The sequence below is a fragment of the Canis lupus genome, chromosome X (genome assembly GCF_048164855.1).
Source record: "Canis lupus baileyi chromosome X, mCanLup2.hap1, whole genome shotgun sequence".
Lineage (NCBI taxonomy): Eukaryota > Metazoa > Chordata > Mammalia > Carnivora > Canidae > Canis > Canis lupus.
Window position 1 is genome coordinate 32893568 of NC_132876.1, and position 71821 is coordinate 32965388.

At 45.8% G+C, this 71821-nt stretch overlaps 1 protein-coding gene across 7 annotated transcripts; it reads right to left on the reverse strand.

Annotated features, from left to right (window-relative positions):
• Positions 1 to 11742: 11742 nt before the first annotated feature.
• On the reverse strand, positions 11743 to 51842 carry LONRF3 (LON peptidase N-terminal domain and ring finger 3). 7 transcript variants are annotated; one of them, XM_072816618.1, is made up of 12 exons: positions 50780 to 51840; positions 47967 to 48085; positions 44214 to 44336; positions 40179 to 40334; positions 37814 to 38072; positions 36959 to 37052; positions 26011 to 26125; positions 23702 to 23823; positions 21672 to 21830; positions 20849 to 21011; positions 19484 to 19633; positions 11743 to 16566 (listed from the first exon to the last, which is right to left on the reverse strand). In XM_072816618.1, the coding sequence occupies exons 1-12, from the start codon at positions 51666 to 51668 to the stop codon at positions 16411 to 16413; spliced, it is 2505 nt and encodes an 834-aa protein (XP_072672719.1). In that variant the 5' UTR covers positions 51669 to 51840; the 3' UTR covers positions 11743 to 16410. The 7 variants fall into 7 exon arrangements, with proteins under 7 accessions (XP_072672719.1, XP_072672718.1, XP_072672722.1 ...); XM_072816617.1 differs by having other exon boundaries at positions 20849 to 21014; XM_072816619.1 differs by lacking the exon at positions 11743 to 16566 and adding an exon at positions 17688 to 19043 and having other exon boundaries at positions 20849 to 21014; positions 50780 to 51842.
• Positions 51843 to 71821: the final 19979 nt, after the last annotated feature.

A 71821-nucleotide genomic window follows, 5' to 3' on the forward strand; every position in this document is an offset into this window, starting at 1 on the left:
AAACAGTCTCTAGCCTCCTGCCTATGACTCAGCCGCAGCTGAGTCTTCCCGGTGACTCAGGGAAGACTGAAGGTCACTGAGCAAGTTGGAAATGACCCTGGACTTTAGCATGAGAGCCAACGCTTGAGTGTGCTAGGGCTGCTTGTTAACCCCAGCTGCCACCTCTTCCCACCACTCCACACTCGCCTTCTTCCCATCTTTACTCCTACCTGCTTTCGGACAAATGGGATCAAATGGGACCACAAATAAGGTGCCCAAGTTGGCTGCCTGGAGGGGGGATGGAGAGGGGAGAGGTGGGTTCCGAGACCCAAAGGAGGTTGACCGAGGAGCCACTTCTAGGGTCCGGGAAGTGGTTTTGCACTGGCATGCCTGGCGAGGTTAGGGACTCTGGCCCCTCTGCAGGAGGCTGATGTTGATCAGGTGACAGACTTCCTCCCTGCCCGCCCCCCCAGGCGGAGGAGGGTGTGGGTGGGTGTCTCTCTCTCCTTTAGTGTATGACCCAGACTGGAAACAAATTTCCCTAAATCGAACCCCGTTCTTAGCAGCAGGTGCAGAATAGAAGAACCGCCTTACATAATGCCCCGCAGGCCCCCACACCCAACGAAAACGGGTTGATTAATTTATTTCCGTCGCGTTTGCAGAGCTGTCGCTGAGATGAAAGAAACGAATGGTGGGTACTCCTTTCCCGCAGTCTCCGTGTTAATCCTCGGCTTTCACCTGACACTTGCAGGCACAACGGGAAGGGCCATGGTGGTTGTCAGAGGTCGTGGCATGCGAATGAGGGCAGGGGATGTGGCGACCCGGGCAGATTAGCCCATTTAATCTTGGAATTAAACCCCGCTGGCCCCCCAAGCGTGGGTTTGGTCTTGGTTGGGGGTTTTGCGCGCGTATACCCACGAGCAGGCACCTCCTGGGCTTTCTGGGTGTCTTGCCCACGCATGGCTCTGCTCTCACGGCCGGTGGCCTGGACTCGCCTGCGCCCTGGCCTCCCAGACAGAGGCCTGCCCGCTCTTGCCAGCGCAGCAGACCGTGGGGGGTCTCCTCGCCAAGGAGCGCCAGGCTTGCAGAGCCGGGTCTTAGGCTTTCTGCTGTGTCGTGTTCTTCTGTCCTCCGGCACCCCCCTCCTGAAGACCTAGCCGCCGCCACCACACTCCCAGTCCCCACAGCCTTCCCACACCAGGGCTGCCTGACCGGCCTCGGGCGTTTGTAAACACCTGCTGCCTCCTCCTCGGCCACTGGGGGAGTGGCCCGGGCGAAACCTTCGCTCACTCCAGTTACGTAACTAACTACTGGTCAGCCCATTCCCAGAAGGCTCTTCTCTGACCTACTTGCACCTCATAATGTAATGATTTCATAGGTTACAAGAGGTACAGCTGCCAGGTTGCTATAGAAACCTTTGCTCTACTGACCTTTTTTTTCCCCCCAGGAAAAAGCTATTTGTTTGTTTGTTTTTTTTTTTAAAGATTTTATTTATTATTTATTCATGATAGTCACACAAAGAGAGAGAGAGGCAGAGACACAGGCAGAGGGAGAAGCAGGCTCCATGCAGGGAGCCTGACGTGCGATTCGATCCCGGGTCTCCAGGATCACGCCCTGGGCCAAAGGCAGGCGCCAAACCGCTGCGCCACCCAGGGATCCCTGTTTGTTTGTTTTTAAAAGTTAACTATTCAAGGAGGGATTGGGTAAACTTTTAAGTATAATATGCTCCTTCATACAGGGAATGCCCGAAGGCCTTCTACTTCAGACAAATTCAATTTGTCTCCTGGGTTTTTGGTTTTGTTTTGTTTTTTATTATTTATTTATTTGTTTTGTTTTTGAATTCATGAGAGACACAGAGAGAGAGGCGGAGACATAGGCAGAGGGAGAAGCAGGCCTCTTGCGGGGAGCCTGGTGCAGGACTCGATCTCAGGACCCCGGGACCGTGCCCTGAGCCAAAGGCAGATGCTCAACCACTGAGCCACCCAGGTACCACCCCCTGGGTTTTTTTGTTTTATTTTGCATTTTCACCTTTTCAGTTGAGTAATCCTATTGAGTTCCTCCAGAGGAGGAAGAAATCCGGAATCACCCCCTTAGCTGTCCGTGCTGCTGCCCAAGGACTAACTTCCAAGTCATGCCCGGACTCCACAGGCTGGAATGGAGCGAGGAAGACCAAGGGATTGCTAAGACACAACTGAGGAAGGTTAGAGGTATCAGAAGTCCGAGTCAGAGCCTCAGGTCACATTAAAAATCCCTCAGCCGGGTGTTCCCCTTGCCGGCACCTCAGATGGCTGGAGCACTGCCCAAATTGCCTGATGCCCGAGATGCCTGACGTCACCCCCAGCAGACTTTGAACCTGCCTGACACTTAGCAGCATCTGTAACTGAGTGACCCTCAGGAGACTTTGTAGACCTGAATCATAAAAGTTGGTGGTCTTGATTAGAAGCCGCAGAAACCATTTCTAATGGATTTAGGGAGAAAATGTAGTTATTTCCAGGTGTTTAGTAGCTCCTAGAGTCCCGGGGGGGGGGGGGGGGCCTAGGGAGACAAGATCAGGTCAGTGCAAGCAAGAATGATGACGAACTCCATCCTGATGCACCTTTCACTGCTGCTAGAGAGGCCTTGCCCCCCGCCCCCCAGTGCTCATCAGTGGAGGCTTCCCCCAGCCCGATAAGCAGGAGGTTTAGAGCCTAGGAAGTAAAAAAGAGAGACCGGGTGTGTTCGCTAGAGCTGCCATGACAAATAAGAGACTGGAGGGCTTACGTGACAGGAATTTACTTTCCCACAGCTGTAAAGGCTGGAAGTCCAGCCGGCAGGCCTGGTGCTTCCTGCCTCTCTCCTTGGCTTGCAGATGGCCATCCTCTCTCTGTGTCCTCATGTGGCCCTTCCTCTTATAAGGACACCAGTCAGATGGGATCAGTGCTCACTCTGATGGCCTCATTTTACCTTAATTACCTCTCTAAATGCTGTATCTCCAAATACAGTCACATTCTGAGGTTCTGGGGACTTAGGGTTTGTGCATGTGAATTTTGTGTGTGTGGGGGGGGGGCACACAAATCAGCCCACAACAGGGACAAATGTCTATTTCCCCAAGTTTGCCACTCTGTCGTGGCCACCACTGGTTTGGGACAGCTCGCTACTCCACTCCCTCTCCCCCTTCCAAGGGCAAACCAGGCAATCTCTCCACCTTCCATCTTACCTAATGCTGCTTTCTCTTCTCTACCAGGTCTCTATCGAAGTCCCAGCCTGCTTCGTGGCTGCACTTTCCCAAATTAAAACACCTGGAGTTCTTAAACCTCCTGCTCCGATATTTTTCTAGATGAACTATTGAGACTCCAAACTGGCACAGTTAGTGGCACATTGTTCCTGTACAAGTATCAACTCATGTCCCAAGGACCAGATGAGTGGAGATACTTAGGAACATTTGACTATCATGTTCCTCAAGATAAGTTCTGGAGACAATGATTCAGAATGCAGTTCCACTGCCCTTGAAAAGATCACAGTATGGGACGCCTGGGTGGCTCAGCGTTTGAGCGTCTGCCTTCGGCTCAGGGCGTGACCCCGGGGTCCTGGGATCGAGTCCCACATCGGGATCCCCGAGGGGAACCTGCTTCTCTCTCTGCCTGTGTCTCTGCCTCTCTCTGTACGACTCTCATGAATAAATAAACAAAATCTTAAAAAAAATTACAGTGTATATGCATCACTGTTAATTTAAAAAGGCTAGGGAGAGATGCCATTTATTCATTATCAGAAATGCACTATTTTCTTCCCGCAATGTACTTTTAGGTCAATGAGGAATGTTCACCCAACAGTTATCTAGCTCCCATTTTGCAGATTTCCATAATCCTGTTTTGTAAACTGATAGTCCTTCTCTCCCCCCCACCCCCCGTTCATGGCTGTTAGTAGAATTGATCTAGCTAAAATGCTGTTTGAAGAGAATGAAATGAGGTCACTTTGTTTATGAGCCCCCACATATATGCCTATGGGTTCAATCTGATGATGTCTTTCCTTTAGCCAAGTAGAAACAATGTTCTAGTCTTTAGCTGCCCAGCTCAGGGGTGGGAGAGGTCGGGAGAGGTGCATTGCTACTCCTGGCAATGGGGGAGATTTGAATGGTAGAAGCCAAAGGAAGAGAGGATAGTCAGATTAGACTTAAAAAAATGTGTCACTGTGGCTTCCTGAGTTGTGGGGTTAAAAAAAGTTTTTTTATTCTTGAAGTATTATAGTTGGCAAACAATGTTATATTAATTTTTGGTGTACAATATAGTGATTTAATAATTTCACACATCTTGCAATGCTCATCACGTTAAGTGTAATCTCCTTCGTGGATTTTGTTTTGTTTTGGCAAAGCTGAAATCCATGGGAATCATCATCTCAATGCAAATCTGTGTTAGAAAGCCATAATGGACCTCTTCAGAAGAATAAGGTGCAGCCCATTTGTGGGAGACCCTGGGCTGGGAGAGCCATGCAGTGTTCAGAGGCTACTGGGGGAAGAGAGGACAGAACAGTGTCATGCCGGCCTCAAGAACATAAGCACTTAAAGGATCAGGGGAGGGAAACAGGAAATATGACAATGGATCCAGGACAGCAGGGCTCAAGTGTGGCGAGACAAGGACAGAGACAACCAGATGAGTAAGACAGGAAGTCAATGTCCACGTGGCTGTAGTCGGGATCCCTGGGTGGCGCAGCGGTTTGGCGCCTGCCTTTGGCCCAGGGCGCGATCCTGGAGACCCGGGATCGAATCCCACGTCGGGCTCCCAGTGCATGGAGCCTGCTTCTCCCTCTGCCTGTGTCTCTGCCTCTCTCTCTCTTTCTGTGTGTGTGTGTGTGTGTGTGTGTGTGTGTGTATCGTAAAAAAAAAAAAACCCTAGAGTCAGAGGACTATTTCCAAGAAGGGTCCACATCAGAAGCCAGGAAGCAAATAGGGAACGATGGGTGATGGATACATGTCAGGGGGCTGAGAGCCCCCAGATATACGTACCTATGTATATGGCTTTTAGCTGATTCTCAAAGGCAGAAAAACTTATATACATTTTCTCTTTACACAGAATGGCCCCAGAGAGACTTGGTGAGTATTTGTATTTGCTTGTCTACAGCTAAACAATTCTAGGCTGTAGCCCAGCAGCCAGCATGTCAGGGAGACTGAGTCAGAGGGAGGTGTGGGGGGCTGTCCTTGAACTTCTCAAACTGGAAAAGTTGGGAGTTTGGGTCAAGTCCAAATTCAGCATATCATCCTGATGTGCTGAACCACTACCAAGTCCCTGGACTGTGATGGGCTCTCATGTTAACCTTGGTGGCTTCAAAACACTTCTGGCTTACAGCTTCCTGTTCAAGATTGTGGACTTAGGTGTGTAGCAAGTTCATTTACAGAAAATACATGAATGGACTTCATGGATTCAGAGGTTTGTAAACTCTACACAGGGTATATTTAAAATAGTGCGTCTGTGTGCATGTGTTCACGTGGGCGTGTCTTTTTCTAAAGAGCAGATATGTAATGTTCTGCATTTGTGTGTGACACAATCATGATGACAACCACTGAGGTACAGCAATATAAAGAACGATGGAATAAAGCTCAACCATCTGCTCAGATGACCAAAGCGTCAGGACAAGATGGTCTTGGCCTGGAAGGTCTTTCAAGCTTTTGCTGTTTCTCCAGAAGCTACGGGGAGAGCCAGGGCCATGAAACCCAGTAGCCCTGATGGTAAATGTGAGGGACCGTCTGCTACCAAAAGCCACATGTCAGAACACAACATGGATGGGCAGCATTTGATCGAGGCCTTGCATTCACGGACACTGTTTTTCATACATTCACCAAGCTTCACCCACAGGACTGGACAAAGCCAATATTCACCATTTGACTTAAAATTCATGTTCCATTTCCAGAGCATACTGCATATAGCTTAGTACAAATTAGTTTTTATATAAACCCTGAGTTTGGATCTGCTTGCTTGTTTGTTTTTTTATTCTTTGGAAGGATCATACGATGGCAAGGATCGGGGACTTTCTCAGCTTCTGTGATTTTCTCACGTTAACACTCAAGTTCAGCCATTCGGCTAGTGCCCCTGTGTGTGCCAACCTGCAACGACCAGGCAGGAGGAAAAGGCTGGTCAGAGAGAGCAAGGGCTGAGCCCAGGCCGAGCCATGGGGAGGGCCACCAGGGCAGCCCTGATGGGAGAAAGCTCCCTGCCGTGGTGAGATGGGAGAGCTCTGGAAACAGGCTGACTGCCTCGTTTACATCTCCCTCCACCGCTTGATTGCTGTGTGCCTCCCTGCAAGTTCCTCAATCTCTCTGAGCCTCGGTTTGCTCGTCTATAAGATGAGGATGGTAATTAATAGTATTTGCCTTATAGACCTGTTGTTGAGTGTTAAGGCACATTGTAAGCACTCAATATCTATTAGCTGCTGCCAGCTATGATTATGATTATTATTTTTAATCCTTGTGTAGTGGTGGCGGAAGGAAAGCTCCCTAAGTTGGGAGTACCTGGGCTGGGAACAAAATGTACATCCATTTTTGTCACGACCTCAGTGGGAATGGATGGGATTCAGTGGCTTAATTCCACTGAAATCCTAAGCAGGGGGAATGATTGCAGCCTGTGGTTCAAAGGGGTGGGTGCTGACCGATGATCTTAAGCAGAAGCGTAGGAGATTGTAGTCTATCATGTACGTTTCTTTCTTTGAAAAAAAAAGATTTTATTTATTTTTTTTGAGAGAAAAAGAGCACAAGCAGCAAGGAGGGGCAGAGGGAGAGGGAGAAGCAGACTCCCCGCTGAGCAGGGACCACCTTGCAGGGCTCAGATCTCAGGACCCTGAGAGCATGACCTGAGCAGAAGGCAGATGCTTCATCAACTGAGCCCCCCAGGTACTCCTATCGTCTACATTTCGACTGCCTCTGGAAAGGCAGGTCTAAAAATATCTCTTGATCATACCATCATGGCCACTCCAGAAGATCTCTGCTGAAGAACAAATTACCTAAGAGCCCAAGCCAGAAATCTAGACTCCTGGCACTTCGCATATCCACATAAATTAGTTTTCAGGATTGCTCTTTTTCCTGAAAACAGCGATTGGCCTTGGAGGTAAGTACAGAGAGGGAGAAAGAAAAGGACCCAGAGCCAGGGGTGTGCTGGTAAAAATGCAGCAAATTGCTCTCAGGGAGGGGAGCCTAGTTTCTAGTGTGGTGTAAATACCCCCACCCTGGCTAATTTCAGCCAGGGACCTGACTTGTTACTGAACAGGGACTTGGAAAGAGATGCTCAGTGGCAAGCTATTATGTAGCATTTCCACCCTAAGGACACAGTAGGACCTAAATAAGAGCTTAGTATAAGAGTAAAAAGTGGTACAATCATTAGGATGTGATGAGCTTTGAGTATATACTTTGTTTCTAATGTAATCTATTTAATTGTGTATATATTTGTTTTTGAAGTAATCTATTTCATTGTAAGTGTATGCAATTTATCTTTAAAGTAAAGGCCGCAACAACTGGCTTGTAAGATTTCTGAAACCTTAACGATTGGCTCTCATTCCCACAAACCCTCGTTGTCTTCCTCCCCTCCCAACCCTGAGGGGGCTGCTGGGCTCAGCGCCAGAAGTCAGACGGTGCCAAGAGGTCACCCGTGGCGGTTACACAACAAACCCTGACCTGGTCAGCAAGCAGGGCTCTCGTTCACGAGGCCCCTCCGCCGTGCCGGGTGTGCCACCCAGGTCTCCCGAGGCCAGCTGGTGGTTTCAAGTCAGGGCAAAAAGAAAGTGTCCGAGATCGGGCCCTGCTTTCCCGCTCTGCCGTCAGCCCTGTGCTCTGAGAGGCTGAATTGCTCACCATATTCTGGACGGCTGGCAAGTCCTCTTTCTATAGACCGCCAGATCCTTTCACATGTATCTTCTGCCTGGAATGTTCCTCAACCCTTTTCCATTCTTTCATCTGGAAAACTTATCCTTCATGATTCAGCTCCTGCATCACCTCCTCCAGGAAGCCTTCCCTGAAGCCCTCCCCAAGCAAGATGAGGTGCCTTTCCTCTGAGGCACCACTATGCTCTGTGTGACGCTCTGTGTTTTCCTCCCTAGGTTGCGAGCCGCTCAAGGGCGCAGAGAGTGTTGTGGTCCTCTCTGTACCCCAATGCCTAGCATATGTGTCCTGCAAACATTTGTTCCATTAAGAAGTGAATGAGCTGGGGGCATCTGGGTGGCTCGGCGCTAGTGTCTGCCTCTGGCTCAAGTAGTGCTCCCGGGATCCTGGGATGGAGTCCTGCATCAGGCTCCCTGCAGGGAGCCTGCTTCTCCCTCTGCCTATGTCTCTGCCTCTCTCTGTGTGTCTCTCATGAATAAATAAAAAAAATCTTTAAAAAAAAAGAAGTGAATGAGCTAGAGGTTTTAATGTCTGTATAGAGCCTGAACTAGAAATTGCCACTATAGCTGAGCCTCTATTTTCCTGGCAGTTCCTATAGGTGGAAATGCCTGTGGTGAACACCCCCACATCTGAACTTTGAGATAGATGTGAGTGCCAGAAGGTTCCTTTCCCACTTCATTTATTTTTTAATGTTAAACATGTTTAAGATTTTATTTAACTCATTAATTAGTAAGGGAACCAGTAAGATGTTACAACCTGCTCCCAGGAAAATTCAAAGCACCTTTAACCAACCGTAAAAGTTCCTTGTCTGTGGACTTACAACCCTGTATTGCTGATGGTCAACAAAACCCTCCCCTTCGGGGGAATCGGCTGAGTATGTGTTAATAGCCTGCCCCAGAAGGCCATGTTTGGACAAAAATGTAAATGAGGAGAGGAACCCATTCATCACCCGCTAAGATCACATATGTATTAAGTGGCAGGGGGCAAGAGTCTAACCTAAATAGCCTGACTCTAGAGTTTGTTGCTCCCAAATAGCAGGTTGGGAGAAATACAAGCTCCTTGAATGGAGAAGCCATCTGAAGAGAAAAAGGCGAGGCAGTGGGTGAATGGGGGCAGGGGGAAACACCGAGAAAGAATCATCCCCAAAGGGGCCTTACCAACTAGGCTGTAGCTGCTTTAAAAAAATTCTTTGTTCTTCCCAGTGAAAGCTCCATCTCCAAGATACCCGCCCCCATCAGAACATTCACCAGGTGAAGAGGGGCAGCTGGGAGCCCCCCTGGTGTGTAGAGTGTGCATCAAATATGAGGTTCTAAGTTGGCCATGACCTCATGGAGAACAATACCAGCCAGAAGCAGGAAACTGGGCTTGATGATTTCTTCAGGCCTCCTCCGGCTCTGGGATGTATGACTTTAGAACCATGTGGTTGCAGCATCTGGATTTTCTCCCTTGTTTTACCTTTTGGATCTCCAAATCTACACTTGTATTTCGCTGACGGGAGAAGAGTCAGGTAGCCACAGAAGTGGGTAGGGGAGAGGAGCTAGCTGGGCAAGCCGTGTTGACAGCCAGGCGCCCCTGAGTTTGTAGTCACTTAGGAGGAGGGCTCCAAAGATGGAAGAGGGGTAAGTCTCTGGGGGTTTAGAATTAGAAAGAATACACTAGAACACAGGAATTAAGGCCTGCCACTCTCCTCCCTGGGGCTCACAAAGGGAAAGCAACTCATGGAAGGCCACAAAGCAAGGAAGGAAGGAGGCCAGGCCTGGAATCCAGGCTGTCTGACCTCACAGTGTCCTCAGTCAACAGCGGGTAGCAATAGCACCTGCCTCAGGACTAACCCAGACTGTGATGAGCACAGTGCCCCCGCCTGTAGTGCACCCCCAATAAATGGGGGCTGCTAGTGCTGCTGTTTTGCTGTCATTATTATTGGAAGTTCCCCCGCAGGGTACCCACGAGCTGAGCCGCTGTCCTGGGTCCACGCCACTGCATCATGGGTGACTCATAGTAGCATTTAAAGGTGTGGCCTCTGGAATCAGACTGCCCGGATTTTCACTGGGAGGACCATAGGCAAGTCACATAACCAACCCTGTGCAGCAGTTTATTTACCCAGAATATGGGAATAGAGATCTACTCTGTAGATTATAGTGAGGCTCGAATGAGAAGCTAAATGCTTAAAAAGCAAAACAAAACACCCTAGTAAAGAGCCTGGCATGCAGTGAACATTTAATGGATATTAGCTGGGCCTGTGGATGCCTCGGGGTGTAAGAACATGACTCCTGCTTGCTGACTAGATGACCGCTGTTTGGGTTTGGGCATAAACAGCCTCCCTGATCAGGATGGAGGACCAAACCCAGTGACTATGAGAAGAGAACGCATGAAGCTCTGCCCAGGAAGTGAAATGTAGCAACTTCAGTCATCACAGTTAGCCACTTCCAAGTGAACTCATCCCTGTAGAGGGCCTAAACAGAGGGCTTGATGCCACTTGTGGGCACAATGTTCCCCCGTCATGGCTGGTCCTTGTAGGGCTTATAGGAGGAGCATGTGGCCCTGAGAATGTAGCTGTATGCTGGGAGTGGCAATAGGTAGCCTGAGGGCCAAAGGGGCAGTGATCTCCCTTGCCCCCATGACTCTGCTGAATATTCCTTCAATGTACCTCTAAAATGGAAGAGAAACAAGATTTTGAGAGCAAAACTGGACTTCGCGTGAGTGGGTTATTTCAGAACTTAATTTGTTGCACTTTGTGGCATCCAGAAATGGTTAATATGAACTCACTGGAAGCTAGGCAGCACTCTGCAGTGGGGTTTGGAGCCAGCACTTCAGTAGATGGAAGAGAAGGGTTTTTCAGGGCTTTTAAAGGTAATAATTATATTTGCTAATACATGTGTATAAAGGTGGGCAGTAAACATGGATGGCTGGTCAATCCAAGTATAGGTTGGAATGGGAAAGTCAATCACAGAAAACCAGAAAGTGGGGGGAAAGGGGGGCTCAGAGATCCAGAAGCAGGGCTCCTTGGGGCCTGTACCCTCCTTCCTTGACCAGGGCATGCCTTTACATTGGGCTGAACGTGGACAAATACAGTTGGGAAATTCCTGCATTACTTGGAAGAAGCCAATATGGGGAGTACTGACACCGGTCCCTCCCCATCCCACCTCAGCCCCTCCTGGGAGTGATGAAATCATCAGAGAGAGGAAGGAAAAGTTGAAGTATCTGGTAGCCTGTGGGTCTAGGGCATTTGTTCTTTCTTTTTCTTGCTCTGATCTCATTTTGAGACTGGGCGTTCCTTCCAGGGTGGCATCTTTGGCCCCAGAGAACTCATAGGAGCTGTGCCAGGGTGGATCCCAGAAAAGCAGCAGAAAGTGTTGGTTTTGGCTTTGCTCAAGGCCAGGAAGACAACTGCAAATGAGACCTTCTTTTTAGATGACCCAATGCAGTTCTCCAGAGAGGGTTATGCAGGCATTCTGGGCAGGACTGCCTGAGAGGGAAGACCGTGCCTTTGGCCAGGGTGCGCTCTATTTCCTGACCGCCAGAGAGTGGCAGACTGGGCACACAACTCCAAAAGAGCCAAGTGTTTCCTCCGGGATCTACTGGGATCTACGTGGTCAGGAGTTCTCCTTTTTCTCAATTACCCAAAAGACCTTGTCACACAAAGGTCAAGCCAAGTGGGATTTGCTATCATTCTAATTGTCCCGGCTCCACTTGTACTTTGTTTCCCAGGGGCAAAACAGAACTTGTGCAAAGTCACTGATGGCAGGAGACTAAAACTGGTACCGAAAAGGAGAGGTTGCTGAATCTCTCTTGCTGGACTCAGCTCGGTCAATATCGCTCACTATCCCAGGCAGTTTGACCAATTTTCTTGTCAAAAGGTTTGCGCTTTGGGCCTTAGCTTTAGCCTATCGTGGAGACTTGGTTTAATGGAAATAAAAACACGTAACTTGTTTTTCACAAACATTTTATAATGGCAGAGAAAACAGAGTAGGTAGTGTATTCTGCTTTAAGCAAACTCAACATACGAACAGATTTACAAACAAACCCGGGGTGGATTGTTGGCAAAAATGTTTACAACATAAGTCTTTAACAGGATTTTCTGGTGCATTTTTAAAAAACAGTTTATGGCCAGATTTTCTAACACATCAGTCACATTAACTAACTCACGGCAGCCTCACTCTCAAATACATGAGAGCTTACTCTCTGAGGGCAAGTCTACTTTCTTGAAAGATCTGGTCAAATGTATTATAAGCAAACAGGAACAAGAACAAAATAGATGGTCCGATAGCTTTCCTTTCTATTCTGCTTCCAACAAAATGATAACTTATTTTGGGTCATTCTTGACCTAAGGTTACGGGTACAGTTTCGTTAGATACAAAGTGAAACAACAGTAAACATTTCTAATGAATGAACAGCTTTCACAGCAACTGTCTGTATCAATCACATTGTTGTTACAACATAGATAAGCTGAAACTGCATTTTTGTACAGATCCGGAGGAAAGAAATCCCTAAAGAGAAACCAAGCATATAGAGGTAGTTGAATAGCAATGGGGGGGAAGCATTATCTTAATTCCCCTTTCAGTTTATTACAGTGCGAAAATAAAATGGCTGCTGAACAAACAACTAGACTAACAAACACACAGACATATTTGTGACTGTTTGAGTGGTTTGCTTGATATTTTAATCCTGGCATGACTGAGGGCTACATGAAATGATGGAACTAGTTTATCTAAATAAGCCTATGATGCCACATTGACCTATTTGCTCTCCTTTTATTTTGTTGTTTATTGTTGCTTTGACAATAGATAAATGTTAGGCAATTTTGAACATGACGCATAAGCTACAGTGGTGCTTTGTAAACTTCTGTTAATCACATTTGCTGCAACAAATTTTTAAACGGCTATAGAGTCATGAAGCAAAAGCTTTCAAATGACACCAAAAACAGAGATTACAGGCACTTCTCTCTCAAGGTTAACTTAGCGCATTTATAAGTGAAAATGTCTTTATTTCACCTCTGGATGTGCACTATCCAGAATCTTAAACAGTTGAACAGTGGGAGCTATCGTTCTAAGAGGAACTGAATGTGTACACTTTATGTGACTCCTTTTCCTTTTTTCTCTCTGCACTCAGGAAGGGCCACAAACTGAAACCCATGCAGCTGGCTGCTTTTCAGAACTGCTTTCAATCATAAATCAAAGCCTCATTTCTCAAGCCCCAGATGGGCTGAAAAAATGTGTCCTTTTCCATTATTTGGGCTGCCTTCCATTTGTATCTATATTATACACTTCTGATATGATTTTGCCTTGGTAAACAGAAATGGATGCAAAGTTAATTATGTTGGGAACTCAAGGAATGAGTCCTTAAATGAAGCTCCCAATTTGGAAAAGGAGTTAGCAGGGGGGAACACAATCCCCGATGGATTTTGGTCTATCAACAGCATGCAATCTGTTGACAGTAAGAGACCTCTGGGTGCTGTGAACCAGCCTCAGGAGCTCCACTGCTCCAATGGCCAGTCACAGGGGATTATCTGAGCCAGGCCAGCCCCACAGGCAGAGCTGGAAATGCCATGGGGCTAGAAGCAGTCAGCCTTCGGAAAAGGCAAATTCTCAACATAGTCAGTTCTCTGCTCCATTAAGTCAGGGGCAGGCACTCTTTTCTCCAGGATGTCTACAGAGAATTAGTTTATCATTGTTCATTTTCTACATTTTGCTGGTTATTAGCTAGCAGCAGTGGTACAGTACAAAGCAGAAAGGCATAATATCTGCTTGGTACCATATATATACGTATGTATACACACACACACACACATATATATATATATATATATATACACACACACACAAACACAGAGAAAATAATCTAGGTTATGATAAGAAAATTAACCAAATAAACGGCACTATCTACCAAAGGGGAAGTCTTGTACTTCTGGCCTAGACTTAGGCTTATGTTTTTTCTCTGTACACTCTTTATACCAGAACTTGGCAGCAAAATGGGCAGCCGGGGTGGCTCAGTGGTTTAGCGCCGCCTTCAGCCCAGGGCGTGATCGTGGAGATCCGGGATAGAGTCCCACGTCGTCGGGCTCCCTGAATGGAGCCTGCTTCTCCCTCCCTCCCTCCCTCTCTCTCTCTCTTTCTCTCTCTGTGTGTCTCATAAATAAATAAAATCTTAAAAAAAGAAGCGATGAATTGGTTATTCTAACGGAGGTAGAACTTCAGGTTTCCACTATATCAGAAATTCTAGACCTCCAAAGAGCACTACTTTTTAGTCCTACTGAAATAGGGAAAATGTACTGGCCTAGAAGTCTCCTTTGTCTCTAACCTCATTTGTTTTCTAGTCTTTTCATTTTCCCAAGCAGACCTGGCTCTAAAAGGAATTAACTGGAAAGCATCAAGTTATGGTCTCAGAATCAGTGGTGTGGATCCCTCCAACCACATTTAAAGGGGGTAGATATGGGTACTGTGTATAAAGCCAGTGTTTTATGCAAATGTGGGCCCTTGATGATATTCTATGACCATGAATAACCTAATCATGGCTATTATGTTTTTAATGTCTCATAGGTGCTAGGCACTCTGCTAAGTGATTTACATATACTACCTTATATAACGTTCATAACAACCCTATATGTGATAATTACTACCATTTGCTATATGAGGAACCTGTGGGCTCAAAAACAAGTTAAATCACAAAACAAAAACATCTACCAAGGGGAGATGCTTATGACATTTTCTTTGCTGCATTTACACTAGATAACAGGAGAATATTTTACTAGGACTGTGCTACGATTAGTGGTTGGGCACCGAGTGGGAGGGGGAGCCTTTAATTTCCCACTCCCTGAGCCTTGTAGAGTTTGCTTAGGCAATGACCATGCCTATACTTCCATTCTTCACTAGCTAAGTCTGGCTGCAAACATCAAGCCTGGTAACATAATGCTCTGACATATAGCATCCACTTAGGAAGTACAGAAAAGATCATTTGGTTTCTGCTTATGTGAATCTTTTTTCTGTTGCCTGGATCACCTCACTCTCCCTTCTCTGTTTCTGGCCAGAGGTGAGGACGGAAGAAGTCAGATTGGTTACGTGAGGCACTCACCTCTTCTCAATGAGGTGGATGGGCTGCACTGCATCCGTTTAGCATCTGTAAGGGGATCATTTGCAAGACAGTGCGAATGGTAGGATTCACTTCTTGCCTGCCCTAATCTCTTTACTCCATCACTGTATACCCCATTCTCATGGCATTTCTCAGATTCTCCTGGCACTAAAGGAATCACACCAGCACAAAGCAGGCTAAACAGGAGCTCCTTCTTACCTTCTTACTCACTATTCTTCCCCTATATTGAAATCTTTGGCCCACAGCAGCTAGGAGGAAAGGCAGTGCTTAGATAAAAACCACTGTTTCCTTTAAAGAGATTTACAAACCAAAACAACAGTTTGTTTTTTTTAAGGGTTCTACTTTTTCTACTGGCTTCTTTATACTTGTAGTAACAAACAGCCCTTTTTCATGTGTTTCTACACATGTTAGCCAGGTTGTGAATCTCAGAGCCCTGAGAAGAGGTGGGATATGGAGGCTATGATGTGACAAAGTGAAAACCATTCCCTCTGAAGGGTTAAATATCATCCTGCCTCAAAATCCCACTCCTAACTGCACTGAGGGGAAATGATTTACCTTTAGAATTAGACTGTTGAGATAAATGCCTATAATAGATCATACTAAATGATGCTCCTCTGATTCAACTCTTCATTCAAGGAAAAGCATTCCTTCAGCCCTGCTCTGTATAACATATAGAACATGTTTTATTTTACTTTACCATGGCTTATTCTATAATGTATACCAAATCGCTTATGTATTTTATATTGTTGAATTCAAACTGAAAGTCAAATGGAACCTGTGAAGATTGGTGATCTCAATGTCACTCTGAACTTCCTTTAAGCATCCAATGGGGTAGATAGAAAAATGGCTCGAGAACTGGGATCAAACATAGTAAAATGTGATAAAAGCAAAAATGGCACATTTCTAATACTGTTACTTCCCCCTTGGTAAATGGTAAACCACGTTAATAAATAAAGCAACTGGCTTTTCAGTAACGAACACTTAAATAGTTACATACTTGTAGAAAAAAGGATACAGTAGTGCAAAAAATAAATTATTAAAACAGAATGAAGGATGAACATTATTTTACACAATTCTGTATAAAACCTGAACCATTTGGAATGAGAACTCAAGTCAGTGAAACAACACAGCAACATTATTAGTATCTGTTCTTCACATTTCAATCACACACTTAACTATGCAAGAAAGAAAATTAAAAGCAAAACCACTTTAAACCTTCAGAGAAGTTTATGTTGAAATCAAATTAATTTTTTTTTCTGGGCTTTTAAACACCTCTGCTGAGCATGTAGTTGTGCAGCATGTCAAGAAGCATCTTAAGACAGAAAGTTTCAAACAGGTCCCATGCTTTTGGTCTTTCGACATAATTTCTCTCTGTGATCAACAGCAGGGAAATGCCTATTTGATACTTCCTTCTGTTAAGATGTTATTGCAATTAGATATATTTACAAGATGACTCCCCCCATGGGTGGTGGGGAGGATGGGAGCTCCTCTCCAGCAATCCACTCTCACTAGTTTTGGTTTCGGGATATAAAGGCCAGGACTCGCCGAATACCGTTCAGTCTATCCTTTAAGGACCTCATTGCTAGGAATGGGAGCTGAGCTCGGCTTTCCAATGGAAGAACTGCTAAGGTCCACCAGCACCAGGCTGGACCATTCGGGTTAATCTACAACAGAAAAACACGATGGGTTCATCCTATTCCCACAGAAATGAGATCAGTCTGCAGGTTTCCCAAGCCACAAGGTAAATATCCCAGGTGGAACTGCTTCTGTGTAAGGTAAACACTGCTATTTACCCCCCAGGTCTACTTCCTCCTTGCCTGAGCTGGTCATGTAGCCACGCAGAAAACAAAGGCTGCATTGCAGTTAGGGGAGGCGATGAGACAAAGTTCTGGCTAATGAGATGTAAAGGGAAGTTCTATGTGCAACTTCTGGGTCATGCTCTGGGAACAGGGCATGTGCCCTCTGCCTTACTCTTTCTCTCTTCCCCTCAGCTAGAGCATGAACATGGTGATGATCAGCCTTCTTCTATCAGGAAGACAGGGCAACATTCTAAGGATGGTAGAGCTTTGTGATGAACGAGACTGGATTTCTGAATGATCTCATCGAATAGAGCTGCTCTAGCCCTCTATCTGGCTCAAGCTACCTCTAGTTATTTTTAGTAGTTGTCAAAGTAAACAAATCAATATCCTAACAGATACCCTATACCTCCTAGCCACTGTGATTCTGTGAGCTAGAATGTTCACTACTCCATTTGTTCTACTTTGAAGATTCCATTTAGATTCTTTGGACTGACACACACCACATGTGAGCCTTCAATTCCCATGATCCCTTGTGCTTGGCATGTCTCTTAACTCCCTTTATTTTCTTGCTTCTGGCCGAAGGCAATATAGTACACACACCGTGTCACTCTAGAAGGCCACAGTTAGCTTCTCCTCCTCTGAAACCAAAGCTTATGATCCATAGCCCAAAAGTACAACAATCCCACTTTGCAAAAAGTCCAATTTGAAAACACCTTCACATTAGAAATGTATTCTGTTCCCAGGTTTCTTTTTAATAAAGAGCTTTCCCATTCCACACGAATTCTTCACCAATTCTGCTTGTCAGCAGCTTCACCGGCACATGATATAGTCACTACCGACTTATTTCCTACAAAGTCTGAAATGGGCTCTCAGCTCACAACTCTCAGAAGTTTAGACTATAGAGAATTTCATTTTGGTCAGACCACCTACATGTGGGACTATTTGCCTCCAAATTGGTTCACCTAATTCTCCCCCAAACCTTGCTCTTTCTTGGCTTCTCTGTGTCTGTAGCTTCATTTGAATTCTTTTTTGTCCCTCACTGTGATCTGTAACAGGCTCTCCCTCCTATTATTAGTTCTGAATGTGAAATTAACATATTCTAAACTTCTTTTCCCAGGGCTATTAACAAAGATATTTAAGCTGATGTTAATACTTGTGGTTCTTTCTGAGAAATCTCCTGAGGCTCAGAACATTTTTATTAATGGGACCACTGGGGCTGCAGCACTGACTGGATCAAACTGGTTGTTGTTGTTGTTGTTATTATTATTATTATTATTTTTGCTGCTGCTGCCAAAGCAACATGATAACAGTTCTAATAAGAAAGGAAATGAACCCAAGATTTCAGCTTTCTATGTCATCGAGCCCTTATGAATCACTCCGTGGCATCTGTGTTTTCTCTTGTGGAAGATGCTGTATCATTGCTGATTGCTACCTTCTGCCTGACTGAGGGAGAATGCTTTCCAGAAGGTGAAGGGGAACATTACACTTGATCGTGAGCTTGCTCAGAGCTCTGATGTAGTCCTGAGTCACAGTGGCCCAGAGCCAGGAGCTAGGTCACTGGGAAGTACTGACTGGCCTTTCTCCCTTCAACATTCATGATGCCTTTGCATGGGGGAAAAGAGCCACCTTTGTGGTCTGGAGAAAGTGAGATGTTTCAGCTCATTGGGGAACAGATTGGTGTCTTATAGCCCAGATGCAAGAGGAAGAGGGGACTTTAGAGATTTCTTCATCTACCTCCCTCATTTTAGAGCTGGGAGAAAGGTTGAGAAAAGGGAAGGGACTTACCCAAGTTCACACAGCTAGAATGGTAAGGATCAGTCTCTTGGCAGGGAAATCAGAACATACATATTCTATGTTACTATTGTAAAAGAGTCGGGAATGAGTCTTAAGTAAAGAATCAAGGAAATCAGGGAGTGCTGATGTAGAGGAGCCAGCTCAGAATGTAGGAAAGGTGATCATGGGCAAATATTTGACTAGGTTATCTCCAGCCTTGTTCTAGAGAGAATATTGTCTGATTTATACCAAGCAAGCAAAGTTTTGTGAAACTTAACTATCTCTACTTCCCTGAAGAGCTTCTGATCTACAACTTGATATCTCAAATGGATCTGTCCTCCCAGGAAACAGACTGATCCAGTAGAACCTAATGAACTGCTTTCTAGTGTAATTCAGCCAAGGGTAAATTTAAAGATTGTGTCTATTTGCTCATGACCGGCTCACCCCTGATGAAGACAATGACAAGGGTCTAGACCTACAGGGCTAAGTAGGGAGAGACCCAGGTGTGAAAAGATTCTGTGGTCTTGCAGTTGGAATCCTGTAAGGTAGCTGGTCCCATATCCAAGCTCCTGCAGCAATGGGGGAGAGGGTTATGAAGCTCCCCAGAAGTGGAAGCTTTTGGTCTTAGCTCCCAGGATACCCTTCTCTTAAGTCTGGCCTTTGCATGAATCTTGTCACTCCCACACATTACCGTGGTGTGAATCTGGACTCCCACAGAAGGTTCTTCTGTTGTTGGTGTCTGTGTTCCCAATCTGTCACTTGGCTTCTTTCTTAAAACCTGTCTTTGGATCTAAGTTCCTACCACTTTACTTTATTACTTCAATTCTGATTTGGGATCCTTTGGGTCTTACCCATGATGCCCACTGCTCAGCCAAACAATATCAAATTGGACTCATCTTCCTCTCTGCGCTTGCTCTGCCAAATGGCAACCATGCACCCATCTAATCCCAAACCCTAGGTTCTCTCATCTGGTGGGGGCATTCCATTACAAAGAGACATTTTTATATACCTGGGGATCAGCATCTTTCTCTGGCATTGGACCAAAGTGACTGAGTATCCGATTCTTCAGAGATGATTTGAGCGAATGAAACCACGATGATGCCTGCTCATAGACACAATTATGTAATCCCATGAGCTCTGCACAATCTTCTCCTTGAACCTGAAAGTATCAAAGTGGAAATGAAGCGCTCTATATTCTCCACTGCTCCCAAAGCCGCTGCTGACACTGACTCCCTTTGGGCAATCCAGCCTGCCTCTCTAGGAAGGCTCACCCTCCCAGCCTTCTCCTGTGTGGTGTGTGAAAGGTTCCTCAGCCAGAGGATGGGCTGTGTGTAACTGCCCATCTGCCAAGGGTAGAGGATGGAGAAAGGTTCCTTTGGGTAAATTAGCTGAAACAGCAAGATAGACAAAACCAGAGATGCCAACTGGCTTGGGTGGAGGCGTGCTGTTAAACTAGCTTATGCTGCTTTATGCCTCTCTCCTTTTCATGTTTTATATCTGCTTTTCCATTGTCCAGCGGGCAGAGAGACATGAGTGTATCTGTGTCTCACTGTGTAACTATTTTGCAAGTCAAATGTATTCATTCGTTGATCAAACATTTACTAATCTTGTATTGTGTAGTGAATGTAAATATAAATGAACATGGGTTATTTACCTCTTCTATTCATTAGTCCAGAACACCAAGAATTAACCAGACATGGTGTCTTTCTGCTTTACAGGATGATGGGTTATAGGGAAGAACTCTTAACCAGGTTGCACATTTAAAAATACAAATGTATGGAGGTGCCTGGGTGGCTCAGTCGGTTAAGAGTCTGCCTTTGGCTCAGGTCATGATCCCAGGGTCCTGGTATTGAGCCCAGCATTGGGCTTCGTGCTCAGCGGGGAGCCTGTTTCTCCCTCTCCCTCTGCCTGCCATTTCCCCTGCTTGTGCTCTGTCAAATAAATAAATATAATATTTTTTAAAAATACACATGTATGTGTGAATCCACAAATATCTCCAAAGAAAAAGTTTGAAAATATAAATAACTCAATAAATAAAGTGCACATGTATAGACATCGCTCCAGATCTATCCCTTGGTATCTCTGGCAAAGACCTAACTCCTAGGCTGAATGGGCCCCAGCGTTGTTGGTCTGGCTTGGCATTTCTTATGCATGAATACAACTCAGGAATGAAGCAGGGAAAGCCTGGACATGGAGTGCTCCTGATGCCATTCTAAAATTGAGCAGCAATCCAGCAGCCTTCAATGTTGCTGTAACAATTTGGTGAGAAATCCCAAGGCCCTCAACAGTGCTGAGAAATTCTTTTGCAAACATCTTTGTGTGCCAAGCTATCGGGTAGCCTGGCTTTGGGATTCTTGGCACTGGCCACCCTTACCTTTTGGTCTTCTATGTATTCAATGTCGGCTGTATTGTAACCATCTCGCTGGCCCTGGTGGAGGACCCTGAAGCGCCTCTTGCCTATACTGTCCACCACAGAGCGACCATCAGCAAAGAACTGAACATTTCTGATCTCCAGGATACACCCATACTCCGCGAACCTGCTTAATAGGCATGTATAAAAAAGTTAAATTCTTCATTTATTTCTGTGGCCTGGCCCCCAGCCATTTCTGTAATCCTAGGCTGTGCCTCGAGGGACTTCTGCCTATTTGCCTGTCCTGGGGTCCACAGCTGCAACTACACAACAGGCAGTGCCTGTGCAAAGAAAAATCTTTATGTAATAATATAACTGCTCTCATTTATTGAGCATATACTATGTGTTAGGTACTGTGCTCAGTGCTCTATGTGTATTAACTCACCAATCTTCCCAAAAAACCCAATGAGGTAGGCGCTATTATTGTACCCACTTTACAGATAAGGAAATTGAGTCACAGAAAGGTTAAGTAATTTGCCCAAAGTCAAACTTGCTCAAAGGCTGAAGCCAGAATATAAACCCAGGCAGTAAGACTCCAGTGCCCACAGTCTTACAGTAAAACAAATTTTATAGTATATACCCCTCATTTAACAAAAGATTAATCCGGGTAGGCAGCGTATTACATGGTAAAATAGAGACCAGGGAGACCCTGGTCTCTACAAACACACATGGTCACGAACTGGCTAAATCTCAGGAGCTGTGCCTCCCCATCTCCTGGGAGCATCCCAAAGTAAACCCAAATCCCTCTGCACCCAACCTCCCTTTACTCACATAGGTCCTCACTTACCCTTTGACAGGATCTCCAAGGCACATGCCAAACTGCCTTGTGCCTGTCTCAATGCATCTACGAATCATCAGACGGTAACAAGGCTCAAAGATGTGCAGGGGACAAGGAACGGTGGGATAGGCCATAGTACACACGAAAATAGGCACGTTCTTATTTAAGCTGTCAGGAAGAGCAAATGACGTGGATTTCTCAAAGCAATGGAGCAGAACACAGAAAGGTTGGTCAAACGTCACCTTGTGGTTCCCCCACAGGAAGGCAAGAAGACCTCAAGTTTTGATGGCTGATAAAAAAAAATACTGTGATGCAACCGACACTACAGGCTGAGTTCCACTGCCTGATGCAGAGGTTAGCCTGAGTACTGAGAGACTGAAACTGATACCCTGTACGTTCTAATTTGGCTAAAGACATCCTATAGTACCTTCATGTTGTAGGTGATAGTTATACCTCATATTTTTTTTTCTTTCTTTCCTGCTCTCTACTCAAAACAATCTCTTCAGGTGTCCTGCTGGTGGTAAAAGTGAACCTAGCTCTCCAGGGGGATGGTGGAAAAATCTCTGCAAGTTCTCCATAAGCATTTCAAATTTGCAAAGCCCCCAGGAGATCTGCTTGGCAGGCTCAGCTAGAAGGAGACAGGAGCAACAGAGGGGCAAGTGTAATCTAGCCCAGTGATGCTCAAACACTCCCGTGCATCAGAGTCACCAGGGGCCCTTAAATCCAGACAACCAGGTTACAGGACCCCCAGAGATACTGGTATATTAGCTCTGGAGTTAGGACCCAGGAATCTGCCCTTCAGCAAGTGCCCATGAAGATGCAGACACCCAGACTGATGGGAAACCACCAACTGGGCAAGCTCCTCCTGAATCACTGTTTTCTTTGTTGTCTGGTAAGTCCAATACTGGAAACTATCAATAGATATAAGACCATCTTCCCAAATCCCCAAAGGATTAAGTTTAGGATTTCTTCAAATAGATATTTCTCTGGTATCTTCCAGTGTTTATTAATAAGGCATTAAATGATATTGGAGAAAAGGGCTCAGAGAGACCGAGGCAAATTTAAGAATCAAAAATAAAGATGCCCTGAGTAGATCTACTATATAAGTCAATGGGAAAAAAAGGATTTAATTTTTAGCTTCCCAAGCAAACATCATTTGAAGTAAGAGGCCTACTCAAATAAACCAGGGGCAGTTTAGAAACGTTCTCTACAGGGTGGCCAGAAAACCAGAGCAGTTTTTGCCATCGGGAACCTTGCCCCCAGAATGCTATGAGGATTCCACTAGGGATTGGGAGGTGGAAGGGCAGCAGTAGGAGAGGCAGAAGTGAGAGACTGCCTCCTGCTTTTCCTCAGTGAGCTATTCTTCGAGACAAGCAGAAAGCTTGGAGCCCTACTTCCATCTCCCATCCTTACCCTTCACCTCCCATGTGCCTGGCAGAGGAGGCATAGAACAAACAGCAGTCTCACTATTACCATTGATTAAGTACTTACGTGCACCAGCTCATTTGATCTTCATAAGAAGTCCGTGAGGTAAGAACTGATTATTCCCAAGCTACAGATGAGGAAATTGAGGCCCAGAGAGGTCAATTGACTTGCCTAAGGCCCCGAAGTATACTCACTTTGTGGCAAAACTGGGTCAAAAGCCCAGGTATGTCTGGCACCAAAGTTCTTAACCTCATAGTACCTTCTAATGTATTTGCAGTCTTCTGTATGCTCCATAAGTTCCCCTGATTTAGCTACTACAACTTACTCCTACCAGCAACACCCAGTCACAAGGGCCAAGATGTGACCTGGTCTGTGGTTTGACTTATGCTTCTTCAGTGGTGTGCTGGTAAGCACTGAACAACTGGCTTATGGTGGGGGGTAAAGCTCTGGCTTATAGCATTTGCCAATTTCTGTAGTGTAGATACTCCCACCAAGGCCAATGTCAAGCTACCAACATGATATTGCCAAGTGAGAAGTTAGTACGAAATGTGCACATTCAATTCTGTGACCTGCTATGAGTGAAACTGAAAAAAGAGAAACATGCATATACATACTTAGAAAGTTCTTCCATCTCTTCTTCATAAAGCCGCCTTCGTTCCTTGAGTTCTTCTGGAAGGAATTTAGCTATTAGCTCTTCCATTATGACATTTTTGCTATATTTTCTGGATGCCAAGCACTATAGGGGGAACAGGGCAATGAGATATTATGCAGTCATTGGAAAACCACAAAGCACTTCTGATATAATGAGTAGAATAGCTCAGTGACCCACATATTGGAGTAACTTGGACCCACACATTAGCAGCTAATAACATCATAATGTGTATATTCTCTGGATGTTACATGCAACTAATTACTTTTATAATTAGACAAAAATATTTTAATAAGGGAAAAAGACCTGCATTGAAGTTTTAAAAAGTCTCACAGCTTTCCTAAACACCAAATTGAGATTATGTTCTTGTCCAAAAGGGGAGGAAACCCTTCCCTTTCCTTTTTCTGCTTACTGCATTTACAAGCTCACAAAAAAATGGTCTCCATCTGGGATATACTGAAAGTCTGTGGTCAAAAGGTTTAGGGAACAAAAAAGCCATTTTCAAGCACTTATCTTTTCCTGACCTATCCCACCCCCACTGTACCCCACCCCAATTCTCGGCTTCTGGATATTGCCAATCTAAATATTTTCCCCCCCTGCACTTCAGCTAAATACTGGTGATTTTGTCTATTTGTTTTAAAAATGTATCATCTAGGTATCACTGAAATTATGTTATAAACCATGAATTCAGAAGCAAACTCAGGTATATTTGTCACTGTTACTATCCTTCTGGATACCCCTGCTTCATGTGTATCCAGGGATTTGTAAGCAGTGGGAATTCAACTGTATGAACCAGACAATGGGAGTTAAAAACATCTGCCAATTGCTTGCTATGGACACTACCCACATAGATCCAGCAGGGGGAGCTCCTGAGTATAAAAATTGCTGGTTTGAGACCCTTTTTCCTTTCCCAGTATGGGCCCATATGTATCTATTCCGCAGTGAACAGGATTGGAATACAATATTTCTCTCTCTTGGAAATAGTGTTAAGTGCGCCCCTATGTCAATACACAGAGGCAGACAATAAGATCTTCTAGTCTCTGAGTCTGGGACCCCACAGCATCTGCTTCTAGGACGCCTTCTCAGTCACTGCCATCACCTGACTGCAGAAGATGAACTGCTTTGCCCAGCCCCAATCTTTGGGGGAAAAGCAATGACTCAGGAGGTAGCTAATCCAAGAAAGAGGTGACTCCTCCGCTGATGCTAAAACAAAAACCCAGGAAAGCCACATACTAAAATGTTAACAGTGGTTTTCTCCAGGTGCTGAACATTTGGGTAGATTTTTCTTCTTTCTGCTTATTTGAGTGTTGTAGTGTTACCACAACACAATGTGTTTTTTAAGGACCATGGACTCCTCACCTACAATCAAGCCAGCAGATCCCATCCCCCTGATCCAGGCAAGGTGTGATGGTGAGCCTCCCCTCCAAGTCCACATATACCTCCAGGGTTATCCTGGATGACTATTTCACTCGATTTCCTTAGTTCAAATGCTTGGGTGTTGGGAAAGCTCAACATGGGACTTCTCTGGACCTATATTCACCTAGAGATAGCCTTGCATGTCTGACCTCTTCTCGGGGACAACAGAGGTCAAAGAACACTAAGATTGACTGTAATGTGTCCTGCATAAGTCCCCAAGGGAGGGCAAACAAGATGAGCTTCCAGGGATTCCTGTTTTATTGGGAATTCCATCAAGGCCATCTGAAAAACAACAGTGGCAGCCTGTGTGGTTCCTTTTAGATGACCTGGAAGCCACAGAGCTTTCCAAGTAGCCAAGTATCTGCTAATAAGTACAGTGGCTCCTGGGGGGGAGGGGGAGAAGGACCACACTGAAGATCTGTGAGGTTTTTCTGGGGACCTGAGAGTGATCCCTTCAAACCACAGAATAAACACTGATGATGATGATGATGATGATGAGACTTCAGAGCTCATCTAGTCCAAGCCCAGAGAGGACAGAGGATTCACCTAAGGTTGCAGTGAAGCAGGTACCATGACAGACTTAGCATCAGGATACCTATTTTTCATCAATTGAATACTTTGGTTTCCACCACAAATCGATTTCACTATTGACAGTTCATAAAAAGCTGGATGTTGCCTCATTTTCCTGAAGGACTGGGTGAAGAGGGGAGAGGTAGCTCTAAAACAGGAAAAATAGATAGATGGTCTGAGGGAGTAGTCTGTCCTAGCACAGTGTACTGGCTTGGGATCCAACAGGCCACCATTTTAGTATCCAATTCCAAATAAGCTAACCTAATCAAGAAAGAAAGAATGTCTTACCTGTGAAAGACCATCTTTGCATAGCGGACACTTTGCATTGTGATCTAGGCATCTTTCAAGGCATTTTAAGCAAAATGTATGCCCACAAGGTGTTGTGACTGGCTCATAGAATAATCTGAAATTTAGGAATCAAAAGGGAAGAAATATGAACAAGACAAAAGACAGAGATACTTAGTGTTAAGGTTTTATAGTATTATTTAGAAAATTCCGTATGTGTAAGGGGAGGGGTCTTTTCTTTTTAAAATAATTTCCTGCTATTGTTGCACTTCAGAAAAGCATTTGCTTTCTTATTTCTGACCTGGATTTTAAAATAATGCATTTATCAATATTTATGACATAGCTGGATCATTTTGTAACATCAGTTATAGTCAGTCTCTTCTGACTGGCATCCAGATTGTTTTTCCCTGCCAGTCCCAGAAAAATAGAGATTAATTCCCAGAGTGTCTGAATAGATTAGGTTCTAAAATATTTAGCCAACCTGTTCTCCTAAGGTTATGTAAACACAGAGACAAACACACACACACACACACTGTCTCACACATTTACTCACTTATGTACTTTATATCACATATACAATGGAAAAAGACTTAGCTTCTTTGCTAACCTTGATTCCATTTTTCACCTAAGCAATGTTTACTGCCTGAAGGATCTCAATATTGTACCTGCAACACACACATAACTGCCCTTTATATGAATGGATTATTTTCTTAGAGGCAGTAGAGTAATACTATCAATGTGCTTACTGATACACACACATACACGTGTGTATGTATGTATATATATACGCACACACACAAATGTAGGTATGCATCCATATACTTCAATTAGATCCTACTTTCATTGCTTTGCAGGAGCTGGATATTTTCAAAGCAATCTGGGGAATCTTTTTAAAAGCTGTTCTATACATTCAGAGATTCACAGATTTACTTTGCTTAAAAAGAAAGGCTCACCTGCAGCAGGACCACTGGATGAGGGCGGCTGAAGATGGTGGTTCAGAAGTGGGGCTCGCTCTCACCAAAGGACAGGCAGAAGGGAAAGACAGATGCCTGACCAGCCTATTTTGACCTCACAAGAGTGTTCAGTTGAGAGGAAGAGGCAGCCAGCTGCACATCCCCCTCGTGTGGCCAGGAGGTGCATCAACAGCCTGGCCCACACAGCCAGGCTGAGCAGAACCAAAATGTCAGAGCTTGAAAAGTACTCCAGAAATATTTGAACCCACCAACTAGAATGAAACTGAGGTCCAGAGGGGGAGGAAGTTACTTATCTGTTAGCAGACGAAAGTCTATCCAACTTTCACCTTCCAGTCGTATACTCTTTCTGTTAAAACAATGATTCTCAACCATTGCTGCGTGTGAGAATCATCTGGGGAGCTTTTTCTTTAAATAGGTTTATTGATGTATAATTGACGTGCATAAACCGCACATACTGAAAGTGTACAATTTGGTAAGTTTCAACATATGTGCACACCTATGAAACCACCTCCATAATTGAGGTCACGAGCATACCTGTCACCCCCAAACATTTCCTTGTGTTCTTTTGTAAACCCTACCTCCTGCTCCTCCCCGCACCAGCCCTCACCGTCACCCGGGGAATTTTTTAAAACAATACATAGATCAATGGAACAGAATAGAGAATCCAGAAGTGGACCCTCAACTTTATGGTCAACTAATACTTGACAAAGCAGGAAAGACTATCCACTGGAAAAAAGACAGTCTCTTCAATAAATGGTGCTGGGAAAATTGGACATCCACATGCAGAAGAATGAAACTAGACCATTCTCTTACACCATACACAAAGATAAACTCAAAATGGATGAAAGATCTAAATGTGAGACAAGATTCCATCAAAATCCTAGAGAACACAGGCAATACCCTTTTTGAACTTGGCCACAGCAACTTCTTGCAAGATACATCCATGAAGGCAAGAGAAACAAAAGCAGGGATCCCTGGGTGGCGCAGCGGTTTGGCGCCTGTCTTTGGCCCAGGGCGCGATCCTGGAGACCCGGGATCGAGTCCCACATCGGGCTCCCGGTGCATGGAGACTGCTTCTCCCTCTGCCTGTGTCTCTGCCTCTCTCTCTCTCTCTGTGACTATCATAAATAAATTTAAAAATTTTAAAAAAAGAGAAACAAAAGCATAAATGAACTATTGGGACTTCATCAAGATAAGAAGCTTCTGCACAGCAAAAGAAACAGTCAACAAAACTAAAAGACAACCTACAGAATGGGAGAAGATATTTGCAAATGACCTATCAGATAAAGGGCTAGTATCCAAGATCTATAAAGAACTTATTAAACTCAACACCCAAGAAACAAACAATCCAATCATGAAATGGGCAAAAGACATGAACAGAAATTTCACAGAGGAAGACATAGACATGGCCAACACGCACATGAGAAAATGCTCCACATCACTGGCCATCAGGGAAATACAAATCAAAAGCATAACAAGATACCATTTCACATCAGTGAGAATGGTGAAAATTAACAAGACAGGAAACAATAAATGTTGGAGAGGATGTGGAGAAAGGGGAACCCTCTTGCACTGTTGGTGAACAGTGTGAACTGGTGCAGACACTCTGGAAAACTGTGTGGAGGTTCCTCAAAGAGTTAAAAATAGAACTGCCCTACAACCCAGCAATTGCACTGCTGGGGATTTACCCCAAAGATACAGATGCAGTGAAACACCGGGACAACTGTACCCCAATGTTTATAGCAGCAATGTTCACAATAGCCAAACTGTGGAAGGAGCCTCGGTGTCCATCGAAAGATGAACGGATAAAGAAGCTGTGATCTATGTATACAATGGAATATTACTCAGTCATTAGAAAGGATGAATACCCACCATTTGCTTCCATGTGGAGGGACCTGGAGGGTATTATGCTGAGTGAAATAAGTCAATCGGAAAAGGACAAACATTATATGGACTCATTCATTTGGGGAATATAAAAATTAGTGAAGGGGAATAAAGGGAAAGGAGTGAAAATATCAGTGAGGGTGACAAAACATGAGAGACACCTAACTCTGGGAAATGAACAAGGGGTAGTGGAAGGGGAAGTGGGCGGGGGGTTGGGGTGACTGGGTGATGGGCACTGAGGGAGGCACTTGGTGGGATGAGCACTGGGTGTTATGCTATATGTTGGCAAATTGAACTCCAATAAAAAAATTTTAGGGATCCCTGGGTGGCGCAGCGGTTTGGTGCCTGCCTTTGGCCCAGGGCGCGATCCTGGAGACCCGGGATCGAATCCCACATCAGGCTCCCGGTGCATGGAGCCTGCTTCTCCCTCTGCCTGTGTCTCTGCCTCTCTCTCTCTCTCTCTCTGTGACTATCATAAATTAAAAAAAAAATTAAAAAAATTTTAAAAAACACAGATGTCAGGGACCACACCTGCAGAGACTCAGATCAGTTGGTCCAGGGTAAGGGTCAGGCACCAGGAATTTTTTTAAGGCTCCTAGGTGGTTTTTATGTGCAGCAAGGATTGAGAATCACTGTATTAAACAATTCTACTAATCTCTGCATAGGTGAATCTTCTCTGTATTGGTCTCCAAACCCAATTATCAGAGCCACTTGTAGAGCTTTAAAACCACAGACAGGGATCCCTGGGTGGCGCAGCGGTTTGGCGCCTGCCTTTGGCCCAGGGTGCGATCCTGGAGACCCGGGATCGAATCCCACGTCGGGCTCCCGGTGCATGGAGCCTGCTTCTCCCTCTGCCTGTGTCTCTGCCTCTCTCTCTCTCTCTCTCTCTCTGTGAGTATGGTAAATAAATAAAGATTTAAAAAAAATAAAAAAAATAAAACCACAGACATGGTGAAGCCCCGCTGGATAAGGTTTGTGATTCAGTGAGTCAAGGGGAGGGACAGAGATTTGATATTTTTAATAAGCCAATAAAAGACTAGCAGTTGCTTGCACATTCCCCTCTTTCTTTTTTTTAAATTTAAATATTTTCTTTATTTATTTGAGAGACACAGAGAGAATGTGAGAGAGAGCACGAGTTGGGTGAGGGGCGGAGGGAGAAGCAGACTCCCACTGAACAGGGACCTTGATGTGAGACTCAATCCTGGAACTCCAGGATCATGACCTGAGTAGAAAGCAGATGCTTAACTGACTGAGCCACACAGGCGCCCATCCCCTCCTTCTTGATTAAAAAAAATTCTAGTGGAATTTGAAGGGAAAGCATCTTGTGGGAAAGAAAGAAATAGTTTCTTAAAATAAATCAGTTTAAATTTAACAAGCTATCCACAAAACAGATTCTTACTTATTCATTCAGCAAACATGCTGTGTGCTGACAGAGCTAAGTGCTGGCAATATGACAAGTACAAGAAGGCATCTGACTTCTGGAAGATGACAGGATAGACACTGAACAGGTTATTGAAAAGGTGATATTTAATAAGTCTATACCAGTACAAATAAAAATTGTTAGAATGATGAAATTAAACAAAACAAGCAAATGAAGGTCTGGAGCAGGAGAGAGACTTTTGATAGATTCACCTTTTCTACTTTTTGAATGTTATATTCCTATTTTAGAAACTAGTTCATTTATTTAACAGAATTAATAAATTTTAGTTATTAAATCGGCCAAAAGTAAAATTAATTTTCAAAAACACTATGATGAAGGTCCTAACCAGTGTACTAAGGAAAGGTTTAGAATGAAAAAAAAAAAAACCAAATCTGTCATTATTTACACATAGTGTGATGGTGAACTGGTCAAATCTAAAAGAATCTACGAGGCGTACTGGGTGGCTCAGTTGGTTGAGCGTCTGACTCTTGATTTCAGCGCAGGTCCTGATCTCAGGGTCATGAGATTAAGCCTCGTGTCAGGCTCTGCACTCAGTGCAGAGTCTGCTTAAAGACTGCTTCTCCCTCTGCCTTCTCCTGCACCCCCCATTCTCTAAAATAAATAAATAAAAAATTTAAATTAAGAAACCTACAGAATGATTATTAGAATTCATGAGAATTGCTAGTATTAGCCAGGATGTTAGATAAATATACATACACACACAATTATATTCTATACACCAGCAAAAAAACATGAAAAACCCCAGATTTTAAGAAAGGTAACATTTACAGTTGTATTTAGAAACCAAGTATCGGGGATCCCTGGGTGGCGCAGTGGTTTAGCGCCTGCCTTTGGCCCAGGGCGCGATCCTGGAGACCCGGGATCGAGTCCCGCATCAGGCTCCCAGTGCATGGAGCCTGCTTCTCCCTCTGCCTATGTCTCTGCCTCTCTCTCTCTCTCTCTGTGTGTGACTATCATAAATAAATAAAATAAATAAAAAAAAGAAACTGAGTATCAGGAATAAATCCAACAAAAGTTGTACGAGACCTCTGTTGGAAAAAACTATAAACACCTCATTGAAAGGAAGTAAAGAAGACCTAATAATTAATCCTGATAAAAATCCCAGAGGCTTATTTCACTTGTTTGTTTTTATGAAACTTGACAAGTTGATTTCTAAACTGTATAAAAGCAAAGCAAAGGGTCAAGAGGAGCTGAGACACTTCTGAGAGCAGCAGTGTGGGAGGACTTGCTCTACCAGACACCAGACCTTATTATAAAGCTCTAGTGATTAAAACAGTGTAGTGCTAGCACAAGGACAAATAGATCCATGAATAGAACAGAAAGCCTAGAAATAGACCCAGACCCAGATTCTTGATTTATGACAACTGTGGCACTTCAAAGCGGAGGGGGGATTTTCAATACATGAATAGCATTCTCAATAAATGCTATTTGGGATAGCTGGCTGTCCATATGGAGAAGTGAAGTTGGGTTGTCTCTCACACCATACACAAAAATCACTTCCATGTGGGCTGGAAAGGTAAATGTGAAACAGTCAAGCTTATAAAAGACACAATAGAATATCTTGGTGATCTCAAGGTAAAAAAAAAAAAAAGATTTCTTAGGCAAGACGTGCACCAAAAAAATCCCCACTAAAAAATAAATGAAAAGATTAATAATTTCCATTACATTAAAACAAAGAACTTATAAGTTCATTAAAAGATGCCATTAAGAGAGCAAAAAGGCAAGCCACAAGTGGGAGAAGGTGTTTGCAGTACACATGACTAACAAAGGACTAATATCTAGAACATACATAAAGCCCTTATAAGTCAGTAAGAAAAAGAGAGATAACCCAATTGAAGATGGGCAAAGATTTATATGCATTAGCATACATAAAAACTGCTCATAGCAACGTTGTCTGTAATAGCTCCAAACTAGAAACAACTCAAATATCCATTTATGATAGAACTGGTAAAGAAATTGTGGTAGACTCACACAATGGGCCACCCTACATGAATGAAATATAAACAAACTTCACCAATATGCAGTAACATGAATAAACCTTAATAGTCTGGAAAAGAAGCCAGAACAAAAAGAACTGTGTTCTGGATAGTTCGATTTATATAAAGTTTTTAGTAAAAACTAAATTACACCATTTAGAGATGCATACATGGGTGGTAAAACTATTTTTAAAAAGAAGAAAGTCAGGACAGTGGTTTTGGAGGGCAAAGGGCAAGGAGTCATGATTCAGAAGTGGCACAAGGAAGGCTTCTGGGATCCTGGCCATGTTTTATTTTTTGAACTGAGAATGGTTGCAGCAGTAGCCTCTTTAAAATATTTTGTTAAGAGAATACATTTTTAATTTTATGTACTTCTCCATTGTGTATATTTCACAATTTAGAATGTGTCTCACAAGTGTGACTTGCAGGCTGATTTGGAAACCATTGCTGTGATCTACCGGAGCAGCCAAATCAGAAAATCTCACTTCTTCAGTAATTTGAGTCTTATGAATCTGAAAACTTGTTACACATTAGTCAATGACACTAATGATGATGATGATTGAGGAATCCGTACCTGCTAAATTGTTTATCCTGAGAGCTTCAAAATTGGGCCTTTTATAAAACAGCAGTGATATTACTAGCTAATCAACTGCAATAAATGCTGACATTTAATGAGCAGATGAATGAAACAGACACAAAAGGAAACAGCAACTCTTAGCAAGAATTGTGATTAAAATGCCCCTGATCTGAGTGGTCACAGACAAGAAGACTGCTACAGATGCTATATAATGTTTGCTTTGAAATAATTCTAAGTTCAGATGCTCAGAATATATCACCATTCAAGTCTCAATTTGCTTCTATATTCAGGGCTACTTTGCTCCTCTACAGAGGCTGATGGAATAAAGTGACAAGAAACAGGTGGAATATATTTCTCTTGCTATTCTGGGTGTGTGTAATACTGTTTTTCAAATAAATTAACTTCATATGTTAATAGGCAATAATGATGACTAGTTCCATTTTACTACTGAGGAAAATAAGACCTAGACAGGTTAAATGACTTGCCCAAGGTCACACATCTAGCTAGGAAGTAGCTGGGCTTAGGGTATGAAGTCACACCTGATTCTCAAGCTCCTCTTCCTTCTCCACTATATGACACAGCTGCAACAGTGTGCACATCTCTTAGAACAGACAGCATCCATCCATGTGTAGACACACATACAGACAACACAGTTCTCTCTCTCCCTTCCATTTCTCTCCACCCCAGAAAGACAGAGAGAGAGAGAGAACTCTGTATATATAGATAGAGCTAGAAATAGGTATATACTTGAAGTTCTCTCCCTTTTATTTACCACTTTAGGTAATGATTGCAGGAAACACTTCAGGGAAGCATTTATAAATCAGAGTAGACACAGATTTTCTCACAAGAAAGCATTTTACATTGTCAAAATGGTGGAGTAAACAATAGTAATAATAAATGCTTTCAGTTAGATGTCAGCCCGGATTAAATGCTTGGCTTGTCTGGAAATAGCTATCTTTTCCCACCAGTTACATCCTTGTATTGTGTTCTTTTGCTGCTATCAAATGAGAGAAGAAGGAATAAGAAGGAGGGGGTGGAGAAAGAGAAAGAAAAAGAGAGAGGGAAGGAAGGAAGGAGAGAGACAGTGTGAGGGGGAACCTCCTTAATACCCAGCTATCTGAGTAGCTAAAACTAGGTTAAATACAACAAAGTTTCATTTCAATTGACAAGGAGGTCACTGGGCCATAAGGTAAGTGGTTAAAATATCAAACATTCTTGTTCCACATCTCAAAATATCCTGTCACCCCAAAGGTGGTGTTCCACAACAGCTCCAGAGGTGGTCCCCAGTGTCAAGAGTATCCAGCTGGTAAATCTCAAGGGAAGGTTTCCAGTCACAAAAGATTGAGGGGCAGAGTTCCAAAGGATTAGAATTACGGAGCAACTTCCCTCAACAGAGCTCTCCCAATCCAGCCAGGGGGACTTGGAGATTGGAGTGTCTCATTAATGCATGCTCCAGTTCTTGTCCCATTCTCTTTTCCTATCCTTTTCCCTGCAAAACATACAAGTTGCTCCTGAGTTTCTCTCTAGAGTCAGATGGATTTCATACTCCAACTTGTCTTCTACCAGTGCAGCACCACAGGATTAGAGTTCATTCTAGAAACTTGTACAGGAGGTACAAATGTCTAGTTTCATGACCCAGCAGATGGTTTGAAAATATCTCAACCCTTAAACACCCTCTCCCCAAAAGACACATGAAGGTCATAATAGAACCTGACAATAATCCTAATGACAATAAAAAGGGGGGGAGTACTAGAGAGGTGGATACAGGAACTTTGTCAAGACTGTGTTCAAACTAAAGCATGTATATGAAATAGTCTCTTTCAACAGCTGATTTCTGCATTACAGACAAACCCTGTTGGAAGGGGAATTACATTCCTCTGATCAAGGTCTACAGTTTTAAGAGCCTTGAGGTCAGAAATGTTCTCTGGACTTGGCGTGTTCCTTTGCTCCCTAAAGCAGCTAGAGTCCCCCTATCACCTACCAGCCTATACAACAGTTACCCCAGACAAAGATGGGCTTTTGTTTTGAAGTCTCACTTAGAACAGAGGGGCAGGATAAGGGAAATAATGGCTTTTAAACTCAGGGTGAATAAACCAGAAGGGGGTCTTATCCTCTTGGTGTTTATTTCTTGGAGCAAATTTCTAACCCTTCTCTGAAGCCCCCTGTTGAGATCAGGGACAAACAAGATGAAAGGGAGAAATCAGAGGAAACAGAACAAAAGAACTTCAACCCAGGATTCTGAGCCCTCAGTGAAAACACAAACAGGATGAGTCTGTGTGTTTGATTTTGTGTTGGCTGGATGTTGGGAGTAGTGTTAAGGAGGATACATCCAGCAAAGACTTGGGCTTTCTGAACAAGCTAAACCAAGTGTGGCAAAGTCTGACACCTGAAAGACTGTGGCTCACATTGCAGGCTTAGAGGCATGATGGTGGAGGCCCATTTCTCTGCTGCGAAGCAGAGTTTCTCTGCCTCTTACCTTGGCTCCACCATGACCCACCTGCTGCTTTGTTGTGAGGGGTCAAAGGTACCTGGTTATATAGTCCACCCCACTCTCACTCACTCCACCTAAAATTCCTGATTGTATCTGGAAGGCTTTCTTTGGGTGCTACTGCATTCCGTCTGTCGAACTGTTCGTTTTCAGGTCTGCCTGGGCTCAGCAGCCAATCTGACAACTCAATTTCTTTTTAAGAGAAAGAAAAAGTACATGTCCAGGTAATGGCCACCTTACTCATTTTTATGTGGACAAGAAAAGTCCTTCCAAATACAAATGCATGTGATTGATATGGAAGGCATACGTGCTTGCAAAGGGCAAGAAAACATCTCAGGATTCTTGGGAAGCTGGATCCCAGTGTGTGGTAGATCAAAAGATTTTTCTTGACATCTCTTGGGCCAACCATCTCTACTTTTATGCAAATACCTCAGTCTTTTTTTAATGCTATCTTGGAAAAAAAAAGACACTTTTGAGACTCTACTGCAATCTGTGGACCTTGTTCTGGAAACACACACACACACACACACACACACACACATTTTTACATAAAACTTCAGGGAATTCACAGGTCTATTAGAATCCATACACAGAACTTCCTTCAGCATCCGTGGGCCTAAAGTTAAAGAATCTCTGGCTTAGAAAAAGTTAATATTTATGGAGTATTTACTATATGTCAGGCACTATTCTAAGTGTTTTAAATAGATTCTCTCAATTAATCATAACAACCTCATAGGATAGGTACTATTCTTCTCCATTTTACTGACAAGAAAACAGTGGCAGAGAAAATCACTTGCTCTAGGTCAAACAGCCAGTAAGTGGCAGAGCCAGGGTTCAAGCCCAGGCCATCTGGCTTTGGAGCTCCTCTTCTTAGCCACAAAGTCACAGCTGTGAAATGAAACAAATGAAAGTAATTTTTTTCACACAGCCCCAAAAAAGTCCACCAGCTTCTTTTTCTGAGGGCATGGGCAGGTGTGTGGATAATTTGCTTCCCCACTGGGTAGAGAAGGGATGCCTGGTCAAGTAGTACACGGCTACTACTAATATTGTTCAAAATGAAAAATCAGTCCTCTACTTGGCTTCCAAAGAATAGGCCTTTGGCATTCACAAGAGCCCTTGAGGTTTGAGATCTTGATCCAGTAGTTGAGATTAGTTCCAGGGTCATGAACTCAAATACCTACAAGGTACTAGGAAAGTAATGCAAATATGAGATACAGGCTGGTGTAAGGCAGTCCGGAGAGAGGGGAATCATGGCCAACTGGAGATTATATGTCCTATCTCCGAACATTCACATCTAACAACAACCAAAAAAAAAAAAAAATCTCAGGAAGGCCCAATTAAAGACATTCAGGATGTGGCCATCAGTCTATGACTTCTAAGCAGACCATTTTCTTCCCACTTTTTAGGTATTTCCAAGTCAGGAGTGCAGGTAATATAATCTGTAAACAAAGGAAACAAGCTAGCCCGTGTGACAAACAACAGAGTGATTTTCATTCTGTTAGAACTGTGCATTTCTGTGCTAACCAACTGAACAAGAGGTTACTGGCCGAAAGGCCAAGACTCCCCAGAAGAAGAAGCCTCAGGCAAGAAGTGATAGTACCCATCACATACCTCATGCATAGGGCGCATTCAAGGTCAGACGCGTCAACAAACAATGGCAGTGGAACACTGACAGCAGCTCTGGCCTCCTGGTCAGCAGGAGGATCTGTGATTGAGAAAGCAGTAAATCAGAGATGGACCAACCTTACTTTCACAGACAACACTTCTGAGGCAAAAGAACCGCATTCATTTTTCAGCTTGCCGCTCTCACCCTGCCTCCCAGAGAGTAGATTCAATGGCCACTGGGAATGGGATCCCCTGAAGAAGGCTTCAGGAGGTTTCTAGGAGCCCCACAGGAAGAGAAATGCGAGCAGGGAATGTCTAAGAGCCCTGGGGACTTGACTCCAATGCAACAGGCATCTCACTCAACAGCAGCAGGAGCAGCTGCCATTCCATGGACCAAGCCAGCCCTGCAAGGCTGGTACCGAATCCTGGCACTGCCAACCTGTCCTGGAAAGAAGTGAGGCTGCCGCTGCCACTTCTGATGTCTACCTCTGGGCACCCCGCTGGGAAGGAGGAGGGCGAGGCCTGATCGTATCTCCCTGCTCCCCCATTCCTGAGATGGAGATGAGAATAGGGACAGGTGGGCCTGAAAAGAGGTAATACCATTAAGGGCATGAGATGCCATTACTTGATACGGGGCCTGACCTCATGACTTGACTTTTCCTTATTATCAATGAGCCCTGGCAGTATGCTAGGAACTGTGCATGCTCTCACAGAGGCCTCATAGTGCCCTGAGGTGGCACAGCTGAGTGCCAGAGCTAGGTGGCACACCCAGAGCCCTCCAATGGAGGCTCAGTAACCCGCATACGCTGGTGAGCCCCGGCACCTCATCCAAGCCCCTTTCTCTCTGGGTAGAGTCAGTACCTGGCTTTGAGGCTTTAGTGGGCACCTCTGGATCTTGGGTTCCAGTCTGACAATGCTTCCTTTTCTTTTCTTGGCATTTGCCAGCCTTGGCAGAGGTAGCTTCTGCAGAGGCAGCGTCCCCCTTCTCCTCTCCTGCCTGGCCTTCCTGGTCGCCTTGCTGCCCCTCCCCCTCTACTTTAACTGGGTTTGCCAGGCTGCCGCAGTCTCCCCCTGCCGCTGCTTCCTCCTGACTAGAACAGTGTGGGAGCTCCGGATTTTCCTGGACGAAGAAAGAGCCAAATATTAGTATCACCTCAGGACCAGCATTGTCCTCTGACACTGCTACCCACCGGGGACAGAGAGAAAACCGCATAGCCCTGATCACTGAGTGGACACACAGCTTAACTGGGGTGTGTGTGTGTGGTGATAAGACATATCTCCTACTTCTGGCCACAGGGTATCTGCAACGAAGACATGCTAGGCTTGGGTGAAACAGAGGAACTTCCCTAGGCAAGGAAAGAAAGGCATGTAGGGGACAGACACCCTGGGCTATGGTGAAGGGGACAGATGTAGAGTGTGGCACCCATCCCTCTCCTAGCCAAATCTTTCCCCAGTTACCACCTGAGGGAAACCAAGGCATGCAGTGAGAGTAGATCCTATCACTCAATCCTTCTGGCAGCTTTCACTGCCATTCCAGGCCATCTGCCCCACCCCCAGCTCCAAAAGGACTTTTGCTAAGGCTTTGGCACAGGTTTGTTCACAGGCCTGTGGAGTTACCTCAGGTTCTAGAGCTCCGTGTTATACTAGTCAAAAGCACTAGGGACAAGCTACTCTTTTGACTAGATTTTGGGTGAAAAGTCTGAAAAAGATACAAGTCGTTTGGGAAAACGATCAATTATCTCTAGCCTTTTCAAGACTTTTTGTCCAGGAGAGGGTATTTGACAATGGATCTGGAAATAAATCCAATGACAGAGTGTTTGTGCAGATTTACCTGGAGAACCCTGAACTGTACTCTAAATTCATAGTCCACGGATCCACATGCTCATGTTGTTTTCTTGCCCTCCAACCCCTAGCCACCCCCGCCCCCCAAATGGTAGATAGATGGAAAATAGTGTATAGTCAGGAGAGAACAGTGAGGTAAGGAGAAGAAGGATGTAGTTTTTCACAGTATCTAACCTGGGGAGTTCAGGGGTTTTGCAGCACCCCAGCAGGGCTGCACCCTCAACTTTCCATGAGCCCCAGGCATTGTCCACATGAGAGTACACTGCTTCACAAAGCAAAGTTGGTGTAGCAGCCCAATCCCTCACTCCCCAGCTGGCTCACCCTGGAAAGCCAAGGGTGCTATTTTCCCTCATTTCTGATTGAGCTGCAATGAGAAGTCACTCCAGGCACTTCTTCAGTTCACTATTAATGCTCTCAATCATGTACTAATTATTTCAAACATTACTGAAATGCACTAAGGGTCTCTGACTTCAGAAGATCTGCCTCCACTCCCACCCCCACCCCCGCCTTTAAATCAGGCACACCTGCATTTTATCACTTCTCAGGAGCAGGGAGAGAAGCAGGGAAAAAGTAAGTTTCCTGCCTATTAGAGAACCCAAGAAGCCATGGAGATCACAGGGCTTCCATACAGGAGAAGAACACATGGCACGAATGGAAGGTAGACTGTTGCTTCAAGGTGCCTCGGTTTTCAGTGCTAAATCCTGCCTTCACGTCTGGACTTCTGAGCCCCAGCTTCTGCCCACTTGCCCTGTTCTGGGAAAGCCAGAGCCTGGAGCCAATCTCTCCATGGTTCCCTATTCCCCTGTCTTCAAAAATGGGCATAAATGTCCATCCTTCCTTCCAAGGACTTAATTCTTCCCCAATTGCTTCCCTCTTCCTGGCTACAAATATGTACTGGAAGTCTACTGATGTGTAAGACACAGTGAGGGAATATAAAATTACTTCCACTTGGGGATCAAATGGAGTTGTCTCTGCACAAAGAACTCAGCTGGTGCTCAAAGACCAGCAGCTTGAACAAACAAAAAAAGCAGGAAAGGAGGGGTTGTTAGGCCTCTTCCCAGGCTCCGCCCCTAAGCTGATAAAGCCACCCAGACTGAATGGTTCCAGGGGAAGCAGGCCAACTCCTTTTTACTTCTATCAAATCTCTCTCAGCTGGATCTGACCAAGAACTGAAAAATGAAGGTAATGAAACCAAAAACCCCCAGGACCATGTCTGAAATCCAGTTTTATCTGTAAGAAAGAACCTTCTAGCAAAGAACACAACCACTAGTGGCTCCATTTCTTCCTTCTCAGGAACCGAAGGAGAGGTAGGGCTCACTCCCACGTTTGCCCACACAACAGCCAAACGAAGCATCGCGAGCGAGCTGGGCGAGTTGAGTTTTACCTGTGACAACTTTGGTAGATTATGACTGGTGCCTTCAGTAGCCATTGATTCTACGTGTTCCTTTAATCTAGGGTGAGGTGCCAACAACTTCAGGATATCGGGAAAATGTTCCTGAGAATCCCCCGGGACTGATGGTGAAAAGAAACTAAGGAGAAGCTGTGACATAAAACAGAAGACTTCACTACTTAAGTTTCTACAGGTGCTTGGGTGATGGGGGGGGAGGGGAGGGAAGGGGCAGGGGACATGAATTGCAGGGTGAAACTCCAGGGAGGCAGCCTGGAACCAGAGACCCCAACATACCAGGGCGGGGGGGCTCCATTCAGCATATGTCAGAGGTACCTGGGGAGCTTATGAACATTCCAGGTTCCAAGTTCCCACGCCTGGCTCCCCCAGGTCTGAAGCGTGGCCCCAGAATCTGGATTTCAAAAAGGCACCACAGATGCCTCCGTCACCCTAGCCAAAGTTAAGAACCATCACTCCCACACTACCATTCCATAGAAATATCTGCAGTGGGAATTCAAGACCTATCTAGGAGAAAAGAGACAGGGAGATAAAGGTAGGAGACGAACCCCATCGGGGGACCTGCAATCACATCTATACACTCCCACAGGTAGAACGTTCACACGTCTTCTAGGTTCTTCCATGTCTTTCCCCTGCCAGCCCAGTTTGCTCATTCCTCCCTGGATTATCCTCCTTGGACCTTTAATCCCTTCCACAGTGAAGTGGTGGGAATAGCAGAACCCAGCCTCTCCTTCCTCATTCTGGCCTTCACTGTGCCAAGACTGTTGGGTAACTTCAAGGACTGGAGGCAGGCAGGTTCCAGTCTGGGACCAGTTTCCCTTGTGGCCGGAGAAGGTGGGGGGTGGGCGAGGGGGCAGCTAAAGACCCAGAGGCGCCAGAAAGGCCTGGGAGTCAAGGATGAGTGCAGGCTTCCCCATGAGCTTGCTTCAATTCTCCCCTGTGCCAGCATGGGTTGCAGACAGACATGTGTACATACTGCATGTAACATGACACACAAGCAGCTAGCTTGGCTTCTCACACATGTTGAAGTGTTTACCACTGGGCAGCTACTGCAGTACCTGGAGACCCACTAAAAGATGCTCCACACCCTTGCTCATTATTAACTGATCAAGGGGGTCTGACAGAAACTCTGACCATACTCTGTCCAGTTTGATTTGTTCCCTTGCTGGCCCCTAGAAGTGCCTTCACAAGATTCCTTCAGATGTCAGCACTTTCCATGTAGCCAAAGCCCACTCAGTCTCCAAGGCTAGCTCCAGGGCTATACCTCCAGCCTCCCTGATCTCACTCGTCCGATCATGCTCTCTCCCGCACCATAATGGAGTGCCTCATATTACATGGTCTTGCCTTGGTCTGAAATTGTGCCACACATGGAAGTCTTTCTCTCTAACCAGAGGGCCAGCTTTTGGATGCACAGGACAGATGTCCAATACATACTTTCACCCCGGGTGGAAGTGAATTAGGACACTTCTTCATCCTGGGGCCCAGGCAGAGGCTGAGCATTCAAGCCCAAAGCCCTGAGACAGATCACTGTCTCCTTCCAGCTCTGGGAAACCCATTTTCCAGGTCTAAGGTGGTAAAGGAGCAAGATGTGGAGGTACTCGCACCACCCAGGGCCATAAATGCCAGCTTTCAGAGGCCCCTCCTCCCCAGGAACCAAAGTTGGCCTTCAGGAAAGCCCTTCTGAGTGGCCCAACAGTACCAACCCACTTCTGAAGCAGTCTCCCTGGAGCTCTCCCCCAAAGGGCATGGTGCTTGCTTGTCAGGATGAACACCGGGTGATGTATGCAACTGTTGAATCACTATGCTGTACACCTGAAACTAATATGACAGTGTATGTTAACTAACTGGATCGAAGTAAAAACTTTGGAAAAGAGAGCATGGTGCTCTTCAGTGGCAGCCACATAGCATCCCAAGGTACAGGGTTAAAAGGGCAGAGCAAGGACAGGGGTGGGAAGGGAGGCAGAGGGGAGAAATCGAAGGAAACAAGGCAGAAATGGCAACAGCACTTCACTTCTTACCTTTACTACCTAAGACCTCATTCTAGACCTTCCCAATGACTTTGGAAAACAAAAGTTGGGGTCAATACAAATGTTAAAAAGAAACCCAGGCCTGGGAGTGTCTAAGGTAGCTAATTACTGCCAAGTGAACCTGAAACATCTTTGTCAAATCTTCTGCCCTGAAACTGGAAAGGTACAGTAAATAAGAACTGCTGAGGGCCCTCATCACAGTCAGTGGAAATTCGCTTCTAAATTCTTGGCTCCGCTTCTGAACTCTGGGACACTCATTATGGGCAAATGCTCCCTTTTGTATCGTCTGGCATTTATAGTGCCTTGTGTAACACAGGCAGCATTGGAAGGTCCTTGAGGACTGAGACTGTGGCTTATGCCTCTTTGCGTCTCCAGAGCTTAGCACAGCGCCTTGCCCTGTAATGTTGCCCCAGAGAGAGGTCAACCCAGCTGACGACACTACAGCCTCTCAGGCCAAGTAGGAAATGGACGAATGGAGTAAAGAAACCCCTCGCCCCTGGATCTGACACTTGCCTCTGTTGGCTTTTGCACACTCTTTCCCCAAAGTCAAGATTCTTCTAACTAACCTTTGTCCATCCCCCACCCCCAGAACTGGATGGTCCCATGGCTATTCTACACCACACCCTAGCAGTGACGCCAAACTCCCTGGCATGTCCTCCTGGGATAGAAGAATGGAGGAATGGCTAAGAAGACAGACTCTGGAAGCAGATGGAGTTGGGTTTGTATGCCCTTTCATCAATCACCAGCTGCATGACCTTGGGAAAGTCACCAAGTCTTGGCTTCCTCATTTGTCTCATCTGTAACATGGGGATAAATAACATCACCTATCCTCATAGGGATGTTGCGGGGATTAAATTATATCCTCCACAGAAAGCCCTAGCACAGTGTCTGGTGCACTGGAAATGCTCGATAAATGTTAGCTGTTATTATTATTATTCACACTATAGACTACATTTAAGATTCGGGGAAGGGTCCACAGCCTGGAATGATTCTCTGTCACCAGTACTCCTCTCAAGAACACCTTGCCCACTTTCCCAAACCAGGTCAAAACAACTCTCTAGAGAAGAAATATGTGTGAGGCACAACCTCCAGAGCTCAGCTTCCCCTAGTTCATTGGTTCTGCTAAAGATTCCTTTCTGGAGCTTTCAGAAACCAAGCTCCCTTTCTTCATCCATGGCTCTGCCAAACCTCACTGGGAGAGAGGCACTTGAGACAGGTGGTGAGTAGGGGGAGGGGCACAAGGAGGGCAGAGGCTACCACTGATTGTCAGCATCCAACTTCCAGGCCAATTAGCTACATACCATGGAAGCACACTGCAGACCAGTAAACAATGCAGACCAGGAACTGAGGATGCTTGAGCCTTTACTAATGCTAACATTTCATGAATTAAAAGGCAAAACAAAATAATCACATTCTCCTGGGATGCAAGAGTTAGAATGACTACTTAGATTATATCGTAATGATCCCTGACTTACATTTGTGAGATAGTGTGTATTCTATTTCTAGCAAAGGCTGAAGGCTGGAGTTCTGCATATAGCAGGGGAGATGGTGACCAACATTCCTGATGAGAAGCTGCCTGCCCTGTGTGGCTGGTGAAGCTGTGACTCAGCCAAAGCAAAGTTCTACAACTGCAGGCAGTCCCACACCCCTGACCTCTCAACAGCCAGATTCTCTTCAGTGAGACTCCATCCCCATGTTAACTTGTTTGGTTTGCTTTGGTTTGGTTTTCCTACTCACAACCCAGACTCTGGATCTAAAAAGCAAGAATATTCCTCAGAAGCTCCTCCAAAAATGCAGGAACTGCTCAATCCGATTGCGTATGCCAAGAGGCAATTGGCTCTTGTGTCTCCTTCCTGCCCCTTAACCAAGGGGGCCACACACTCAGGGCTTAAATGTCAGGGAGGGCAGTTCCCTCACTCCCCTCCCTGGAGAAGACAGAGAAGTGGGAGTCCACTGGGCAGCTGGACCTGACGTCATCTCAACTCACCCTCTGGGCTTCAGATCTTGCTCTTTTGTTCTTTCCATCGAGGGACACACAATATAGAAACTCCCTTAGTGCTTCCTCCACCTTGCCTAAGGTGGCTAAGGCTTGTGCTTTTCTGAAGTGTGCCTGGAAGAAAACATTAGCATTCAATCCTGTCCTTATTCACCTATTGACTTATTGACACTAGCCAAACACTTAGCGAGTGTTCACTACCGTGTGAAGGGTTTTAGGACTACCTTATCTACGGCCCTATCATGTAGGCAAAATGTTCCAAAGCCCATTTTACAGAAGATAAAGCTGAGATCCAGAAAAGTGACTTGCCCAAAGTAACACAGCTGGTAAATTGTGGAATCAGGGGTTTAAGTCTGGGACTGATCAATACCAAAGTCCAAAAAAAACAAAACAAAACAAAACAAAAAACAAAAAACACCAAAGTCCAGGGATCCCTGGGTGGCGCAGCGGTTTAGTGCCTGCCTTTGGCCCAGGGCGCGATCCTGGAGACCCGGGATCGAATCCCAAGTCGGGCTCCTGGTACATGGAGCCTGCTTCTCCCTCTGCCTGTGTCTCTGCCTCTCTCTCTCTCTGTGTGTGACTATCATAAATAAATAAAAAAATTAAAAAAAATACTAAAGTCCAATTTCCTAACCTCTGTGCCATACGACCTCCCCACTAACCCACTGTCATATTGGAGGCATTGCCAAATGTAGCAGGAATCCTCATTTAAGCACATATTAGCCAGCTTCCAGGACCCACCCAGATAGGCCTTCCTACTAACTAGTCTGTCAAGTGGAGACCTAGTCCACATTACTGGCTGAGTGATCACCTATACTAGCTGATCATTTTTCAGAAGAGGCCCAAAGGAAGGGGCATGATCTCTCCAAGACCTCAAGGTAGTTAGTGGCAAAACTGGAACTAGAACTGTAGTCTAGGACCCCCAGAATGCTCTTCCCCACAAAACAGACTTCACTTTAGAGGGTTAGCCAGGGACTGAGGACTGGTTAGTGCTTTCCCTCCTGTGGACTCAGCTCACTTCTGTTCCCTTCCCACATCTCTAAAAAGTATAAAGAAGTTTTAGGAGCACCTGAGTGGCTCAGTTGGTTAAGCATCCAACTTTTGGATTCAGTTCAGGTCCTGATATCCTGGCTCATGAGATCTAGCCCCGCATCTGGCTCCCCAGTCAGTGGGAGTCTGCTTGGATATTCTCTCCCTTTGCTCCTTCCCCCACTCCCTCTCCCTCTCCCTCAAATAAATAGATAACTCTTCTTTTAAAAAGTATAAGGTTTTAGGCCTCCCTGGGGTCCCTGCTCAACTGTCCTGGCAGAGAAACTCTAGAGGTAGCAGAGGAGCATCCTGGGAAAGAGCGGGGAACAAAAAAAGAGGTAGGAAGAGGGCTACACTCTGTGCCTCAGGACAGGTGGTCGTTGCAACTTGGCTGGGAGGGTATTGCTCCTGAAGTCATCTAGGGTGCCCCTGGGGGCCTGCTCCCTACTCCCTTGCCTCCACGGCTGACCCTGAATCTAACTTAGAGAAGGAAATGATCCAGATTGCAGCTGCTGGGCACTCCCAGCTTCCCCTCCTAACATGCTTCTACAGGCCCTGGGGTGGTGCCCTCTGGCTCCGGCCTGGCTACAGGCGCTGACAGGGATCTGCCTTCTCAAGCAGTGGCCCCCACTCCAAACCTCTTGAGGTCCTCCCCTGTGCCCCTCAAGCTCCTCCTGGAACCTAATCTCAGCTGATACTTGGGTGCTGACAGCTTCCCTCATTGTTCCTTTCTGCAGCATTTACCAGGGCCCCCTGGAGAAAAGCTTGCATGACATTTCAGGGGGCTAGAAGGGATAAGTGTTGGAAGACTGGAGAGGACTCTAGGACCCCTCAATCATACCAAATAGCAACCCATGTACTCCACCTGATCAGGGCAGCCAGCCCACCCACCAAGAGTTGTACCACCTGCAGGATATGTTGAGTACCACTGCGCCTGGCTGGAGTGGCTGGAATAGGGCTGCAGGAGGTGCACTCCTCCCCTAAGGGGCATCCTGTCTCAACCCTCAAGACAGTACCATTCATTTTCTACACTGCTCTCCCACTTACCCCAGCACTTTGGCCAAATGAAACTCCTGTTTACTACTTCCACCAACTCTGATTTCACTGGGAAGTCACTTTTCCCATTTCATCTGAAATGGTCCACTACTCAGCCCTGCTTCCCACTGTACTATGAAAGCTCCCACCCTTAGGCCCAAAGTTTATGGTGGGAGCAGAAGGTGCAAGAGAAGTCCTCCTACCCCTAGGCAGCTTCCTCACCTGCACTGCTATAAAGCATGAAATGTTCTCACTGAAGCTCCTTTGGATCAAGACTTTGGTGACTTTAGTAAACTATAAATCTGTTCCTTGGGAAGGAGAACATACAACTCTGCCATCGCCTGTGAAAACCTTCTCATCAAAGAACATAAGGGATTCAATCTGACACTAATGGCCCAGTATGCAGGTCCACAAATGCTTTATCTGAGGTTCCCAGTTCCAGAAACAGTCTGATAATCTGAAGTTTCATAAGCTTGGCATAAAAAGTCATTAGGTGGCAAAACCTAACCTACAATGATATGAAGTATGTTATAATCTTTATCTCACTTAGTATGAACCTTCACTTAACGTACTGCAGAAATATTAGTGTGTATGCCTATGGGATGCTGTCCAGAACTCACTGAGGTTATCACCTAGTATATGGTCTTTCTGAAATCAGAAACATTCTGGACTCTGAACACTTCTGGCCCCATGGGATGCAGATAAGGGATCACAGATCTGGACATAGGTAAGGTGGATTTCCGAGGTGGCATCCTGGGGATTATGTAGAGAGAGCACTGCACTAAGGCCCAGCAAATGGTAGAGCTCCCAGAATGACCTCTTGGTCATGCTCACATGTGACCCTCACATCACACCCTTAGGAAGCAACTGGGGTGGACAGCGATAGCTGTGCTTTGCAAATGAGGACACTTGGGGTCCAGAGAGTGAAGTAACTTCCCCGTGGTCACTTAGCTTGCAAGTAGTAGAGCCCAGGCTCAAACTTCATCTCCTAAACAAAATATTGACATGTGGCTAAGGTCCAGTCCTGAGGCCAGAGATGCAGCAAGTGACACTTCGCATCCTAGCATCCCAAGAGGTGCTTAGCCTTTCTCTGACCATCCCTTCATGTGACCTAGATGTTTGGGGATACCAGCAGGCTGAGTGTATTAAGGACTCAAAATAACACAACCAGCCAGTAATACTTTTTTTCACATTCTTCTTTCTACTGTCCCTGAGAATGATAGAACATATAATGCTATGTGCCAGGCATTGTTCTAGGCATTTTACATATATTAGTTCGTGTAATCCTCACAATGAACCCTGTTAAGTAGGTGCTTTGAATATCCCCCCATTTTATAGATGATGACATGAGGCACAGAGAGGTTAAGTAACTTGCCTGGGACCACACAGCTGGTAGAAGTAGCAGAGCTGGGGTGGTCTGACTGCTAAGTCCATGTTCTGATAAGTCATAAAGCCTAAGCTGTTCTGCAGGTCATCAGGTAAAGAAGTAAATTGGGCAAGAATCCAGTTCTTTGCAGACCCCTGAGTCACCCTTTGCCAAGGGACCCCCAGCTCCTTTACAAAGCCTTTTCCCTGCTTTGCTGGAGCCCTAGTGCCCCAAGCCCCCAGGGAGGTAGGACTTCCTGCCAATTCCCATCTATAGTACAACCAACCCATTGCCATCCCTCTCATCCCACTCACCTTAAAACCCATTGGGCGGAGCTTACATGCTATTTCTGCATCATGCAGTGCGTCCTCATGAGACTCCAAGGTGAAATATATTTGAGACCGGTTGCTATAAAGTAGGTGGTCATTTGGAGCTGCCAGAATGAGGAGGAAAAAAACAGCTCTCATTAGTGGTCCCAGCACAAACACATAATAAGTCCTGTATGAGGACAGATCTTGAGCAAATGGCACGTTATCTAGGATTTTTCTACTGGGGATCCAAAGGGTTAGCCTCGATTTCCAGCCCTGATATTGCCCTGCCTGCCACACCCCCCAACCACTCTGGGTCTGAGCTTCCCCAACTATAAAGAACTAATTTTTAAAGCTTATTTTTATTTATGTATTTATTTTATTAGAGAGAGAGAGAGAGAGAGAGAGATAAGGGGCAGAGGGAGAGAAAGAGAATCCCAAGCAGACTCAATGCTCAGGGCTCCATCTTACAACCCTGAGATCATGACCTGAGCTGAAATCAGGAGTTGGGATGCTTAACCAACTGAGCCACCCAGGTGCCTCATAAAGAAATAATTTTTGCTCCTTTCTCAAGCAGATCCTTACAGGCCCTGTGGGGTCAGGGGTGCATTAGCAGCTCTGACATAGAAGAAACCCTGGCCCCCTACTTTGTGACTATGCATGGCTAACTGGCAGCCTGGCTTCTGAGTGAGTTATCACCCACGAAGAAACAGGCCAGGGACAAGAGAAAGGGAGATGGCCAGATGTGACCCCCATCATGTCCACCAGGAAGACAAGTCCAGGTTAGTCTTCTAGTGACATTGGCAACTCTCTGTCTACAGAGCCCAGTGAATATGAAGTTTCTCTGAATGCACTTGGAAGGTCATCACATTAGATGGCCAAACGTGAGTGAACCTAAACAAGGCTGCTGGGAAAAAAGTGAGCTTGGCTCTCACTAACACTATGAATCACTAGATGCCAGGGCTGGACAGGCATTTAGAGATCACCTGGCTCAACCAACCCATTCTTCAGATGAGGAAAATCAAGCCCAGGGAGCAGAAAGCATCCACTCCAAGTCATACAGCTAGCTGGTCAGACTTTGAAGCTTTTGAAGCTGGGGTGGGGGACATGTTCCTTTTTTTTTAAGGTGTTCAGTACTTAGAATAATGAGACACTGGCCACCTTCCAGCACATAGATACTCGCCTCCTGGAGAGGCCCCTTACTTCTTAAAACGGTAAGGCCGTCACGATTTTGTCACCCTGACCGCTCATATTAACAAAGGTGAAGGGAGAACCCCCAGGGGGAAAGTGGTAGCAGCAACAAAGGAGGAGGAAGAGAGCGGGAAGGGGCTTTCCTGGTCCCTTTGGTTCTGCAGCACTCGCCTGCCCAGGTGCACCTGGCCATGTGCCTCGCCTGGGCACAGGACGTGCGTGGAGGGAGGGGTCTCCCTCTTCCTCGAGCGCCAGCCTTGCACAGCCAGCCTACGCTCCTCCCCTCCCCCCGCTACTTGTTGCAAATTCGGGGAGCGACTCCACACGTGGAGCCCCGAGCCCAGTCCCTCCTCCACCCGTCGGGAGTCGGTCGGGCTCAGGGTGCCCACGGATTCCAGAGTCCCAGCTGCCCGGCCCCGCCACCTAGGAGGCCCCGCCCGCTTCCAGCGCCAGACGCCGCGCCCCGCCGGCAGAGCTCTCGGCAGCTGGACCGAGCTGGGCATTACCGGCCCCGCGCCTCGGCAGCCACTTCCTGGGTCGGGACGCGGAGGATCGGCGGGAGCCTCTCCTCGAGGGAGCTTGGGCGCCCCGCTGCGGCCAGAGCCGCGGGGCTGCCCACGTTGCCCTTGAAGCTGCCAAGCCCACCCGCCCTCCGGCCCGCAGCGCGGCAGCGGGGGACCGAGGCGCCCCCCCCCCCACTGCCAGCCCACGGTCCCCGGGGATCCCTGAGCAGTTGCGCCGCGCGGGCGCCGGCCGGGCCGGCGGGGTAAGGGTTCGAGGAGAGGGCGCAGGCTGCGGGCGGGGCGGGGCGGGGGGGGGCGTCTATTTCAGCCGAGGACCGTGTGATAGGAAGCGGTGACAATGAGTCACAGGGCAGCGGGGCGCGAACGCTCCCCTCCCCCCGCACACGCTCGCGGGATGGTTTCTGAGGCGAGCGTGGCCCACTTCGGTTACCTCAGCCGTTACACAATCCCGCCCGCGCGGAGGAGGGGCCGCCCTGCCCCGGCCGCTCGCGGCCCTTATGCAACCAGTGCTCTCCTGACCTAATTCCACGCCGGACCCACCCCACCGGGAGCCGCGGCCCCGGAAGGGCCAACTCCCGCCGCCGCCGCCGCGGCCCCGGGGCCGGGCGGGAGCCGGGGACGCCCGCGCCGACCGAACGTCGCGGGCCGGCGGGAACCCGGCGGCCCCCGCGCGAGCGTCTGAAGGGTGCGAAGTTCCTCCGCGGGCGGGGAAGGTGCAGGCAGGTGCAAGGAGCCGGGTGCGGGCAGGAAGAGGCCGAGGCGACCCACACAGGGACGGCGACCCCGCGCACGAAACGGGGAGACAAAGATGCCAAAGACCCGCGAAAAGAGACAGTGACCGAGACAGAAACCGGCTGGGAGACTCGGGATTATGGGCTATGAGGAGACACAGGAAAAGACGAAGAGCGACAGAGACAGGGACACAGAAAGGGCCATAAATTGGTAGCGACGGAGACCAAGTCAGAGACGGAACTCCAGACACCCCTCCCCCACTCCGGGACGTCCCCCCTCTCCCTCCACGGTCGCCCGTGTCCCCGTGGGCCCCAGCCCACCACCTCCCGACTCCCCGTCGCGTTCTTTCCCGGCCGCGCCCGGTGGGCTCACCTAGGCGAACCGCCTCGTTGTACTTCAGCAACGCCGCTTCCACCTGGCGCTCTCGGTACAGCCGGTTGCCCTCGTGCCGGAGTTGCGACGCCCGTGCGGGGCCGGGGAACAACTTGCCCAGGAGGCCGCTGAGCACCACGTTGACCCGCAGCGGCGGCGGCGGCGGCGGCGGCGGCGGCGGCGGCTGCGGCTGCGGCGTTTCGGCGGCTTCCGCCTGCTGCCCGGCTCTCCGGACGCCGCGGGCCCTGCTGGCGGCCACCATCAATGCCGAGAGCTTAACCCCGCACAGAGCGCAGCGCCGGTCGGCTGCCCTCCCGCGTTCCAGGCACAGTTTACAGAAGGTGTGGCCGCACGACAAGGACACGGGGTCTGACAGAAATCCATTGCACTTCCGGCACTTGAAACCGTCCCACACTTCGGTGGCCTCGGCCGCGGCCGCTGTCACCCCTGCCTCCTCCGCCACCGCCTCACAGCTCGCCGCGCCGCTCCCGTCCGGGGGCGCCGGCGGCAGCGCCTCGCTTTCTGAGACTTTCTGGGCCAGGCAGCGCACCAGCTGTTCCAGCTGCTCGGCCACCAACTGCTGCCGCTCGGAGAGCTGTCTGTACACCTCAAGGGCTTCCTGGAGGCGCCCCCCAGACGCCAGGGCGTCAGCCTGCTGGAGCAGGACTTTGCTCTCGGGCGTCGAGGTCTCGGGAAGCTGCTCCTCCGGCCCCGGCTCCTGAGTGGCTGGAGGAGCGGGGCCTTTGGTAGCCGCCTCCGGCTGGGGGTCGGTATCTACGCGGGCCGCTGATGTCGCGGGCTCCGCCGGCTCCGGCTCCGCCAGTTCTAAGTTGTTGCCGCCGAGCTCGGCGGGCAAGCTCAACATCTGTCCAGTCTGAAGCGAATCCATGGCGAGAGGCAGGCGCACAGGGAAGAGGCGTCTAGGGCTAGAGACCTAGAACAGAGAGCGACGGCTGAAGGGACTCCGGGCTGCCACGGCCACAGCGTTGCCGCGTGCCGGTCCTTGCCGCGCCTCCGGGAGCTCCATGCCGGCCGCCCCGCGCCGCCGCTAATAACTGTCTTGTCTCAGCAAAGTGTTATATAAGACAGTACCACGTGACGCGCCGCCACGCCGCTCATTGGCCGGCGGCAGGGAAATTGTTACAAAACCAGACAGTTTTGTAACAGTGTTGCGCTTGCTTCTCTTGGCTCCGCTTTTCTTGGCTTCTTTTGGAGGTTGTTTGTGTGTTTACTCTCCCCCTTATCCCCCCCTCGCAATGTGGTTCCTTTTCTGAGGAGAGGCGGGGGAAGAAAACCCAAAGTTTTCTCTCAGGCTTCTCCGTCACCCGACCGTACCGGATCCCACCCTCAGACCCGCCGGCAAACAGGTCCCCTCAGCCAGCCGCTCGCTAGCGGCCCTTCCCCCAACCCGTCCCCAGAGACGCCGAGATCTCGCGCGCAGCCCACCTGGTCTCTGAGAGGCAGAAGGCTTGCCCTCCTAGGGGCTACGGCTGACGTCTGCGAAGGGAAGCGTGTTGGGACGGTCCCCCGGGAAGCCCACAACGCCCCCCCTCTCGTTCCTGCCCTGGGAACCCCGTCCCGGCTGCTCACATTAGGGGTCCCTAATCGCCTTCCCCGAGGGCCGCCCCCCCCAAAGGTAGTGAGTGTAGTCGTCCGAGGGTGCTTGCTCTTCTGCACTGGGAGCCACCCGGAGCAGGGAGGGCCCGGCGGGCGCAGAAGTTGGGTGGCGCTCGCCGAGCGGTGAGGGACGCGTCAGGAAGATGCGCTTGCCGCCGGAGCCCAGGGAAGGCGCCTCGCGTGCGCGGCTCCTCACCTCTCGCGCCAGCCAGAGCCCGAGCCTGCGCTGAGGGCGGGGGGAGGTTGTGCACGCGGTCCTGGGGACTCCCCGCCCCCGGCCAAGGGACGCGGCCCTGAGAACTTGGCCCGCTGGGCTCAGTGGGTGCCCTGGGGAGGTGGGAGAACCGCAGGTGGGACTGGACCCGAGGGTGCTCCTCGGGGGAAAGTCCACGAGTCCCGGCGCACTCGAGCGGCGGGGCCAAGCCGCCTCCAGGGTCGCAGCTCCCGAACCTCGGCGCGGCACAGCGGGGGGCTGCTGTGTGTGCGCCCCGGGCCGTGGTGCTGGGGCGCGCGAGTAGCCAGGCGGCCTCGAGGGTGCCCTGCTTACTTCCAGAGGGCCGTGTGAACGCTCGCGGGATCTCTCTCCGCACTCTCCCCCTTCACCTCCCCCCCCCCCCCCCCCCCCCCCCCGCGCAGTCCTCACACTTCTGACGGGAGCCACCAGCACAAACAAATAAGGCTTAGAGACCTAGCGGAATACTGCACACCCCCCAAGGCCACGCTGCTGCGAGCAGAGAGGCGGGGGCTGGGCTTGCCTGGCTCCGTTAGCCTCCTCGGCTTGCGGGCTCCTCGGCCTTGCCTGGAGCCTCGCGCTGGGGCCACGCGCCGTCCCAGTGCCCGAGGACCTACAGCTGGCTCCTGCTGTGGCCATTTCTTAGTTGAGTGACCTTGGGCAAATGACCTAAGCTCTAGGAGCGGACGTTTCGGGTTCTGAACACATGCCAGGGATGATCTTAGTCGGGATAAAGTCATGTTTCAGAGCTGGGCACCACCGGCTCCGTCAGGGCTCTGTGTCTTTTTAGGCCATTAATGTCCCGTGGAGTCAACATTAGGTCCCAAACAACAAGTACACTGTCTTGCAGTGGTATCTAGAGCCTCCCTCTGGTGAGACAGGACTGGGGAAAGGGTCAGAGGGGAAAGTGACCAAGAAAAGAAACCAAGGAATGCAGGATGTAGCCAGGAAGGCATAAGGCGCTCCTAGGAAAACTTGGCTTGCAGCCTTGGCTTTGCCATGACTCGCTCCCTATGAGACTTCAGGCAAGTTCTCCACTCAGGCCTTAGTTTCTCCTGATCTCCAAGGTTCCCTCCAGCCCTCACCTTCAGTGGCTTCTATCCTAAGACTGAAATTTCATGACACCAACTCAACTACTTAAGTACAAGACTAGTCCAAATGCTATGTGGTATGTGTGCGGTGGGGGGGGGAGGGGATGGCTTGGACAAGGGGGTGAGGTCAGCAGCAGCAGCAGTAGTAGGAAGGCAGGGTGGCTAGACTGCTGTCCTCTTCATCGGGGTCAGGCCTGAGCTGGCTTTTGAAGATAGAGAGGTCAGGGGACTGGCCAAGAGGGGAGGAGATGGCCATGCCAGGCAGCGGAGGAGAAGCTGGGGCTCCCAGTAACGTACTAAGTAAGGGAAGCTCCTTTCACCCTTCAAATTCCCCCACTGTTGAATAGGCTCTGTCTTAGTCCATTCAGGTTGCCATAACAAAATACCATAAACTGGGTGGCTTATAAGAAACAGAAATTTATTTATCACACTTTTGGAGGCTGAACAAGATCAAGATCAAGACTCTAGCAGATTCGGTGTCTGGTGAGGGCCCACTTCCTGGTTCATAGACAGCCATCTTCTGGCTATGTCCCCAAATGGTGGAAGGTGAGGGGATCTCTCCGGGGTCTCTTTTATAAGGGCACTAATTCCATTCACGAGAGTGAGAGCCCTTTTAACTTAATCACCTCCCAAGGGCTCCAATTCCAAATACCATCACATTGGGGATTAGGTTTCAACATATGAATGGGGTGGGCGACACAAACATTCAGTCCAGAGCAGACAAAGCAGACAGAGCAGACAGACTTCAGGAGAGTTTTCCATTGTATTTGCATATCAGGACTGCCTGTAGGATAACACCGAATGGGCTTCTATTGAATTCTGGAAAACATTACCGCAATGACTTTCTTTCCTTCTTTATTTAAAGTAAACAAACATTACCTCGAAATACATTTGTGGACCAACTCGAAAGTGTCCTACTCAAAACTTCCTCAACTCTGCTCTTACTCATTGGAGCTCCCTACGAGGAGGGGAGAGGAGAGATTGACAACAGTTTTTCAGATGCAAATATTCCGTTTGGAGCGCCTGGTTCTTCAAAGCTCCATTTATTTTGTTAGGATGCTAAGGTGTGGCTGGGATGCTAAGGATGCCACCATGTGGCTAAGGTTAATGAGAAGGGAAAAAGAGCAAGGGTTGATCTGCACCTCCTTTCCCAGTGACTACAGCAAATTTTCCAACTGGGCACCGAGGAACCTTTCTGGGCCCACAGGAGACAGCTGGCAGGGCTCTACCCTAGCTCCCTCTCCCAGGGCAGCACTGCAACTGTCTGTCTGTTTTGTAGTGAGCTTTGGGGTATAATATCATTGAAGAAAGGCTTTCTCTTTTTCTTTTTTTTTAAATTTAAATTCAATTAGCCAACATCCCTTCTTTAAAACAAAAAGTTTCACAAGAGGGAATCAGAGCGGGAGACAAACCATAAGAGACTCTTAATCATAGGAAGCAAACTGAGGGTGGCTGGAGGGAGGAAAGTGGGGGGGGGATGAGGTAACTGGGCGATGGGCATTAAGGAGGGGACATGATGTAATGAGCACTGGGTGTGAGGTACAACTGATGAATCACTGAACTCTACTTCTGAAACTAATAATACACTATGTTAATAGAATTTAAATAAAAATAAATAAAATAAGAAGTTTGAAAGCCATAGTAATTTTCACCTATTTTCATTTATTTGTAGGGCATCTTCTATATACCAGGCACTGTTGTAGGTACTGGAGATATATCAAAGCAGCACTTGGCTCTCAGATGCTCCCTTTACAGATGGTTGCACGTACTTTTCCCACACATTCTTATCCCAACTTGCTAGACAGACTAGAAGTTCTATGAGGGCAAGACTAGTGCCTTGCATCTCCTCCTCAAAGGACAGTATTTGTGTTTTGTTTTGTTTTGTTTTGTTTTGTTTTGTTTCGTTTTGTTTTGTTTTAGAGAGGGACGGGAGAGAGACGGAGGGAGAGAATCTTCAAGCAGTGAGTGTAGAGACTGAAGGTTCGATCCCACCACCCTGAGATCATGACCTGAGCCAAAATCAAGAGTTGGACACTTAATCCACTGAGCCCCCCAGTTGCCCCTCAAAGGACAGAATTTGAACAGATCTTACTGAAAATGGCAGTGGACATTTTGGCTCTGGTTGGGAGAGTGCCGAGGGACAAACGGACATCCAGCTAGAAGGTCATACCTTTGCCCTGGGTCATTCACAGAGGAGATAGCAGGCACGCAGATAATAAAGAGTTGACAGTTCTGTGCTCACTTGGGCAGCACATATACTAAAATTGGAAAGAGCTGACAGTCCCATACAACCCTGCACACATGCTGTGCACGGAAGCTTGGCCAAAGCACTTACTCTTCACTTGAGTTTCTCAGTTTATAAATGGGGGGTGACCCAACAATTGTGCAGCCCTTATAGGGGAAGAAAAAATGGCACCATGGGTGTTAAAGACACTGCCATGAAAAAGGCTGCCCCTTGCTCTCTAGAGTAACCCAAACACAGAGCTAAAAACTAAACGTGTAAAAACTTTACAGCTCAGCCCTGGCTTCACAAATGAGGGAATTGAGGGCTAGTGAAAGCTGATGACCTGCCGTGGGTCATAGAGGGAATTCATGACACAGCCAGGATGGGAAGCTAGATCTCCTGTCTCTTTGATTAACGTTCTTTCCATGTGAGCAAAGAGCTTCCAAAGGACACAGAACATCTCCCCAAATAAGTTGGAAGTTATTTCGGGTTTCTTACGAGGTTTGCAATTCAACAAATATTTATTGAACATATACTATGTGCTGATGGAGCTGGCATTTGTGGGCAATAATAGAAAGAGATGGCATAGTTCTTATCCTCCAGTAGCTAACTGAGGAAACAAGAGGCAAAGCTTTGAAATAGTTAAATAAAAATAACAGGCAGTATGTGAGAAGTGCCAAAATTGGGGGAACAGTGAGTCCAAGCGACAGCTCAAAGGAGATAGTCGGCATCACTCTTCGTCTCATAGAGAAGTTGCCTTTAAGCTGAGCTAGAGAGGATTTAGCTAGAGAAGTTAAAGACTGCCTCACTTCTCAACTAGAGGGGGATTCCCTTCACATTAGGGGCCACCTGGCTGCAAAAGAAGGAGAAATTCAAGTAAGCAGGGTTGGTTAAGGCCCAGGAATTTCTATTTTTAAAGGCCACCCGTGTGATTATGATGCTCAGCCAAGTTTGGTTGTAAAGGATAATGCAGAATGGATTGGATAAGTACATCCCAATCCTTCTCTCCCTAGCCTATCTCCAGTTTCTCTGAGGGATAGGTATCAATGATTCTTTTTTTAAAAAAGATTTTATTTATTTATTCATGACAGACACAGAGAGGCAGAGACGTAGGCAGAGGGAGAAGTCCCTGTGGGGAACCCAACACAGGACTCGATCCCAGGACCCTGGGATCATGCCCCCAGCAGACGCTCAACCACTGAGCCACCCAGGCGTCCTGGTATCAATAAAGCTTGTCTACATTTTACTGAAGGGAAAACTGAGGATCCAGAGACTCTGTTGATGGTTTGGTGTTGTTTTGTTTTGTTTTGCTTTGCTTTGTTTTGTTTTGCTCCAGACTTTCAATGAGATGTTCAAGGTCATTCAACAAGTAGTGTGGTCTCTGGTTTCCTGCCAACCTGTAGAAATAGAAAGATTGCAAGATATCATCTCAAGGAAGGTTTTGCTTCACTTCTCTGCAAGACAAATCAGACCCATTTGGTTGGCCCGAGTTGGTTGCCCAGGGTACAAAAAGGAGCAAGTCTCTGGGGCTGCCAGGTGTGTGGGACAAAGCCCAGGCGAGGTTATAGGCCGGGAGCTCCGAGTTCTAACTTTGCTATGGGACTCAGCCCAAGCCACTTCCTCTCTCTCTTTGGGTGTCCTTCACCTATTAATAATGATGCCCAATGTCACTGTTGGGATTAGCTACCAGTGATGGAAAGTGCACAGGGCAGTTAGTCCTGGTATGATTCCTAGGAACAGAAGGGATCCACGGCCATCTGCCAACAGTGTAAGTAGACTGTACTGACTGCCTTCAGAGTAGAAGCCTTTTCTTCCCAGGAGAGTGAGCTAAAGGCCTGAGGAGAGGCCCTGACCTCCGCAGGGGTACTGGCCAATGTGGAGGTCCGGAAGGTCCTGGCAGAGGGCAGTCTGGTCTTAAGAGGAAAAACAAATCAAAGGCAGATTATCTGCAGGTTAAACAGCAAACATTCATCAGATGGAAATTACCTGAAAACTGGCAGGCCTGGGAATGGTTAAAATCTTTTATATATTGTGGCAAAATATACAAAACATAAAACTCACCATTTTAACCATTTCAAGTGTACAGTTTGGTGGTAGCAAGTACCTTTGCATCATGATGCAACCATTACCACCATCCACCTCCAGAACTTTTTTCATCTTGCAAAACTAAACCTCTGTACCCATTGAAAAGCAACTCTCCATCCCCCCCCACTCCAGCTCCTGGCAACCATTATTCTACTATCTGTCTCCATGAATCTAACAACCCTAGGTACTTCGAATAAGTGGAATCATATAGTATTTGTCTTTTTGTGGCTGGCTTACTTCACGCAGTATAATGTCATCAATGTTCATTCATGTTGTGGCATATGTCAGAATTTCTTTCCTTTGAAAGGCTGAGTAATATTCCACTGTATGTATATACATCTCACTTTCTTGCTTATTCGTTCGTCAGCCAATGGACTTTTGGGTTGTTTCCACCTTTTGACTATTGTAAATAATACTGCTATAAGCATGAGTATGCAAATCTCTCTTCCAGATTCTGCTTTCACTTCCTTGGGATCTATACCCAAAGGAAGAACTGTGGGATTATATGGTGACTGGCTGGCAATTCCAATCTTTGCTTTTCTGAGGAACCACCATATTGTTCTTCACAGCAGCTGCCCCATTTTCCATTCCTACCAGCAATCCATACGGCTCCAATTTTTCCATAGCCTTGTCAACACTTGTTATTTTCTCTTGCTTTCTTTTCATGAGAGCCACCATAATGGGTGTGAGGTGGCATCTCATTGTGGTTTTGATTTGCATTTTCTTGATGATGAGTGATTTGAGCATTTTTTTTTTCATTTGCCTACTGGTCATTTGTATGTCTTCTTTGGAGAAATGCCTATTCAAGTACTTTGTTGATTTTTTAGATCGGTTGTTTGTTGTTTTGTTGTTGGGTATTAATCCTTTATCAGACATGTGACTTGCCATTTTTTTCTCCCCTGTCTCCCATTCTATGGATTGCTTTTTTTTTATGGGTTGCTTTTCACTGCCAATAGTGTCCTTATCTGAAAACGTTGGGAGAACTGGGAGATGCCAAAATTCAGGTTTGGATCTATTTGAGGTTGTGTAAGTTATTTAAGCTCTTTGAGCCTGCCTTAGTTCTTCCACCCAAAAAATGGGGATGATGCTTATCATAGAACCTAGCTCATAAAATTGCTATGATGACGCATAAATGAGATCACATGTCTCCAATCTTACCGCAGAACCTAGCCCAGGTTAAATACTCCGTAAGTGGTAGCCTTTATTAGTATTGGCTTTAAGAAGGAACCAGAATGATGTAATTGAAATGTGATATTCGTTATTATCAAATGGGTGAGGAGGCCAACAATATTGAATAACCAACCCAAACATGACAATATTACATAATACTGAACACTTGTGCAGCAAGTTGCGATTTACAAAGCATTTAAACATTCATCATTCATTCAACAGGCCCCACTGGAAACATACTGATGAGTAAGACAGCCCTGTAGAATCGAGTGGGACAGACTGACAGAGAAAAAGGCAGTATTAATCAGGAGAGGAGGGCTAAAAAGAAGAAGCATAGAGGAGATCAGTTCAAGGGAGGATTTCTCCAGCGGGCAATGTGAACCCAGACTTCTGCAGGATTTGGGGGCTAGGGGGAGGTGAAGCATGCTGGAAGGGGCTGAGCATTCAAGCTAGAGGGAAATGCCACTACAAAGCCTGGAGGTGAGAGACGCTGGCTTGCTAAGGAACCGCCACTTAGTGTATCATGGCTGGAGCCAAGAATTTAAGAGAGAGGAACAGGGTGAGACAAGTCTAGAGAGTTAGGCAGGTGCCAGGCCATGAAGGGCTGTGTGGACCAGGGTGAGGACTTATGATTTTATCCCGAGAGGGAGAAGATGCTGTTGAAGGGTTTAAAGCAGATTCATGATGTGACTGGCTTTGCTGCTTTATAAGATCCTTGGCTGCAGTGTGGAGAGTGCAAAGACAAGGCCTGAGGGAGACCAGGTAGAAAGGTGAACTAAAGGAAGGACAGCAAGGCTAGGGAGAAATGAGGGCTCAAGAGATATTTAGGATAAAATGGAGCAGATATGGGGACTGACTAGATGACCTTAGTTGACTCTTTGGGGACAATTTAGATATTAGCATTATTTTTTCACTTCAGACGAGCAACAGACTGAGGAAGGATCAGTGATTTGTACGGGGTCCCAGAGCCAGAAGGAATCTGATCAGGACCCTGGCTTTCCACCCTGACACCTCCTGTTCACTCCTCCAGAATTTGCTGTTACATGAGTTTCCAGATCTTTACTGTAAATCCCTTTTAAGGAATTCAAGTCTTGTTTCCCCATTGACTGCTTTACAGCATATAATCATTTCAGAGGTACTTTATCTGAGTTTTTAATTGGTTGTCAAGGTACAATGGCTTCACACCCCTGAGCTTCAAGACATTCCTTTTCCTTTCTTTCTACTTAGTGTTTAATGAGTAGTCTGGAAGCAAACCCTTCTATCCCAGGGAGGCTCAAATGAAGAGTCTGGGGCTCAGAAAGAATGAGCCTAAGTCCTAGGCTTGGCCACTAATTAGCTGTGGGATAGAGCAAGTCACTTTCTATAAACTCCCATCTGAAAACCCTGGGGGCTAGAACCTACGAATGCATACTCGCTCAAATTCAATAACTGTATGAGTCTCTTCTAAAAAAGTATACCTTCAAACTGAATAACCACTCTCTTATGAATCTGTTTGGTAAGTTGGGTTTCTGACTCCATAATATGCTCATAGTATTACAGATTTTCCCTGAAACTCTACTGTTTGCTCACCAGGGAATATATCTCTGCTCTGTAATTGCCAACTGGAGTGTTATCAGACTTAACTGTCAACCAAGATGCATGGATTTGTTTGTATTTCTCTCAGGCATTTGTACTGCTAAAGCTTTTTTTTTTTTTTTTTTTTTTGGTAGAGTTGGAGGAGAACAATTCTCTAAATTATTAGAGAAGGGAGAGAAAAAAATGAATGAAGAAGGTGAATTTACACTTTATGGAAAACCCACTACCTAATATGCCTATAGCAAGGCATCAATGAGATGGTGGAGAAGTATCTCTGTGAATGGCAAGGCCCTGCACAAGTGGAGGGTGCTATGGCATTATCCTTGCTTTAAACCCCGTGAGCTCGGTGAGCCTGTGAGGGAAGAAGAGCCTTTGGCAGTGCCAACTCACCCAGGACCAGGGCCCAGCCGGGCTGCAAATCCTGCTCGACAGGGAGTATGGAGACCTGACCATCCATCCCACTGCCAGGTGCTGGGCTCCAGGTCCTGGGCCTGTGCTGTGACCCTCCTGGGACAAGGTCTAGGCCCAAGAGACCAGCACTCCTGTAGGTCCCCCGCCCCTCCCATGGCTTCCACGAACAGCAGGAGGTGCTGGGCTTGAGGACCTTTTCCCTGAGGGCTTGGGGCTCTTGCAGGGGATGGCACCCCTGTATGGGTACTTCTCTCAGCTGAGCACCCACAGTGCAGTCTGGCTGTGACACACTGGGACTAGGAGACCAGGGATGGGCCGAGTCACTCTTTGTGCAGGGCCAAGGCAGGGTCTCACCTGGGGGTTGCGGTCCTTCACTAGGAGGCTGTGGAGAGGATCTAAAGAGAGAGAGAAGGAGGATAAGGCCCTTTGCAGACGGTCAAGCCCTAGGTGGGTAGAAGAGAGATGCCGTCGATCGTGACAGTGACTGCAAAGCTCTTGGGAGTCCGTCAACAAACGTTTGCCAAACGCCTACCCGAGCAAAGACACCATGGGTGTTACAACCTTGAAGGTCCGGATGTTTCTCCCCAGTGGCCGGTGCTCACAGGGAGCTAGACAATGTCCACACACGTCACTGTAATTCAGGACAGGCTGTGGGGGTGGTGGGGGGAGTAGACACAGAAAAGAAGGCTGCCTGGAGGTGGTGAGTTTTGGACCGGGCTGGGCTGTGAAGGAAAGCTCTAGACTGGTTTTTGGGGAGCGGCCCTGGCCATGCCTGACATTCAAGGGAGCCCTCCCCAAGTTGGTGTGGCCTTGGGTCCTTCCTCCTGTCCCACTCTGACCCTGGTGACAGGACTGCAAAGGGCAAGGACTCAACCACATCTATTGACTAACAAGGGGAGAGAGGTGAGGAAAGAGAGCGCCTTTCCCTAAGGAACTCTGTCATCATGCAAGTGTCTTCCTCCCTAGACCATGAACTAAGGCAAACACTAGTCATAGGCACCCGTGAATCCCCAGCCACTAGCACAATTCCCTGTATATAGTAGGTGTTCAACACATGCCCAGTGAAGGATTGAATGACTAACATCTGGAATATTTGTCCTGTAACTTTAAGTGGACAGCCCAGCTTTTCATGACCTAGGAAGACACTGGTTTTCCTGTAAAAAAAACTATATCCCTGGGAACATTTGATTTTGCAGTTAGGCAAAGGAGCTGCCTTATTAGTCATCCCACTCATCACAGGACTTCCATCAAATCCCCCAGGTCTGTCCTCAGACCAGCACAATATCCTTGTGCTTTCCTACCCCAAGACTCAGGCTTTTCTTACAGCCAAGGAACCTCTGAGGCCTTGTGTGCATTTTAACGCAACACCTTGTGGAGACAATGTCCTAGCTTCAGTGCCCCCAACCCAGTCAGGGCATGCTGCCTATCTTTGAAACCCAAATTCTTCTTCCCTCTGGAGACCTTTCTTGAGAAGAGTCCACACACCATGACCCGTCCTGATTGTCTTGGCTGCTCAGTTGAGTGAGGCATTCATTATATTACAGGTTATCACGCTTGATTCACAGAGATGTTTTGTGTACTGCCTTTTCTCCAAATAGATGGTGAGCCCCTTGTTGCCAGAGATGATAGCACCTGCTTCTCTGTCCCCAGGAATGTCTCCCAAACATGCGTTGCACATAGGTGTGCAATAAATGCTTGCTGATTGAGGGGGAAAGCAGAGAACTGATCTGGCCTTTTGAGGGATCTTCGAGTCCCAGACATTTGCTTTGTCTATGACTGGATAATTAACCTTCTGCTGTCGAGTTGCCCTGGGAGCTGGACAGACAAGAAGCAATGCTGTCTCAACTTTGGATTAGATATCAGGAAATCTTGATTATGGACCTGACTCTGTCACTAACTAGCATGAACTTTGGTAAGCCAGCCAGCTGCTCTTGGCCTCAGTTTCCCCAATTAAAAAATAGGGAGACTGCTACTTCTGGCTAAGGATTTGTATTTACCCCCCTGCATGAAACAGCCAAAAAATTTTTTAAAAAGGACAACATGAAGCAACAGTTTTCAAGACACTAGATATTAGACAACAAATGATAGTGATCCCAGAGAGAAAACAAAGATGAGCCCTATGAATGCTTCAGTTTATTTTTTTTAACGGTTTTGTTGAGATGCAATCCATATGCCATGCAATTCACCTGTTCAAAGTGGACAATTCAATGTTTTTTTTTAGCATATTTGCAGATATGGGCAAACTTCACCAAATTTAGAACAAGTTCATCACCTCATAAAGAAATCCCATACTCTTTAGCTGTCTATTCCTTTCTGCTCCAGCCCTACGCAACCCCTTATCTACCTTCTGTCTATAGATTTCCCTATTCTGGACATTTCAAGTAAGTGGTATCATACACTATGTGGACTTTTGTAACTGGCTTCTTTCACTTGATATAATGTTTTCAAGATTCTTCCATGTTGTAGTATGCATCAGTGTATATTTCATTCCTTTATACAACCAAATCATGTTCCATTGCATGGATATAGCACATTTTATCTATACGTTTTTCAGCTGATGGACATCAGGGCTGTTTTCACCTTTTGGTTATTATGAATAATGTTGCTAGGTACAAACTATTTTGTGTACATATATTTTCCTTTCTCTGATGTACATACCTTGGAAGAGAATCACTGGTTCATATGGTAACTCTGTTTAAACTTTTCAGGAACTACCAGACTGTTTTTCAAAGTGGCTGCATCATTTAAAATATCCACCAACAATGTACAAGTGTTCCGATTTTTCCCCATTCTTGCCAATATTTGTTATTAGCTGACTTTTTTATTACAGCCATTCTAATGGGCATAAAGTGGCATGATTTGCATTTCTCTGATGACAGAGAGCTTTCTTTCTTTCTTTCTTTTTTTCTTTCTTTCTTTCTTCTTCTTCTTCTTCTTCTTCTTCTTCTTCTTCTTCTTCTTCTTCTTCTTCTTCTTCTTCTTCTTCTTTTTCTTCTTCTTCTTCTTCTTTTTAGGGAGCGACTTCTCATGTGCTTATTGATCATTTGTATATCTTCCCTGGGGAAATATCTCTTCATATCCTTTGCTCATTTTTAAATTGAGTTATTTATATTTTTATTGAGTTATAAGAATACTATATATAGTTTAGATACAACTCCCTTATAAGATTAATGACTTGCAAATATTTTTTTCCATTCTGTAGGTAATCTTTGTACTTTCATGAGTATTCTTTGAAGCACAAAAGTATTTAATTTTGATGAGGTCCAATTTACTTTTGCCTTTTGTTGCTTACCCTTTTGGTGTAATAAATAAAAACCCTTTGCCAGGGCATCTGGGTGGCTCAGTCAGTTGGGCATCTGACTCTTGGTTTTGGCTCAGATTATGATTGCAGGGTCACAAGATCAAGCCCATGTCTGGCTCAGCTCTGCGAGTGGAGCCTGCTTAGGATTCTCTCCCCCATCTTCTATCTCTCTCTCCTCTAAAAAATTTTTAAAAATTAAATAAATTCTTTGCCAAATCTGAGGTCATGAAGATTTACCCCTATTTTTTCTTTTAAGAGTTTTATAGTTTTAGCTCTTATATTTAGGTTTTAAAATCCATTTTGAATTGATGTTTGCATATGGTGTGGGACATGGTCCAACTTCATTCTTTTACATGTGGTTATCCAGCTGTCAGCACTATTTTTGAAAAGACTATTCTTTCACCATTGAATGATCTTGGCACTCTTGTCAAAAATCAGTTGACTATAGACACATGGTTTTATTTCTGGATTCTCCATTTTATTCCATTGATTTATATGTCTATCTTCATGCCAGTACCACACTGTCTTGATTGTCATTGCTTTGTAGTAAATTTTGAAACTGGGAAGTGTGAATCCTCCTACTTTGTTCTTCTTTTTCAAGATTGTTTTGGCTATTCTAGGTCACATGCAATTCCATATGAATTTTAGAATCTGCTTGCCAATTTCTAAAGAGAAGCCAGCTGAGATTATTATAGGGACTGTATTATATCCATAGATCAATCTGAGAAGTATTGCCACTTTAACCATATTAAATCTTTCAGTCCATGAGCATGAGATGTGTTTCCACTTACTGAGATCATTAATTTCTTTCAACAGTGTGTTAAAGTTTTCACAGTATATAAGCTTTGTGCTCCTTTTCTTAACTTTATTGCTAAGTATTTTATTCTTTCTGATGCTACTGTAAATGGAATTGTTTTCTTTTTTCAAAGATTTTATTTAATGAGACAGAGGAACAGAGAGCACGAGCAGGGGAGGACAGAGGGAGAGGGATAAACAGATTCCCCACTGAGCATGGAGCCCTAATGGATGTGGGGCTCCATCCCAGGACTCTGAGATCATGACCTGAGCTGACGTCAGATGCTTAATTGATTGAGCCACCCAGGTGCCCCTGGAATTGTTTTCTTAATCTCATTTTGGGATTGTTCATTGTAAATATATAGACATACTGTTGATTATTGTATATTAATCTTGTATCCTACAACCTTGCTGAACTTTTTTATTAGCTGTAATAGTTGGATTTATGTGTGTGTGTATTCCTTAAAATTTTCTACATACAAGATCATGTTATCCAAAAATAGAGATAATTTTACTTCTTTCCTCTCCATTCTGGATGTCTCCTATTTCCTTTTTCTTGCCTAAGTTCCCTGGCTAGAACTCCAGTAAAATGTTGAGCCGTAGACATTTTTATTCTGTTCCTAATTTTAAGGGTAAATCATCTTCTCTTTCACCATTAGGTATGTTGTTAGCTGTGGGTCTTTTGTATATGTTCTTTGTTGAGGAAGTTCCCTCCTATTCCTAGTTTGTTGAGTGCTTTTGTCATGAAAGGGTGTTGGATTTTGTCAAATTCTTTTTTTGCATCTATTGAGATGATCATGTGATTCTGTTTTGTATTCGATTGCTATGATGTATTACATTAATTGATTTTTAGATATTAAACCAGTCTTTTATTCTTAGGATAAATACCACTTTTCATGGTGCATAATTCTTTTTATATGTTTTTAGATTCAGTTTGCTACTATTTTGATGTACGTTTTTGTACTCATATTTGTAACAGATAATGATCTCTAGTTTTCTTGTGATGTCTTTGGTTTTGGTATTAGGGTAATCAGAGTGATATCAGGCCTCAGAATGAATTGAGAATGGTTCTGAGTTTGTGAATTTAGTATTAATCCTTTGAATGTTGTAATTCAATGATAAGCCATCTGAACCTGGCTTTTTTCCTTTGTGGGCAGATTTTTTTAAAAAAATTTCTAATTCAGTCTCTTATAGTAGATCTATTCATATTATTTTTTCTTCTGGAATCAGTTTCAGTAATTTGTGTTTCTCTAGGAATGTGCCTATTTCATCTGTCTAATTTGTTGGCATATAATTGTCCACAGAATTCCTTTATATTTATGTAAGGTCATTTCTAATTCTAGAAATTTGAATCTTCTCTCTTTTTTTTCTTGGTCAATCTAACTAAAAGTTTGTCAATTTGGGGGATCCCTGGGTGGCTCAGCGGTTTGGCGCCTGCCTTTGGCCCAGGGCATGATCCTGGAGTCCCGGGATTGAGTCCCATGTCGGGCTCCCGGCATGGATCCTGCTTCTCCCTCCTCCTGTGTCTCTGCCTCTCTCTCTCTCTCTCTCTCTCTCTCTCTTTCTCTTTCTCTCTACCATAAATAAATAAATAAATTTAAAAAAAATAAAAGTTTGTCAATTTTGTTAACAAAAGAAAGTTTTTGGTTTCACCGATTTTTCTCTTTTGTTTTTCTATTCTCTCTCCCATTAATTTCCACTCTGATCTTTATTATTTCCTCCTGACTTGCCTTAGATCGAATTTGCCCTTCTTTTTCCAGTGTCTTAAGGTGGAAGATTTGGCCCAACTTGTTGCCTTCGGAAAGTTTCCAGGATAGGGCGTGGGGAAGGGAAGCTGAGGTAGAGCCTGGCAGACTCCCTGAGTTGAGGACATAAATCTGAGAGTTCAGGAAACCAAGTCAGGTGCAGTTTGTATATTTTGTCCTGGTTTTTGGTTGTTTCAAGTGAGAGGGTAAATCCAGTACCTGTCACTCGGTCAGAAGTGGAAACTGTGCACAGCTTTGTTTAAATTCCAGAATGGCCTTTCTAAAAAAAAAGAAAGAAAGAAAGAAAGAAAGAAAGAAAGAAAGAAAGAAAGAAAGAGAGAGAGGAGGAGGAGAGAAGGAAGGAGGGAGAGGCAAGTGTTTGTGGTTTGGGGCAACAGAGACAAGGCAGGTGTGATCAGGGGTTGAAGCCATCAGATACATAGGATTCCAAATTACAAACAGAAAATGTATTTTCTTTTCCCCTTATTGAGATATAGTATGCACATACATAAGACTATTTTCTTAGATTGAGAAAGTCCCTGGTGCAGGTTAATGTTGTCTAATAATTAGTTTTCTCTTATTTTGCCCTGTAGTTGGAAGGAAAAAGATGGAGAAAAAAGAAAGCATCTGTTCTTCACTCTTTTTAGTTTTTTGTTTTGTTTTGTTTTGCCCAGGGAATTTTATCAACACTGATATTTACTCCAAAGTTCTTCACCCAAAAAGCGATATCCACTAATATCTGACTTTTATCCTAAATTCTACACATATATTTGCCAGCATTCCTTCAACTTAGAAATTAAAGTTTGTTTTAAATGAATAAACTTGAGTGTGGACAGATTTCTTTTTAGGTAAATAACACTGAATGAAATCTTTCCCTACACTGTTTTTGTTTTGGCCCACCTTAACTTCTTTGAAAGCCATCACTTTGCATCATTGGGTAAGCCTATTTTGAGTTCTTTTACTGGTATCCAGAATAAATTAAAATGTCAAGTTAAAACAATTTTTGTAAAGAGAGAGATGCACAGCTAGCCTCTGGATCCTTGTTACTAAATATGTGGTCCATGCATCAACAACATTAGCAACACTTCAAAGCTTTGTAGAAATATAGAATCTCTGGGCCTCCCTGGACCTTCACAATCACATTTTAACAAGGTTATCAGGTAATTCCTACACACATTAAACTTTTAGACACACACTGCTGTAGAAAGCATAGTGATCAAAGGAAACCCTATATATAATATATAGTATTATATATATGTATGTGTGCATGTATAGGCATGCATGGCAATGATGCATATAAATGTAGCATCTATACAAAAACATGCATAGGAATTATAACACATTTAGGATAGTGGCTATCTCTTGGAAGGTGTATTAGTTTTCATGTGGTATAACAAATTACCCCCAAACATAGCTGCTTAAAACATACATTTTCCGGAATCCAGGTATGGCTTAGTTGGGTCTTCTGCTTCAAGCTCTCTTACAAGGTTACAATCAAGTGTTGGCCAGGGATGCAGTCTCATCTGAAGGCTCTACCGCAGAACATTGGCTTCCAGGTTCATTCATATGGTTCTTGGAAGGATTCAGTTTTTCACAAGCTGTTGGACTAAAGATTTATTTCCTCATAAACTGTTGGCTAGAGGCCTGTCTTGAGTTTTTGCCATGTGGGTCTCCTATAGAGTATCTCAAAACATGGGCAGCAGGCTGTATCAGAGCAAGTGAGAGGGCAAGAGAGAGTGCTAGCAGGATGGAAGTCACAATCTTTTGCAACCTAATTACAGAAGTGACACATCCCATCTTTTTTGTCATATTCTAGACATTAGAATCGAGTCACTAAGTCCAGCCCACACTCAAAGGGAGGGCATGAATACCAGAAGATGAGGTTCAACGAGAGTCATCTTTGAAAGTCGCTAGTTAAAAACAGAGAGTGTCAGTAAAAGAGAATTCTAGGGTGTGGGAACACAGGGGGCTTCGATTATATCTGTAATATTTTACTTCTTATGATGAATTGTGGGCACATGGCCATTTATTGTAATGTTTTATGTAACTGTTTTTAGGTCAGAACTATTCCCTAATAAAGAAAAAGGGGGGGGGGTGCCTGGGTGGCTCAGGCAGTTAAGCGTCTGACTCTTGGTTTCAGCTCAGGTCATGAGAGCTGAAATGAGCTGCATGCTTGTTGTGCATCCTGCTTGGGATTCTCTCTCCATCCCTCTCCCTCTGCTCCTCCTTCCTCCTGCACTTGCTCTCTAATAAAAAAAAGAAAGAAAGAAAAGAAAAAGAAAAAAGAAAAAAAAATAAAACAAACAAAAAAACCCCATTAAGGTCGAATGGGCCTAATAACTGACTCTGTTTAAGAGAAAAAGGGTGAAGGGGTGGTTATTCAGAAAAGGGGAATGAGAGAAGGGCAAGGGCCCAGAGGTTTGAGGGTCGATAGAATCATTTCTATTTTTAGTGAAAGCTTCTTAGATGCTCTCTAAGCATCTAGTTAGCATGAATGCCTTCTTCTCCTGTACTATATAATAGCACATCTCATTGTCTGTCTGACATTAATATTATGTAGGCATGTCTGTGTGTATTTATCCACCACCACCACCCTCCCAGACATTGTCAGGTTCTGGAAGGTTCATATCTTATAAGATTTTATTTCTCTTTCTATCCTATCTCATCTAGCACTATGCTTTACATGCTGCCAAATAAATGTTTGCCAAACCAAAGTGGACTTAATGCTTACCTGCCCCATTCTGCTATCTGTGTTAACAGTTTAGTTTAAGATGCATTATATCTTATTATTCATTATGGCCATAACCTTGGGGTGAAACAGAAGGCATAAATCCATTTGTTATCATTATTAAGTAGAGAGAGCGAGAAAAATAAGTAGTTACCCATATAATATGTGAGGTATCACAAAACTCCTCTTCTAAATAATATACTCTGTACCATGAAGCCTGCTCTTCATTTATTATAGAACTCTTTCTTTAGGCTAAGGAATTATTTCCAGGAAAGCTCTTAAAATATAATCTTCAAATGGAAACTAAATAAGCCTTAGTGCAATATTTCTTAATTTTTAGAGGGACACTGACCTCTTTGAGAATTTCAAGAAATCTATGGATACTCCCTACTCCCTATACATAACATTTTTCAATTTCAAGTAAGGACTTGTGAACTTCCTAGAGAAACTTCTGCCCACGTCCTTCAAAAGATTGAATTAGGACACTGAGGGAACAAACCACCATTCAGGGATATTTTAAGGTTGAGCAACCATAAAAAAAAGAGATTGTAACTACCTACTGAGTGGGGAGCCTGATGCAGGGCTCGATCCTGAGACCTGGAGATCATGACCTGAGCTGAAGGCAGACGCTGAACCGACTGAGCCCCCAAGGAGTCCGTAGCACATTTCAACACAGAAAGAAACTGGGTGGCCCCGACATAACAATGTGACTGAAAATGCCTGAGTCTCGGGGGCCCATGGGGAAGCAGGCAGGGAGGCAAGAGTATCACCAGGGTAAGGAGTCAGGCTGCCTTGAGATCCTATGGCAAACTGCCCACAGAAGTCAGAGTGCCATCGAAGTGGACTTTTTAAAAAGATCTTCATGTTAGAAGCACAACGGGGTTAAGAATAGCTGTAGTTGGTGAAAATGTCATGTTCAAAATCCTTAGGAAGTTCCAGGCATTGTTATTAGTGTTCAGAAAGGGTGGTGATCATACCCATGCGAAATCATACAGATTTCGTCCCCAGTACTGTTATGCTTTCTGATCACTTGACTCATGATCCATGCAGTAGAATGAAACACTTCACTTTAGGACAAACTGTTAACTGCCCGTTGGTGGGGTTGGGGGTGGGGGTGGGATGAAGATGGCAGCTGTGTGCTCGTTCTGTACAACTCCGAATGGTATCTTGCCCATTCCCAAAATAGCAATTACAAACTTTAAGCAGTAAATTCAGTTCAAGTAAGTGAACCTGGACAGATGCCACATATAGCCCGTGGCTCCAGTAACCACTGCTATATTCTCTCTGTCTTTCTTAAGAAAACATGTCTGTGGCTCCATTAGGAGGTCTTTTCTTAAGAAATGCCATTGTTTACTATACTGGAATGAGGGCCAGATAAAAAGAATGGCACAGTAACCCCACTTTCTTCTCTGGTAAGAGAATCCTTTTAGTATATACCCCACCCCCGGTGTGTCCCTTGGGCCCAGGAGCACAGAACCTGCCCCGCTGGAAGTGTTGCAGGCCATGCTGTTTCTCTTGGCAATTACTTTAATTCCCCCCAATAATCCCTTGACCCCTTTGAACTTCCCCGCAGAGAAACTGAGATGAGGAGGGGCCAAGTCCACACAGTTAACCACACTGTCTCATCTCTCAAGCCCACTTTCACTATGTGAAGCTTTTGTGGAACCCATAAGGGAGGCCTGGAGGCAGACTCTGAAGGGCCTTTAATGTACTTTAAAAGTTTTCAGAAACAGGATTTACCAAATGTTCAAAAATAATTTCGATGAATCACAATCGTGAAGAAACAGTTTTGTCTTTATTACAAAGTTATTTTTAAAGTGTTTCTTCATGAATCATGCAAAATAACTGATTGCAACATAAATTGTCATCTTCGTGACTATTTCCGAGAGGGAAACTCTTGTTTAAAAAAGGCAACCAATATTTCAATTATAAGAACGATGTTCTGCACAGTAACAGAAATGATACAGTAATGAAACCATACACTCCCCAAATGAAAATTATATCATTACTTAATATTACTCTTCTTAAATTTAATGCAGTTTGAATTCACAGGAAGGCTCTAAGTTAT

Bases quoted from the DNA above. Each gene is read 5' to 3' on its own strand.
- LONRF3 (XM_072816617.1), bottom strand. From the start codon at position 51,668: ATGGATTCGCTTCAGACTGGACAGATGTTGAGCTTGCCCGCCGAGCTC. The intron at 44,337-47,966 runs GTGAGTGGGATG...GTTTTCTTCCAG, and splicing joins TCCGCCCAATGGGTTTTAAG to GCACACTTCAGAAAAGCACA. The intron at 26,126-36,958 runs GTATGTGATGGG...CCTAAATTTCAG, and splicing joins GAATGCGCCCTATGCATGAG to ATTATTCTATGAGCCAGTCA.